This window comes from Molossus molossus, unplaced genomic scaffold (genome assembly GCF_014108415.1).
Source record: "Molossus molossus isolate mMolMol1 unplaced genomic scaffold, mMolMol1.p scaffold_m16_p_22, whole genome shotgun sequence".
Lineage (NCBI taxonomy): Eukaryota > Metazoa > Chordata > Mammalia > Chiroptera > Molossidae > Molossus > Molossus molossus.
Genome location: NW_023425358.1, coordinates 25,794,192 through 25,864,461, shown reverse-complemented (window position 1 = coordinate 25,864,461; position 70,270 = coordinate 25,794,192). Strand labels below are relative to the sequence as shown.

General features: G+C 48.9%; 1 protein-coding gene and 1 non-coding gene across 6 annotated transcripts; one reads left to right on the top strand and one right to left on the bottom strand.

Moving 5' to 3' along the window:
• Positions 1–13,233: 13,233 nt before the first annotated feature.
• On the top strand, positions 13,234–68,889 carry SSH1 (slingshot protein phosphatase 1). Of its 5 annotated transcripts, XM_036276184.1 has the most exons (16): positions 13,273–13,302; positions 17,893–17,933; positions 35,811–36,164; positions 39,140–39,243; positions 45,064–45,128; positions 45,581–45,702; positions 47,822–47,890; positions 48,690–48,755; positions 51,350–51,544; positions 53,309–53,402; positions 54,232–54,360; positions 56,754–56,800; positions 58,412–58,558; positions 60,026–60,226; positions 62,090–62,651; positions 65,707–68,889. In XM_036276184.1, exons 3-16 carry the CDS (start codon positions 36,103–36,105, stop codon positions 66,934–66,936), a joined length of 3,093 nt encoding a protein of 1,030 aa, XP_036132077.1. In that variant the 5' UTR covers positions 13,273–13,302; positions 17,893–17,933; positions 35,811–36,102; the 3' UTR covers positions 66,937–68,889. The 5 variants fall into 5 exon arrangements, with proteins under 5 accessions (XP_036132076.1, XP_036132077.1, XP_036132078.1 ...); XM_036276183.1 differs by lacking the exon at positions 35,811–36,164 and having other exon boundaries at positions 13,234–13,302; XM_036276185.1 differs by lacking the exons at positions 13,273–13,302; positions 17,893–17,933; positions 35,811–36,164 and adding an exon at positions 30,217–30,856.
• On the bottom strand, positions 50,687–50,749 carry LOC118640465. Its single transcript, XR_004961383.1, has one exon. It is a non-coding gene; the product is annotated as a U7 small nuclear RNA (small nuclear RNA).
• Positions 68,890–70,270: the final 1,381 nt, after the last annotated feature.

Here is a 70,270-nt window from a genome sequence, read left to right as displayed (position 1 = left end):
TTTTCAGGATACAAACTACAGAAAGTAAAGTTCCAGAGAATATTTTTGGCTATTGGACTAAGTATACGCTATCTCCCAGGAGGGATGTGCAACTTTTTATCTGTAACATGAGTTTAAAAAAAAAAATGAAAAGAAAAAGTTGAGAAACATTGAATTAGTTGAATCTGCCCATTTTATAGTTGGGTAAACTGAGGCCCAAAGAAAGAAAGTGATGTGCCCTAAAATCCCACAGGGGTATGTAGCTGGTTCAGTGGAGGTGATTGCAAGGCCCTTGAGAAACTGTTCTGAAATCCAAAGTTCACTGATCATGCTAGAGGGCCCCAGGGGACCTTTGAAAGCAATGTTTGTTTACTTAGTTGGAGTGTTAGAAATTAAGGAACTTTCTGCCCCACTGGCTGATTGAGAAACAACGTGGCCTCCTAGCAACTCTGACATACACTCAGGCCAGGGCAAAGGGATCATTTACCAGGAGGCAGAACTCTGTGGAGGCCATGTGAAATTATAGAATAACAAGTTAACCCCCCACACACATACACTCCCTCTCAGACAAAATTAGCTTTATTATAACTTTTCTGAGTGTTAAGATAATCATAACCTCTATAATTTATACAATACAGAAAATATAAAGAAGAAAGTACTAATTCCCTGTAAACAATTCCACCACCAGAAAAGAGGGGGCGTTCATATTGATATAAACACACCGCTTAGTGTGACAAAAATGGGATCACGTTGTCCGTGCCGTTTCGACTCCCAGTTCACTTATCAATAATGGTATGTCCTGAACATGCTTCCATTCGACTAGTGAACAGTGATGTCCATTCACACAGGACCACTGAATATGGACATAAGTTTTAAAGTCAGACCCTATGGGGATTGTCTCTGTAATGTTTTTGATATTACAAATACCCTGGATGTGTCTCTTGATACACTTGTCTAATTATTACCTTGGAGTCAACTCCTAAAAATGGAATCATTGTGCCTAAGAGTTTTCACATTTAAAATATTGACCCATTTTGCCCTGGCCAGTGTGGCTTTGTTGGTGTAGCGTAGTCCTATGCACTTAGAGGTCACTGGTTCCATCCTGGTCAGGGCCGGGACTGGGTTGTGCGCTGGATCCCCAGTAGGGGGAGTGCAGGAGGCAGCTGATCAATTTCTCTTTCTCTCTCTTTCATGTTTCTCTGTCTCCCTCTCCTTTCCCTCTCTCTCAAATCAATAAAAACATATTAAAAATAAAATATTAATCCATTTTGCAGGAGGGCCCTATCAGTTGACAAATTTAAGGAGGCGCCCACCCTCAGGTGCCCACTTTATACTTACACCATCCAATGAGTGAAAGCCTCCTTAAATTTTCACCCCCTCCCTACACTTGCCCCACCAGAGTTCCAGCCCTGAGAATGAGACTGAAAATCTTTTCATGTGTTGATGGGCCTTTGGGGTTTTTTTATAAAGTGTCTTTTTTTGCTAATTTTTCTCTTGAAGTTTTTTGGTCATTTTTCTTATTGATTTGTAAGAATACCTTTTATATTTATGGGTATTATCCTTTTGTTGCCAGTATTTCCCCCAATTTGTTTGTCATATAAAACATACAAAGGTTTTCCCTGCCGGCCTGGCTCAGTGGTTGAGCATCAACCCATGCACTAAGAGGTCACTGGTTCGATTTCCGGTCAGGGCACATGCCGAGGTTGTGGGCCAAATGTCCAGTGCGGGGTGTGCAGGAGGCAGCCAATCGATGTTTCTGACTCTTTTTCCTTCTCCCTTCCTCTCTCTCTAAAAATCAGTAAAGAAAAAAAACTAAAAAAAACCCATATAAAGCCCTGGCTGGTTTGGCTCAGTGGTTGGAGTGTCAGCCCACGGACCAGAGAGTCCTGGGTTCGGTTCCCACTAAGGGCACGTACCTCAGTTGCAGTTTGTCCCTGGCCCTTGTTGGGGTTGTGTGGGTGGCAACCACTCAATGTGTCTCTCTCACATCGATGTTTCTCTCTCTTCCTCCCTCTCTCCCTCCCGCTCTATCTCAAGATAAATGCAAAAATGGCCTCAGGTGAGAATAAAAGAAAAAAACATATAAAGGTTTTAAAACTCTTTTGTAGTCAGATCTATTTGTCTATTTTTTTCTTTATGGTTTTTGCCATTAATGTTACATTTAGAAAACTTGCTCCCCGCCCTCACCTGACCCATACAGACTTCTATAACCTTTGAGGGTGGGTTTGTTTCTTTTTAATGTTTAAATATTTGGCTCATTTAGAGTTAATTATGGAGACTCTGCGGGGGGAATCCAGCTTTATTTTTATATTTATTTATTTATTTATATCCTCGCCCGAGGACATTTTTCCATTTTTTGTTCATGTAGAGTGGGAGGGAGAGAGAGGAACAGAGAGAGAGAGAGAGAGAGAGAGAGAGAGAGAGAGAGAGAGAAACATCGATGTGAAAGAAACACATCGAGTGGCTGCCACCTACACGACTGACCAGAGCCGGGGACAAACTGCAACGGAGGTACGTGCCCTTAGCGGGAACCGAACATGGGTCTCTCAGGATCGCAGGCCGATGCTCCAACCGCTGAGCCAAACCGGCCAGGGCGGAATCCAGCTTTATTGCTGGCCAGTGGCTACAAAACTATAGACTGAGTCACTCACATTTTCTCCCCTGATAACCACTTGCTTTTTTTTTTTTTTTTTTTTTTTTTTAAATCTTTATTGTTGAATGTAAAATGTATTACAGATGTTCCACATTTTTCCCCCATTGACCCCCTCCTCCCCACTCCTACCCCCCTCCCACCCCCCTCCCACCTTTTCCCACACTATTGTCTGTGTCCATAGGTTATGCATAGAAGTTCTTTGGTTTATTTCTTCCCACCCCCCAACCCCTTTCCCTTTGAGGTTTGCCAGTCTAGCAATGAATTTGTACTTCTTAATCTCTTCACCTTTTTCACCCATTCCAACCCCCCTCCCATCTGGCAACCAACAAAATGTTCTCTGTATCTATGAGAATGTTTCTGTTCTACCTGTTCATTTTGTTTGTAGATTCCATTGTTGATAGATATGTATTCATTGCGATTTTGTTTGTTCATATTTTTTATCTTTTTCTTCAAAAAGACCATCATTTCATATAATAACGCTTTGGTGGTGATGAACTCCTTTAACTTTTTTTTTTGTCTGGGAAACTCTTTATATGGCCATCGATTCTAAATGACAGCTTTGCAGGATAGAGTAATTTTGGTTGTAGGTTCTTGCTTTTCATCACTCTGAATATTTCTTGCCACTCCCTTCTGGCCTGCAAAGTTTCTTTTGAGAAATCAGCTGACAGCCTAATGGGAACTCTCTTGTAGGTAACTAGCTGCCTTTCTCTTGCTGCTTTTAAGATTCTCTCTTTGTCTTGAACCTTTTGCATTTTGATGATGTGTCTTGGTGTGGGCCTCTTGGGGTTCATCTTTTTGGGACTCCCTGTGCTTCCTGGACTTGTACATCTGTTTCCTTCACCAAGTTAGGAAAGTTTTCTGTCATTATTGTTTCAAACAGGTTTTCGATTTCTTGTTCTCGCTCTTCTCCTTCTGGCACCCCCAAGATGCAAATGTTGGCACACTTGAAGTTGTCCCAGAGGCTCCTTACACTATGCTCATTTTTTTGGATTCTTTTTTCTTTTTGCTGTTCTGATTGGGCGTTTTTTGCTTCCTTATATTCCAAATCGATGGTTTGCTTCTTGGATTTATGTACTCTACTATTGAATCTGTGTAAATTATTCTTTATTTCAGTTAATGCCTCCTTCAATTCTGACTGTGCATCCATAATTTCTGACTCGTCCTTTTTTATGCTCTTGAGGCCCTCACTAAGTTCACTGAGGTTCTCACTAAGTTTATTGAGCATCCTTATAAGCAGTGTTTTGAACTCAGCATCTGTTAGGTTGCTTATCTCCATTTCGCTTAGTTCTTTTCTTGGGGTTTTGTTCTGTTCTTTCATTTGGGACCTGTTTCTTTGTCTCCTCATTTTGGCTGCCTCCCTGTGTTTGTTTCTGTGTATTACTTAATGAGAGGTATGGGGCTAGCTGAGACCAGATGCTACTCGTTTGAAAGAATGTAGGAAAAACCTGAAGCAGGATCCAAAACAGGCCAATCCTATGGTTAAGCAAGTGGCAACAGCTTGGGTGGGCCTGAAAGTTGGGTGGGGCAGGGCCTCAGGGAGTCAGCAGGGCGGGGCTACCAGTGTGAGCCAGGTTGCTGGAGTCCCAGGTACGGTGGCTCTCTGCCGCCCCAGGGAAGGGCTCACCAAAGGAACAAAGGCCTCTGACAGCACGTTTGTCCCAGAGAAAGCTGCCTCTCCACCCCTCGCTCCAATGCCAAACAGCTCAGTACTTCCCTATATGTCTCTGGCGCCCCTCGAGCTGCCTCCACCCCAAGCTTAGAGGGAGAGAGTCCGATAAGTCCGTGCACGGGCCCTTTAAGGAGCTGCCTGGGGCTCCAGCCTCCTCAGCCTCCCTGAGCCTCAGTTCCCGCTGGTTTTTCCAGCCAGAAGTTATGGGGATTCTCTTCCTGGCACTGGAACCCTGAGTGGGGCACCTGGTGTGGGATAGGGACCCCCTCAGTCCTCAGGGAGGACCTTCCCAGCCGAAGTATCCTCCTGATTTTTATCCGCCACACGTGGGTGTGGGACCAGCTTGTCTCGCCTCCGCCCCTCGTGCCTCCGCCCCCCTCGTGCCTCCGCCCCCCTCGTGCCTCCGCCCCCCTCGTGCCTCCGCCCCCCTCGTGCCTCCGCCCCCCTCGTGCCTCCGCCCCCCTCGTGCCTCCGCCCCCCTCGTGCCTCCGCCCCTCCGCCCCTCGTGCCTCCGCCCCCCTCGTGCCTCCGCCCCCCTCGTGCCTCCGCCCCCCTCGTGCCTCCGCCCCCCTCGTGCCTCCGCCCCCCTCGTGCCTCCGCCCCCCTCGTGCCTCCGCCCCTCGTGCCTCCGCCCCCCTCGTGCCTCCGCCCCCCTCGTGCCTCCGCCCCCCTCGTGCCTCCGCGCCCCTCGTGCCTCCGCGCCCCTCGTGCCACCGCCCCTCGCCCCTCGCGCCTCCGCCCCTCGCGCCTCCACCCCTCGTGCCACCGCCCCTCGCCCCTCGTGCCTCCGCCCCTCGTGCCTCCGCCCCTCGTGCCTCCGCCCCTCGTGCCACCGCCCCTCGCCCCTCGTGCCTCCGCCCCCCTCGTGCCTCCGCCCCTCGTGCCACCGCCCCTCGCCCCTCGCGCCCCCGCCCCTCGTGCCCCCGCACCCCTCGTGCCCCCACCCCTCGTGCCTCCGCCCCCCTCGTGCCTCCGCCCCCCTCGTGCCTCCGCCCCCCGTGCCTCCGCCCCCCGTGCCTCCGCCCCTCGTGCCTCCGCCCCTCGCCCCTCGTGCCTCCGCCCCTCGTGCCACCGCCCCTCGTGCCACCGCCCCTCGCCCCTCTTGCCTCCGCCCCTCCTACCAGTCTGGATGTGACTGCTGCTTTAATTCCATAGTTGTAGGACTTCCATTCAGTTTGATTTCAGGCGGTTTTGAATGATGGTTGTTCTGTAGTTTAGTTGTAACTTTGATGTGGTTGTGGGAGGACGGATACCGCGTTTACCTACGCCGCCATCCTGACTGCTAGGTTTTAACCACTTGCTTTTATCGTTCGATAAATTTTCCTGTGTGTCTGCATCTACCCCTGTACTCTCCATTGCACTCCATTGACCTGTCTGTGGTTTTCTAAGCCAGTGCCCATCCTGTTTTAATTTCTTTAACACGTTTTAATATCTGATAGAACAGATAACCTTCTCTTTCCTCTTATTTTTTTTTCCATCATTGATTTTAGAGAGAGAAGAAGGGAGAGGGAGAGAGAGAGAGAAACATTGATAAGAGAGAACATCGATTGGCCGCCTCCTGCATGTCCCCCACTGGGGATCAGGCCCCCAACCTGGGCATGTGTCCTGACCAGAAATCAAACTGGCAACCTCCTGATGCATGGGTTGATGCTCAATCACTAAGCCACACCAGCCGGACTCTTTCCTCTTATTTTTTTGAGTTTGTCTACCCTTCTCCCACAGTTACCTTTCCGGGGTAGGGGGATGGTGATTAAGGCCAGGACTCTGGAGTCAGGCAGACTCATCTGGTACCCCAGCTTTGCCCTCCTTATCTGTGTAGTCTCGGGCTGGTACTGAAGCAGGAGGTCACAGGTCAGAAGGTCCAACTGCACATACTTCAAGTGTCAAACCCTAGCTCCGCCCCCATGGGTCCCAGAATCTCAGACAAGCCCCCCCTTAAAGCCTCATATGTAGAATTGGGGAAAAGGAGGTTAATGATAGTTCCTTACTGTTGAAAAAAATTAAATAACTAGAGACTTTCTCTTAGTGTGAAATTAAGATGAAATAGTGATGGTCATAGGATATGATGCCCAGTGTATGCCCAGTAAGTACTTTAAACAAAATTCAACTGAATAAAAATGTAAAGATCTTATTGGCTTTATTCAATGACTCATGAATCAAGTAGCAGCCAGTACAGCAAATAGAAAGGAGATGCTGTACAAAATGAAAGACTTTTATAGACAGTAGGGAGCTGGAACAAGGAAGTTGTACATATTATGCAGAAAAGCAGATTGGTTATTCCAAGATGACTATTCTTTAAGAGATGGCAGGGGTCTATCAGGCAGATTTCCTAGCTGGTACTGATCAAGCAATTCCTGGTTGACTGCTTCCAGATTCTAGTTCTGGGAGAGCTGACACTGTAATTAAGTTAAGTCGAGGTTTGATGACATGGGGCTTAGCATAAACAATTCCATTCTGGGCCTGTTGTCTTGTTTTTAACAATTGTTAGCTTGTTCAGTTATCTCTTATCAAGATCCTTTATACCTCCAAAAAATTGGGTTGGGATTTTCATTGGAATTGCACTTAGTATAATGTAGAGAAGGATAACTCTACTATAGTGAGTCTTTCCATGCAAAAGTGAGTGCCATTTCTTCTTTTCTCTTCTTTTTCACTCTTTGGTGGAGTTTTGTAACTCTTCATACCCCCCACCCCCTCCAAACTGGAATCCTACTCTCATGTGCTATTTGTTGACCTGGTTTATTTTCCTCCCACTGAATATTTTACAGAAACTTTCTGTAGTAGTGCATTGTTTTATAACATCTTTTTATATGGCTGCTGTATTCATTTTATATTGCTGCACAGCAAATCACCTCAAAATCTAGCCACTGAAAACAATAATCTTTGATTATCTCACACAGGTTCTATGGGTCAGGAATCTGGGAGCAGCTTAGCTGGCTGGCTCTGGCTCAGTGTCCCTCCTAAGGCTGCAGTCAGGATGTTGCCGTGGCTGCTGCCTCATCTGAAGGCTGAATGGGGGCTGGAGGCTCCACTTTCAAGGTGGTTCATTCACCTAGCTGGTAGGTTGATGCTGGCTATTGGCAGGAGGCCTCAGTTCCTCGCCTCGAGGACCTCTCTCCATAGGGCTGCCTCAGTGTCCTGACATGGCAGCTGACTTCCCCTGGAGTGAGGGATCCAAGAGAGAGCAAGGTGGAAGCCACCGTGTCTTGCATTATCTAGCTTCAGAAATCATTCACTGTCATATCTGCGATGTCCAGAAGGACATGACTGCCCCTAGATGGGAATCCTTGAGGGCCATCTAGGAAGGCCATTATATGCATGTACCCAAATGTTCCCAACCAGTCGCCTCTCATCAGACATTTAATCACTCCATCTTACAAGTTGAGATTCCAGCAAAGGCCCAGCAAAGGTCAGTGTATTGCCTGTGGTTACACAATGAGTTAGAGACAGAGTCAAGATAGCACGAGTCCTTGAGTACACCCACTACAGAAGCAAGGGGGAGCCTGGAGGAAACATCTAAGCAACTGGGTTGAATCAGAGGGTGTGTAGAGGAAGAAAGCCTTCAACTAATTCCATACAGGGGCAAGGAGCTTTCTGCCATCTGGTGGCTGGGGCCCATCCTCCTGGCCAGAGAGTTGCCTTGGCAGGAGCCCTGGATTCTAGTGCCTCCTGGACACCATGGGCCAAGTGGCCAAGGCGTTGAGTCCCAGGACACCATTCCCTGAACACAGGGGCACATCCAAACTGTCACCCCTCAGGCAAGAAGGCAAGAAAGGCCAGATACCCGTACATGGACTCAGAGTTCAAATCCTAGCTCTGCTCAGAACCTCAGTTTCTGCATCCAAGGAAATACTATTAGGTATGTTAGTTCCCTAGGGCCGATGTAACAAAGTGCTGCAAACTGAGTGGCTGAAACAACAGAAATCTGTTGCCTCACAGACGTGGAGGCTGGGTCCGTTCCTTCTGGGGCCTGAGAATCTGCTCCATGCTTCTCGCCTAGTGTCTAGGGTTTGCTGGAAATCTAGGTTGTTCTTCGACTTGTGGAACAAAAACTCCAACCCTCACATGGCGATTACCCTGTATCTCTGTCTTTGTGTCCAAATGTCCTCTTTTTGTAAGGACCCTGTCATATTGGACTGGGGTCCACCCTCACCTTAACTTTATGACATCTACACAGATCCTATTTCCAAATAAGGTCACAGTCACAGATCCTGGGTGTTAGGACTTCAGCATTCTGTCTCACAATCAGGCCATGAGACAAGTGCTATCATTCTTAATTCCCTTTACAAAAGAAGGAAGTAAGCCCCAGACAAAGGAAGTACCTGCCCTAGCTCCTAACTTCGAAGGCCAGCTTGAAGCAGGCACATCCCAGGGTCTTTACACCAACCTGGTGGGGTTGTCATGTGTTTCCTCTGCTCAAATGTCACCTTGTCCAGAGCTTTCTGTGACCACTTGCTTAAACAGCCTCCTCACCCTCTCTTGTTAGCCCGCTTGGTTTTTCTCTTAAGCCCTTTTTACTACTTGACATCATATTTCATTTATTTGAATCTGTGCCGGTCTTGTTCTAAGAACTTTACCAATATTAATTCATTTAAATACAACATATTTTGCCTATATTGTTTGGCTCTATCCCCCGCTTGACCCTCTAAGTGTTGTCAGTGGAAATAGGTTCTTCCACAAAGTTGCAAGGAAAGCATTTCGGGGACCCACACATAGGAGGATGTGAGCAATTGTGGTTTATTGAAGTGAAAACAAAGGACTGTCCCCAGGGGGCTGGTGTCTCGTCCATGACCAGATGGCTCAGCTCCATCCTTCTGTAAAAGAAGTCCAGCCTCTGGGGCTGCAAGCCCACCCCCGGGCCTATCGGGCCCAGGAGGGCCAGGATCCAGAGATGCAGAACTTCTCTGGGTCTCATTTTCCCATCTGCATGTTCAGTGCCAAGTCTGCATGTGGGGCATGACTGGCGCTGTACTTGGGTACATGCTTGGGCCCAAGCTGCCGCCAGGCCCGCACAGCTGCTTTGGAGGAGAGCACGCAAATGAACAAGCAAATTCTGAGCCTTTGTTAAGCTTTGATTCTATTATCTTGGGCTTGGGAAAGAGCAAACTTTCTTTCAAACTAACCAATCTCTTTCCTGGCCTTTCAAGGGTTTGTACTGAGCCCTCCCCTTTCCAATCCCTTTCCAGGAAATTCCAGGGTTCTCGGCCCCTTATCCAATCCTATATCCTTTTCCCAGGCTAGACTCTTTCCCTTTATGGTTGCCCCCTTGACTCCTACTGCGCAGGCTTCAGTAGGAGGACCTTCCTTTTCCTGGTTCTCCCTCCTCCTGGTAATTTGGGTCGTGCCCTGGGGAGGTTGGATAGCCGGTCCTTCCTCCCTACCAGGGATTAGCGTCCCTTTGGTGGAGGATATGGCTGACTCCTGGGGCGTCTGGAAGCTCCTAGTTAATCTGGTTTAATTAGGTGTCTGGCTCTCTTCTTTTTATTAATATCTAACTAGCTGCCTACGCTAACATAAGGGAGGTGACTCTGTTTCGTTCATTGATGAACCCCAAATTCTTAGACTAGTGCCCAGGAGAACATAGGTGCTCCACAAAAGTTTGTGAATGAGAAAAATAATATAATGTCCAAGAAGTGCCTGGAACATACTGGATTATGATATGATAATGACTGTCTTACAGTACAGATGTAGGTTCGTTTCTGTATTCACCCCCTGGGGACAGTACTTTGTTTTTACTTATGGCTGTGGTAACTAATTCCCAGGAACTTCATAGCTTAAGACAACAGGAATTTGTTCTCTTGTAGTTCTAAAGGCCAGAAGTGTAAAATCAGGGAGACAGCCAGGCCAGTTCTTCCTGAGGGGGTTCTGAGACCTTTTTCTGCTTCTAGAGGCCACCTGCATTCCTTGGTTTGTAGCCTCACTTATATCCCTCCGCCTCTTGCTTCTGTTGTCACACCTCCTACTCCTCACTTTTATCCTTCTGCCTTGTTCTTTTTTTATCCTCACCAGAGGACATTTTTCCATTGTTTATTCAGATAGAGTGGGAGGGAGAGAGAGGAAGAGAAAGAGAGAGAGAAACATCAACATGAAAGGGACACATTGAGTGGCTGCCACTCGCATGACCCAACCAGGGCCAGAGACAAACTGCAACCGAGGTACGTACCCTTAGCAGGAACCGAACCTGGTTCTCTCTGGACCACAGGCTGACGCTCTAACAGCTGAGCCAAACCGGCCAGGGCTGCCTTGTTCTTATAATGACCCTTGGGATTATATTATGCCCACTGGGATAATCCAGGAAATCCTGAATAACCTCCCCTTCTACACATCCTGAATTAAATTACAACTGAAAAGTCCTCCTTGCTCTGTCAGTTTACAAATTCACAGATTCCAGGGATTGGAATATTGACATCTGCGGAGAAGGGGGACATTTTTCAGCCTATCAGAGTTCTATTGCCTCTGAAATTCATTTCTGAATAGCTAAAGGGAAATGCAAGTTAGTTGCTGTAAAAAGGGAACTATCAGTAGAGTTCTCTTCCCTTCCCCCCTCGTATGCTGTATTGGAAGAACCTCTGTCTTTTGCTTGGATTCGAAAGTAGAAAAATGTGGGTTCAGATATCAGCTTTATCATTCCCTGGCTAAGTGACCTTGTGGGTGTGGCTTAACCACTCCATGCATCAATTTCCTCATCCATGAGCTGAGAATCAGAACAGTGTGACAAGAAATAAAGAGACCCAGCCCAGTAACAGGCACAGGGGCTGCAGGAGCACAGAGAGGAGATACCTGATCTTCCTGGAGGAGGCGACCCTGGAGCATGGATGGAAGACATGTGCATGTTAATAAACCATGTCCCTCAACACTGTGCAAATCACTTTGATACCCTTGAGCAGACAGCAAACAACTTGCTGTTTTTAATAGCGGCAAAAACTGAGCTGAGACTATAAGGATGAGGTTAGAGATGATTAGATAAATTATGGTGAAAAAAATTATGCTGGTACCAGATGGAAAGGGCTCTACTAGGTGCGAGGAAACCTGGGAGCTGCCTCTTGCAGCTGGCTTCCTCCCCTACTCCCGGGTTCTGTGAGACCCAGACTGAGGCCAGGGGGCTTTGACTTCTTTCCCCTCCCACCCTGGCCCTTTTCACTAAAGGGTTTAGAATGATCAAAATGATAAAGAAAGACAGAATCGAATCAAGATGGAACCAGTAAAAGCTTGCTGTGCCATATTGGATCCTGGGGCACAAGGAAGAATCAGCAATACAGTACTGATCCTGTCTTTAAAAAGAAAAGTTGATATTTCATGCATTGTAGATTTTTTTTTACATAAATTTTGTTTCTCTAAAATGTTGCACTAAAATATTATTTCTCGCCATGACCAGGGCCAGGGACAAGCTGCAACCAAGGTACATGCCCTTAACAGGAACTGAACCCGGGACTCTCCGGACCGTGGCCCGACACTCTAACTGCTGAGCCAAACCAACCAGGGCTCAAAATATCTTGTTGTACTCCACCCACCCTTCTCTTTCTTGTAATGTGTGAGATGATAAAATGCCAAACCTATTCCTGAATTTGTGTAACCATCTCTTACTTGCAGTAAATGGTTTGGTGTCACCCCCTTCAAGAGTCCTTTGCTGAAGTCTTACTCGAGGGTTAATGCCTTTTGACACACAACACGTTTTCTGTTCATGTCCTACCCCCTCAAATTTAAATTCCTTTTCCATCTTAACTAAGCACTTATCACACACGGTGGCTATTGCAGTTTGAGGTGCAACAACAAAACTAGCATGAATTTCTTATTCCTTCTTCACAATTCCATGGACAGAAGAGTTGTTCTTACCATAGGTCTTAGCAACCTCAGCATACAATTTTTATCTGAACTCTCACCTGTAATTTAAAGGAAGCACTTTGTGACTTCTCTTTGGCATGTTTGAATTGTGATCATCACTATGCTTGCACTTTGGGGCCATTATTAAGTAAAATAAGGGTTACTTAAACAGTAGCACTGTGATACTGAAACAGTTGATCTGATAACTGGCTACTAAGTAACTAACAGGCAGGGAGCGACACTGGACAAAGGGATGATTCATGTCCTGGCAGAACTGAGCAGGATAGCTTGAGATTTCATCACGATACTCAGCAAGTGCACAATTTAAAACTTATGAATTGTTCATTTCTGAAAATTTCCACTTAATATTTTCAGACCTCGGGTAATTGAAACCCAGGGAAAGCGAAATTTCAGGTAAGGCAGGACCACTATAATGTGATTCACTTTTTGAAATCCCTGAGGGCAGTCCTAATCTATTTTGCTCGCTGTTCAATACTCCATGCCTTACAGGTGCTCAATAAATATTTCATAAAGGAACGAATAGACGAATGAATGAATAGGCAATTGAAGGAAGGTATAACTTTCTGCAAAGACTGGGCCGAGATCAAGGACGTTTTAATTTCCTGGTGCCTGCGCCTCCCCACCCCTCTCCGGGGCAGTCCTGGTTGCACGGACACCCAGCCTCAGTTTCCCCGCCAGTGCAATGGGCGGGCCTTCTAAGTCGAACGGTGGTCGGCACGCGCAGCCGCGTCCCCCAAGCCGAGGACCGGGAGCGCGGGAGTGAGCGCGGGTGATGGACGCGCGGGGAGCGCGACTGGCCGGCCCGCCCGCCGGGGCCTCCAGCGTCGCTGCTGCTCCCGCGCCGCGCACGCGCGCCGCCCCGCGCCCCGCGCCCCGCCCAGGTCAGGCTCTAGGTCTGGCGCGCGCCGGCGCGGGAGGCGGGAGGCGGGGGGCGGGAGGCGGGGGCGACGGACGCCGAGGGGGAGGGGCGGGCCCGGCCCGGCGCGGCTCGGCCCGCCCGAGCGCGGCTCCTGGAGCGCCCCGGGCCCGGCCCGGGCGGCGGCGGCGGCTCTAGCCCGTGGCCTCGGTGGCACTCGCGCACCGCGCCGCAGCCATGGCCCTGGTGACCCTGCAGCGCTCGCCCACGCCCAGCGCGGCCTCCTCCTCCGCCAGCAACAGCGAGGTGAGCCCCGGCCCCGGCCCGGCCGAGCAACCGCCGCGCCAGGCCTGGGCCGCGAGTGCGGGGGACAGGACACCGCGGCGGCGAGGGGCTGCTGCGAGCGGTCCGGGGCCTGCGGGGACGCCGCTGTACGACCCGCCTGGACAGCCGGACTCGAGTGACTGTGCGGGACACTGTGTGCGAAGTTGTGACCCCCGTCTGAGGGTGACTGTGGGACCCTGTATGCGGGTGTGACTCCTGTCTGGGGGTGACTGTATGTGCGGGTGTGACCCCCGACGGGGGGATGACTGTGCAGTGAAACTGTTCGGCTGTGACCCCTGCCTAGGGGTGACTGTGCAGACACTGTGTGTGTGACAGTGACCCCCGTCGGGGGGGTGACTGTGCGGGAGACTGGATGTGCGACAGGGAAGCTATGGGAGACGCCGGTTCTGAGATTTGTGACACTGTGGCTGGTCCAGTCTCTTTACGGCAGCCCCTGGCTGTGTGTATGTGAGACTGTATGTGACTTGCTGCATGTGACTCTGTGGCCAGTGTTCTGGAAACTGTGCCTGTGAGATGCTGTGAGAGAGGCCACCAGGGTGCCCCTGTGAATGTGTGAGATTGTTTCCCTGATGGCATGCCCCTGGAGTGCTGGCTCTTGGTGACAGTGACTGAGTGAGCTCAGGTCTTTGTGTGCAGCTGAGTCTGCCTTTTTGTAGTATCACTGGGGGCTGCATGTTTACGTGCATCTGGCTGTGTGGTAGAAGCTGATTCTGGGGTTTCCCTGGTTGCACAGATGCATTCTGGGGATGCATGGTTGCCCTGCACAGTTTTCTGTGGGACTGTGTGTGACTTGGCCTGTATGTGGCAGGCTCCTTGTTCTGGGGTCATTGGGAAATTGGTCCTCTGAGTCTACAGTTGGGCTAGACTTTGCTAGGCTGGGGCCTCAGCCCTCTATGCCGGTCACTGCTGCAGCTGCAGGACTAACCCTCTTGTCTCTGCTCTTGCTCACCTTCTCTTGGAGAACTGGTGAAGGCCTCTGGTTTAAACTTGTTTCTATGGCAAGACTGAGTGTTGGCTTGAAGACAGAGCAGCTGGAGGAGGAGACCGTGCACTGTTTGGAGAAGGCTGGAGGAGGAGGAGCCCTGCAGGCCCAGGAAGTGGCCCCTAGATTCAGGCCCCTTCTCTGTGGGGGAAGTTGACTGATAGCAAGGAAAGGAAAGGTTTGTGTGTGTCTGTGAGACAGAGATGCGGACCTCTGTTTGGTTGAGCAGCCCTGTCTTTCCCACCCGGTAGCTCTTTGGCTTGTTTTGCTAGGACTGGCAGGAACATTTTCAGAGTGGCTGCCCCCTCCTCGTGAGGAGAGGCCCCTAATGAGTTATCTTGTCTATGGAAGGAAGATTGTAATAGTTCCTCCCCTGCACGCTGAGAAAGAACACTGGTGGCCATTTGCCTGTAACCTAGAAGTGAGGCTGCAGTGGCTTCTGTCCTCCCCACAGAGACATCTGCTCTCCTATTATTGCTGTCTTGCTGTGGACAAGTACTTGTATGCACTTAATCTCATGTTTCCTTCTCAAAAACTCTGTGAGATGAGTGAAGAGTTCAGCTTTAGGAAGGTCCTCTTAGCCTGGGTCTCTGATTCTAAACCCCATACTCCCTGTGTTACTTACACCTGATCTATTCCTGTCTTAGACACATTTAAAAATTGTCATTACTTTTTAGCAGAGATAAAATTTACATACCATAAATTCACCATTTAAAGTATATAAGTCAGTGGTTTAGGATATTCTCAAGGTTGTGCAATCATTACCACGGTCTAATTCTAGAATATTTTCATCACCCCCACACCCCATTGCCATCACCCAGAGCCTTCCTCCCACCACCCCTGACCCCTGAACCGCTCTCACCAACTCTAGGCAACCACTAATGTACTTTGTGTCTCTATGGATTTGCCTATCTGAGCATTTCACATAAGTGGGATAATATAATCTGTGGTCTTTATTTATTTATTTTTATCCTCACTCGAGGACTTTTTTCCATTTTTTGTTCAGATAGAGTGGGAGGGAGACAGAGAGAGAGAGAGAGAAACATCGATGTGAAAGGGACACATTGAGTGGTTGCCACCCGAACGACCCAGCCAGGGCCAAGGACAAACTGCAACCAAGGTACTTGCCCTTAGCGGGAACCAAACCCGGATCTCTCTGGACCACAGGCCGACGCTCTAACCACTGAGCCAAACTGGCCAGGGCAGTGGTGGTCTTTTAAGTCTTTCACTTAAATCACGTTTTCAAGGCTCATCCATGTTGTACATTGTACCAGTACTTCATTCCTTTTAATTTCCATTTTATTGACGTACCACATTTTGTTGGACATTTGGGTTTTTTCCACTAGAGACATTTTAACTGATTATATAAAGCATTATTTTCACAAGATGCCAGTAACCTGATAAACATTGAATCAAACTCCAGCCAACTTTAGTCGCCCAGCAAGCCAGCTGAGACAGGGATGTTTCTTGGAAGGTGAGGCTTCCAGATGGGATGAGGCATGAAGAAGCAAGACAGAACCCAGAGCAAGTGCCTGCGTGCAGGCAAGAGATGTGGGCCAGGCCACTCTGCCTCTGGCCTGCCCTCAGGTTACTTGCTCTCTCTAGGCCTCGGCTCATTTAAAAGAGCTGAGTTCTCTGTTCTTTGACATATGGGGTTTCTTTCTTTGGGATATAACTGACCTTCCATTGCCTTTTATCCTGAGAATCACAGAGAGTGGAAATGGTCTTCAAGTATCTACCCCCAGAACACTTCCTCATTCATCAAAATTCTTCTTTAAGTGAGAGAGACTTAGGACAGCTGTTTCCTGACCCAGCCTGTCCTGCATGGCGTGGGAACTGAGGGAAATCACAGCCTGGCCAGCAGAACCATGTTCCTTGCTCTTTTAATTATCACCCCCGCCCCAATCTTTAATTATCTCATTTATGTCATTTTATGGTTAACTTTATCTCATTCCTTTGTGAGAACAGGTAGAAAGCAGGAGAATAACTAAGTCAATAATTTTCAGGAATGGATCATCACGTTGTTATTTTTGACAAACATTCAAGATGACTAATTTTCATGGGCAGATCTCCAGTCCATTTTAGGGGGTTGGATCAGGGTTTCCAACCCTGCTGACGCTAGGGCCTGAAAATTCTTGGTTGTGGGGGCTGTCTTGTGTATTGCAGGCTGTTTAGTAGCACTCTGTTTTCTACCCACTAGATGCCAGTAGCACCCTCCAAAAAAGGGCTCCAGACATTGTCCAGTGTCCCCTTTTGAGAAAAATTGCCCCTGGGTGAGAACCACTGGGTTAGACCCATCATTCTCTTCGAAGTTGGTGGTGGTGGTGGTGGGAATGGTTTTGTGTATGCCACTTCGGGACCGAATTGCACAGCCCTGTGGCCAGCAAAGCCCTCCTTGAGTTTCCACTTCTTCGGTACGGGGTAGAGCTTGCGAGAACTCAGTGGCCACCTGTGAGTGCCTCTGCATAATTCTATATATACCTTTACCTAATAGAATTAAGGGACTCCAGTGCCCTCTGACACGTGTCTCCTGTGGCCCAGGCCCCTCCCTGTATTAGCTCTTTACCCTTTCCCCATCGCTTTTGGCTTCGTCAGGTTGTAGAACCCTGTGGCCTGTGTCCCTTGCGGCCCAGGCCCCTCCCTACATGAGCTCTGCACCCTTTTCCCAATGCTGTCAGGTTTCTGTCCTCGATCAGCCTTGCATCTCTCCCAGCCATCACTGCTTTCCAGGTTTCTCTTTCCCATTCAATGGGCTCCTCTGTGTAACATACAAAACACGCCAAGTCCCAATGGTGCAGTTGTTTGAGAGAGAGAGAGAGAGAATATTCTCATTTCAGTTTTATCCTTGAAAAAGGAAAAAGAAAGAAAAATTGCAGTTGGGGTTTAAGTCATGGGTACTTTTAGAGCCTCCCCTCTTGGCCTTTTAACTCAGAAAATATTATATATCCCTTTCTTTCATTTGTATAAATAAACCAATTGCCTAGAAAGTTTTATATTCAACATTTAAGCCTTTTAGAGAACCACCAAGAGCTTTTCAGACCCACAGGCTGACAGCCTGATCCTGGCCACTTTCCATTGTGAAAGACTTGCCTGGAGTGGTTGGTGTTTTTCTTTTAACTCATCTATTGAGGCTAGAATAGTGTGGATCACTCAGCTATGGCCTACCTTGAAGGAGGAAACGGAGTCTCTTAAAACATAGCCCCCTCCCCTTAAAAAAGAAAAATAGGATAAGATCCAAACCCTCTGTCCCCGAAAGTTGAGAACTGAGTATTGAACAAGTGGGCTGAGCTACAATGCCAGATAGTGATGTTCAGTTACCAGATACCCGTCCACAATGCTGTCGAAGGAATGTGGGTAAACACTGGGAAACTTCTAAATTCCTCCATGAGAATGACTCAGAGGAATGGCGGAGCTGGCTTGGCAAGGAAAGGGTGCGGCAGTTTAGAAATAGCCAGGTTTCCTGGACATCTGTATCTTTTTCAGACACCAGAGCAGAAAATGTGAGGCTCATGTCAGAGGCTTGTTGCTAGTGCCATCTCTGGGGTGACATTCTCTTTCTTTCTCTGTAGTTGGAGGCTGGCAGCGATGAAGATCGGAAGTTAAACCTCAGGTAAGCAGGCTTGTAATTTTCCTTCTTAAGTCTTTCTTCTAAGCAGGTAAGAAACACTGTTGTTTTTCTCCAAAAGGGAGAATCCTCAAAAAAGAATACACCAGTTTTTTTTCAGTAGTGCCTTAAAAATTGCACATGTTTAATGATAAACAGCTTCGATAACATTATATAACGTTTAGAAAAGAAGGAAAATAATTGCCATTATTCTGCCACCCTTGCTTTACCCTTATGGGCATTTTTATATACTTTCTTTCAGATTTTACCCTTTGCTTTAAAAAAAAAAAAATCGTGTAATATGCTCTCGCATTTCTGTCCTGCTTTCGGTAAGATCTTTCTTTTAGGTAAGGACATTGCTGATTTGAAACAGACATTCATCCCCCCACGTTTATTAATTCAAGGTGTTTTTGTTGTTGTTTTTTTGGGGGGGTGCTTGTGAGAAATCTTTAGCTATGCTCATTAAAAAAAAAAATTTCTGAAGTTGTAGTCCTCAGTTGCTATATTCAATAGTAGACACCAAAGTATTTTTGTTTTTCTTTGCCCAAAATGAAGGCTCTTTCCCTTTGGGTATTTTACGGGTATACAGAAGATTTAGCACTTCATTATATAATGTGTTTCTCAGTGCCAAGGAACCAATCTGAAACTCTGACTCTTACAGTTTAAAAAAGTCAACAGTTTTGGGGACATTGTCCTTTAAAAAAAAAAAAATGCTGGTTTCATCTTGTGAGGAGGAGGAAAATTAATTGGAAAAGGAAATATGTGTTCAGAAACTGGGGTCAGGCATTCATCACCGGGAGCAGGATGTTCCCCTGCTTAAACTCCACTGCAACATGCAGAGGTAGTGGGAATGTGCTAGGCCTGTTTTTGAAGTTTCTGTGTGTTTGAGAGAAGGGAGGGAAAATGCTTTAATCGTGGTACACATGATTTCTAAAGATCATTTGTGTGCAGGGAAACAATAGCCTGCAAAAATCAAAGCGATGTCATATTTCATTCTCTGGGCCCTCGTTTTAATGTTATGCTCGAGAAAGGACCAGTGACAATGACAAATTTACTCTTACACCTGGTGCTTTGGTTACTCAGGTTCTCAGCCAGGGCTGGAAGACTGAAATCGGCCACCTTCCCAAGTGGGGGCAGTAACGGGCCACATTACAGAGCACACTGGTGAGTGGCTCTGCTTAGAGGCAGGGAGGGGAGAAGAGGAAGTGTGGTCCTTGGAGGCTGTGTGGGGGCAGAACTGGGAGCTGGGCTGATCCCTGTGACCACTGTGTGGGGCCCTCCCAGCAGGCACCTGCGTCCCTTCCCCGCCTCCCTCCAGCTCTTACCTGGCGGTGGAATCTCTTCCACCCTTTGACCCTCATTCCTTTCCTTTAGGGCTCTGGCCCAGGACACAGATCTTTCACTTGGATTGCCTTTGAGGCAAAGAACTATTTTTGGTTTTCTTTAATTGGCTGATGGCATAGTGTTTTTTTGTTTTGTTTTTTTATCCTCACCCGAGGACATTTTCCCCATTTTTTGTTCAGATAGAGTGGGAGGGAGAGAGAGAGAGAGAGAAAGAGAGAGAAACATCGACGTGAAAGGGACACATTGAGTGGCCACCACCTGCACGACCAACCAGGGCTGGGGACAAACTGCAACCGAGGTACGCGCCCTTAGCAGGAACCGAACCCAGTCTCTCTGGACCGAAGGCCGACGCTCCAACCGCTGAGCCAAACTGGCCAGGGCTAGCATCGTGTTCTGAAATGTTTTCAGTTAAGAACTTACAAATAGCAGTGATATGAAAATGTGTATTTGCCCTTCTGGCCAATGTGTATTTGCCCCCTTCTCTTCACAGTTGGGAGCTGGAGAGGACCTTGCAAGGGAAGGAAGTGCCGTGCCGACAGCTCTCTATATTGCCGTATTTAATCCCACACAATCCTATGCAGCGGGCGGGAGGGGGAGGCGTATTTCCCCAGTTTACAGGTGAGGAACCTGAGGCCCAAGGTTGTATGTGAGACGTACTGTATCTGAAGTGAGGCCTCTGGTGCCTCTGACACCTGAGTGTATCATACTGCTCTGCCTTTTGAGACCAGCTCAGTTGAATCAGCTGTCTCAGGCGTACAGGTGAGGGAACTTGCCTAAGGTCACCCAGGTGTTAGAAGCAGCACCAAGGCCAGAACTGAGGACCACCACTGACTTGTGGGGGTGCCTCCCAGGATGTCAGATCACTCTGATAACCACTTGAGTTCCTCCTCGTCGCTCTCAGCAGGTCCTCAAGGCCACTGTGAACTCTAGGAGACCCTGGGCTGGAGTTGGGGACCTGGCTCTGAGCTTGTCCTTTCAGGTTCCTCTTTCAGTCCCTCTTTGTCACCTTGACATTTCACTCCCCTTTTAGGCAGAGGACACCAACCTGCTTTCTGACCCTTCCTGCCCAACAAGGAACGTTCTGGTGTCCTGGTTTAAGCTTCGTCTGAAACTTATTCACATCGTGTATTGATTTGCATGTTCAGGCTTCTCTCTAAGCCTCTCCTAGGAAAAAAATGTATGGAATAGTCAGTTGGTTTTGCTTTTTTTTTGGAGGGAGGATAGTCAGGGAGAGCAGATTTCTCTTTGCTTCAAATTGAGGCTGAAGGTAAACGGACATGTTTTAGTTTCTAAAGGACGTGGGTAAGGGAGACAAACTGGGGACAACAGGGTATTTCTCTCTCCCTTTCTCTCCTGTCTTTCTGCCCTTCACTGGTGGTATCATCTCTGGGTCACCCCCTCTTGCACGTGCTGTTTTTCAGTTTCTCCCTGCTCCCGGACTGTGCTCTTTCCTAAGCCGATTCCATTTTCCATGGCCGCGGTCCTCACAGCCAGGTCAGGGCTCCCACCCCAGCGGGCTGCTGCTCCCCTCTCTGAGAGGAGACAGGCCAGCTCTTGGTTTCTCCGTCTGTTCCAGGTACCACACCTGCCTGGTGGGGCAGGTTCGTGTGCTTTCGTGTTGTCCCCGACTCTTGGTGCTTCCCTTAGTGACAGGGCCTTAGTTCCCTGCCTGCACATACATTTCACCAGTTTAAATATAGTAACTTAGTTTTGAGCCTGCAGTAAATTGCGCACATGTATGAGAAAGAGCAAGGTGTAGAGGGGAAAGACGTGGGGTTCGGGGTCTGGCTCTTGCACTGGCAGCTGAGTTCCTCCACCTCAGTGCATTACTACACTCTGTGGGTCTCAGTCATTCATCTGTAAGACAGAAATAAACTACAACCTTTCAGTTGTCAGTCGTTTGAATGGGCAGATTATCATCAGGCGTGAGTCAGGTCCAGGTGGGCTTGGAGAGAGGCTGCTGCGTTTGGTCTTCACAAGGTGTTGCTCATCTCAGTGTCAGTTCGCAGCGTCGAATTAGAGGGACCGGCTCCCTGCAGGTATGGTGCCTGCTGTTGTCACACTGGGCCGGCCCTGAGAGGGCCACCTCTGTGCACGCTCTCTGACCTGGAGCAGCCTGCCTCTTTTACCTGTGAAACGCAGCTAGTGATGCACGCTCGCAGAATCAGTGTTGTAATTCAGAGTTTCTCTGAAGGCCTTCTGGAAAATGTCTCAGGAACTGATCATCATCTGCCCAGAACGCAGAGCAGTGTAGAGCCCGTTCTGCTCCTGTCCCCGGCTCTCTGCGTGTGCAGACCGCTGCCAGCCTCCTGCAATACCCTTTGGAAGCTGTGCTGTTCAGACTGTGGGAATTGGTGAGCAGATGGCCCTGCTGGCAGCGGCTTCTGGCTCCCTCGCCATCCTGGGAGCTGCCTCAGCCTGGCATGAGATATAAGTGGTTGTGTGCCAGGCAAGGCCCCAGGAGAGAATATGGTTGTGTTGTCTCCAGCGTGTGGATCAGGAATGAATGTTTTTTTTTTCCAGTGTTTCCAAATCAAGCGCATGAAAATGTTCATTAGCGTTCTTTTGATTTTTTTCATGCCTGGCCAAGCAGCTGTTTGGGCCAGAGAAGCAGCAGGATTTAGTCTTCTCTGTTTTATCTGGTTTCCGTGGTAAACTGTAAAGTCTCTCGCACCTCCGTCTTTTCCTCCGTGCTCCCTTCCCTTTTTGGTCTTGCCCTGGAATTCCCCAGAGGACCCCATTCTCCTTATGACCTTTTGAAGTGTGCCTTTGCCCTCTCTTCCTCCCCCATAGCATCAGGGTGGGGTGGAGGTTGGCATGTCCTTGCTCCACGGACCATGCTTCCTCATCTCCAAGTGGTGCCTCCTCTCTCACGCCTGTCCACCCTCGGGGGTTCCTTTCTGCCTTTCTTGGCACATTCTCAGCCTGGACTTTATCATCCCTGATGATAATCTGCCCAGTTAAGGTCTGCCAAGAGGTGTCAGGCATCCGCTGCCCCCAGGCTCTCTGCAGCAGGTTGCTATTTCAGTGAGCTGTTGCTGTGTAACAAGTTACACCACCACCAACTCCGGGGTCCGAAACAATGTCTGGTTATTATCTCACGGTTTCCATGGGTCAGGAATCTGGACACGGTGTAGCTGGGTCCTCTGCGTAGGGTCTCATGTGGCTACAGTCAAGATGTTGGCCAGTCCTAGGGTCTCATCCAAGGCTGGGGTCCGCTTCCAAAGTCACAGTGGTTCTTGGCAGAATTCATTCTCTTTCACCTGTAGAAGCCAGGGCAGCTTGCTTCTCCAAGGCCGGCAGGAGGAACCGCCGCCACGGGGTTCTGGAACTGAACGCCATCACGGGAGTGACCATCCATCACCTTTCCCAGACAGGGTCACCTAATTAAGGGAGCAGCTCTCCCATCGTGTCCCCTGGTCCCACAGCAGTCAGGATAGGGACTCACTCGGGGTGCCTGCACCAGGGCCTGGGTTCTTGGGCCACCTCGAAATTCTACCCACCAGTCTCAATCTGGGGGAGTTCTTGAGATACCCCTGTCCAGTGCAGAGAAAGCAGTTATGTAACTGAACAGGTTTCCATTCAGTGTTACAGAAGTAGCAGGCATGTATGATGTGAACTCGGGGATGTTCAGTCTTCGTGGGAAGAGGCCAGGAGCATCAGGACCCCACGGGGATTGATCACCAAGCCGGCGACCACTGTGTTCTCTACTCAGCACCCCACACCTTGGTCCTCATCCGGAGGTGTGTCATCTCTTGGATTCGCACCTACTTTGAATATTTTGGCCTCTGAAATACCATCTCCACTGACCCTTAAACATGTTTTCCCTGAGCCTTGGTCTTAGGGAGAAATAGGCCTGGGTTTGGCTCCAACCTCTGTCATCCTGTCACCTCAGCTGGCTGTTGTATGACCTCAGGCAGGCCTCAGTGTCCAGTGGGCAGAATCATGCACAGCTTGTAGGTTGCTGTCAGAATTAAATACGATCATTGCAGGAATCTCTTCTCCCACAGTAGACATTCAACAAGCGCCCCCTCTCTGCACCTCCTTCCGGGCCCAGCTTCTGCAGGGGGTGATTCTTAACTTCTGTTTTCTTCCCACTGGCATTTTTCTCTTTAGTATTTCTTTGGGACTTGGGCCTTGCTTTGTAGTGTTAAGGGCACCTGCCGCCTAGATCACATGCCCACCACAAGGACAGGCCTTCCTGGCCTCTACCCTCAAAGCACCTGGTATGCCCTGGATGGGCCACCGAAGTCTTGTGAATTGGTTATCTGCATTCTGTTTCACACTGAGGAACCCTAAGTGGTCTGGGACAACATATGGGAGCAAAGGAAAGATACTTTTCCTGCAATTTCCCTGTGCGGTTTGGCACCATTAGATCAGTCTCAATACCACTCTGTCCTGGTTTGTCTGCTTATGAGTCATTCATTCAACAAACATTTATTGAGCACCTACTGTGAGCCAAGCACTGTTCTAGGAGCTGGTAATATAGCAGGGGACAAAACAAACCCTGCCCTTGTGGCTGACATTCTGTGGGGGAGACAAGACAGTAAGAATAAACAAGTACATTAAGTGTGTCAGTAGGTGCTAAGGAGGGAAGTAATGCAGGATCGGAGGACCTGGGAGTGAACGCTTCAAACATGCGCTATTCTGTGAGTCGCCTTGTGTGCCTGATTTCATCTAGTCCATGCAAAATTCCATTCTCAATGAGAAGATAAAGCCTCAGAGAGGTAACTGGCCCAATTTCATTCAGTAGAAAGTGGCAGAGCCGAGACCTTCATGCTTTATGTGTCTTTAACTCCAAAACCTGTGCTCTTAATCCCTAAATTCAAGAGCCATCTCTACTAACCCTCCTCCCAGTTTCAGATCTCTCACCGGGGGCAGAGTGGAGTTAATGAGTTCGTCCCAAGAACTGGCTTTGCAATCCACTCAGCTTGAACTCTAGTGGTCCCACTGTGAGATGTGTGCTTTAGGTAAGTCCTGTCACATGACTTCCTTGACCTCTACTTAGAGCAAGAATCATCTATATCCCCCTTCCCATACCTCTGGGCAGAGCACCCTGGGAATAATAATGCCAGCTGTTCATTGGGTGCCTGGGGTTGCAAGCACTGCATTTGGAACTTTGTGCACTTGGTCATGTTTTGTCTTCCCAGAGGCCTGGAAAGTGGGTGCCGGCCTCATTGGAGGAAACTATAGTTCAGAGAGGCCAGTGAGATGCCAGAACCAGGGTTTGAACACAGGGCATTGTGACTCAAACATCCATGTCTCTTCCTTTCCGATCTGGTTCCTCATAGGAGGCATGCAAATTTGTGTTCATCTCATCCCTTCCTGTCCCCAACCCCACGGCTTCATAGGCAGTGGCCTTCCATTGACTCCGAATTTTCAATATTGGACTACACACACTTTTAAAATTCTGGGGCCATTATACAGTTTTGCTGTTACTTTCAGTTTAACTCAGGTATTATTCCTGGTAGTTTGTTGGAACATTTGATTTTAAAATCAGAATTTGCCTTCGGTATGCATTAAATATTTTTGTTGTTGGGATATTGCCCTAGAGTGGGGACGAAAGGAAACAGAAGCAAAGAGTTAATTTGATTCTGTTGAAACTTAATTAACTTTATTATTAAGGTTAACTTAAAATGAATTTTGCTCAGAGTAGTAGGTTTCATTAAACTTTTCAAATACTAATACTCAGGCTTCAAAAGTGTGCTGTGGGGCCTCTGTCTCATTCTTCCCACACACTTAGCTTACCAGGGGAGTGTGCACACAACAGGAATGCTCGTGCCGCTCTTCATTGGTGACAGTGACCACCCTCCTAGTAAATGAAACAACTCGGTGAGAGAGAGTCAGAAAGCCTAGGTTCTGTCCTGAAATGTGTCCTCTGCTGTGCAACCTTAGGCAAGTTGCTAAATGTCTCTGGGCCCCTATTTCCTCCTTTGTAAAGTGAAGAGACAGATGAGATGATGGCTTCCAAATCCAAGAATAAGAGGCCTCAGACCCACCAGTCTAGTTCTGTGTTACATTGTACTTCTAATCATGCATGGTAGATTTGGAACATACTGTCAAGGATTTCTCCTTTATTCCCACACTAAGAGCAAGGTCAGGCATTTGTGGGGTGTCTAGCCAGGTCCTTGTTATGATCTGACCCTGAGACGGAGCAAACCCGTTGACTACTGAGAAGAAGTGGACCTTCTGCGTGGACCCACCTCGTCGGGCACAACTTGCCCTCCGGAGCAGGACCACGTGCACAGTAGTGGCCACTTAGAGAGAAGGGCTCCGCCTCCAGAGCTCGTCTTTGGCATATGTCGTGCTGCGGGAAGACCTCTGGATCTGGACGGCTTATTAGAAAATTCCTAAGGCGAGGAGGACATCTAAACGAGTCATTCTGCTTCAAGGAAGGCTGCAGTAAGAAAACAGGATTAATCAAAATAGGATTAATCAAAATAAGGAGGTGTCCTCTTCAAGATGAACTGAGTGATTGGGCCAGGGACGGGGGCAAGACCGTGAGTCTGGCCCGTGGGGCTCCCACTGGGGTGGGTGGTAAGTACTGTTGGTGGCCCCAATGGTGGAGGTGATGTGCTGATGAGACCACCCAGCTGGCCTGCCTCTGGGTGTGGCCTCGAGCATCTCAGTGAGATGGGTGACAGCTGTGTGAATTACAAAGGTCACACTGCTAGCCTGTGGCTGGACAGAGCAGGGCCCCTGGGTGGGTATTGGCTCTACCACCTGACCACCTGCATGGCTGTGACCTTGGGCCAGCCACCTGCCCTCCCTGAAATTGAGGGTCTTGTATTGTGAGCAGTGCCAAGTCCTCGCCTGATACCTGCCTGACACGAGGTCCTGTTGTTATTTTCATTGACGGTGATGAGAGTCCCCCCTGCCACCCTTCCTGACCAGCTTCTCCTCCATGGGTGGACTCAAGGCCATTTCCCCATGAAGGTCAAAAGGTCAACCAAGTGGAAGCTCAGAGGAAAAACAACCAATGCTTGACCTATTTCCCTCCAAGTTCTACTGAACTTTGTACCAGACTTTCATCGTGTCTTATATTTTTATTTTTACAGATTTTTTTTCATGAATGGCTACTTTCAAAGCTATTTTTAAAAAGACTTTTGTTTCAAAGAAGGTTGTCGGAGGTCCCGTTAGGAAAGGGTTGGTGTTTCCCGCCAGGGGGGCCACCCTGTGCTGGCAGAAGGAATCCCAGGCAGGGCTTGCACATGCCAAGAGTTCTCAGGGCGTCTCCCCAAACCTGGGCCCGGTCAGAATTCCCACAAGGGAGGGGACCGTAGGTACGGTTCTGAGAGAATCAGGCCAGCAGCCACTCCTGGAAATCACTCGTCACTTCCACAATGTCCAGACCCACCTGTTCTCTTCCGGGTCTGTTGCAAGTGAAGTTTGGGAGTGGCTCTTCAGGGCTGGGGTTGAGCGAGAGGGCTCCCCAAGGCAGCTGCTCCCCAAGCCCGGGCGCTCCCGGGCAGGCCCCGCCACGTGCCGTAGGAGGGAGGAGCAATATGGTAATGGGGGCAGTTCTTATTTAACTGTATGCTTTATGATTAGTTTAGCCAATGTAAATGTGGGGCCTGCGTATGTGCCGGTTCTGTGCTGAATGCTGGGGACTCCACGCAACGTTAAAAAGGAGTCTTGACCTCCGGAGGCAGCGTGAGCCATGTCTGCCGTGGCTCTGCTGGACAGGGATTTGAAACAACTTAAAAATTCATAGAAACAATGTATTTTAAAATTAGAAAAGTGGGACAGGGAGAAAGGGGAAATGAAGATGAAGTCAAGGAAGGTTTTTATGTGGGACGTAAGGCATAATGTTGCTACAGTTACCAGAGTTTGGCTACCAATCTGACTTAGAGCTTCCTAGGAGTCAAGACAAAGGGAGAAACAAGGTCAGTTGCTTGATTCATGGTGTCCTTAAAATACTGCCAGGTCAGTACTTCTGAAGAACAGTTCTTGATAGACACCCTGATAATCCTGATAAATTGTGGGTGTTCATACGGAAACCCAAGTGAGAGGGGTGGACAGTCAGGGTGTGGGCTCTGAGGCCCACAGAGAGCGCTGATACTGTGTGCCCATCCCGCCAATTAACCTGGGTATTTGTGGTCCTGAGAGGTGAAGTCAGCTGCAGTGCTCAGTGCCAAGGCTGGTCGCCCCAAACATTGAAAACAGGATGCTGAGTCACATCCTGCAGGCCTGCAGCATCCTGACTTTGCGTGCCCTTCACAATGGGAGGCGCGCATGGGCAGGCTGGCCCCTCGCTGTTCCAAAGTATGGTCTCAGAGCAGGAAAATGTTAAAATTAGGTCTTACATGGGCTAGAGCTGTGTGTGTGTGAGGTCCACAAAATCTGGACAGATGTACACCAGGAGGAGCTGGGAGAGCAGAGCATCCCGTCGTTTTCCACTGCCTAGTGCACGAGTCAAGGCTGCCGCCACTCCGGAAAACGCGAAGAGGGGAAGTAGCCCTAAGGCAGGGAGAGCTCTCCGTTGGTGAGGGAGAAAGTGTCCAAGATGGAAGGAGAAAACCAGGAAGTAGGACAGTGACAATGACCAGCGAAATGATCTTAATCCCGCCTTGCTCTACGCTCCTGATTGTGTTAGGTCTGAATTGTTGGGGAAAGAAAAGGACTTTTTTGATGCTGTGTTTCCCGAGGTGTGATCAGCACAGGTGCCATGCTGCAGAGCCAGGTGCCTGGTTCCTCTCCTGGCTTCTCCTCGTCTTGGCTGTGTGAGCTTGGCAAGAGACATCACCTCTCTGAGCCTCAGTGTCCCTGGGTATAATATGCAGATGGATGCTGAGCATTTGGTGAGGTAGTATGTATAAAGCGCTTAGCCTGGCACTCAGCACAGATGTTCGTTACCAGTGTTACATTCACCGAGCGTGCACTATCTTCTGGGCTCTGAGAGGGGTCTGGAGAAGGAGAAGTCATAGCCTGGGTCTCAGGACACCGAGGTGATGTGGAGAACTTAGTTGTGTTGTTTGAAGCACTTGGTTGCCAAGAGGACTCAACCACCGGGTGACTGTGACTCCACTTAGGGCATTGACTTGTGACTCTTCCTTGTCCAGTTCATCCTGTGCGTGGTGAGCGCTCACAGCTCCAGCTTCTCAGGGATTACGAAGGTGAGTTAGTCATGAAATGACTAAGAACGTGCCGTGAGACTGGAGAGGAGGACATACTCCTTTATGGGTATTTACTTAGAATCTACTGTGTCTCATACAGGGAAGGAGATTTTGAAAATTGTGTGTGTCCTGGCCAAGTCCCACTGTGAAGTTAAAGTACACTGACATGAAGACCACTTCACCACCAGTTAGTAGGTACATCGGTCTAGGAGCAGTCTGGGAACAGGGGCTTGGGCTCCTGTGACTTCACCTCTTAGCCTCAGGTTCCTTACCTGCAAAATGAGAGACGGTGCTATGACATGCTGAAAGGGAAGAGCCAGTGGCTTGTGGCCAGGGTGGGGAGGGAGAAGGCGTGGAGCTGAAAGGTTGGCATGACCTGGGGAGGCAATGAGAGAGGGAGAAGGCTGTGAATAGAGACCCAGAGAAGAAGAGTTTATGAGGACAATGGCATAGGTAGGGATAGAGCAGAGAATGGAGTATGGGAGAAACAGTGTGAAAGGTAATACAAGGAAGGTTTTTAGGACAGAGTCCTTTTTCCAATTGTATTATAAGCTCCTTGAGGTCAGGGGGTGTCAGATGAATGACATTTAGGGTAGCAACCTCTAAGGGCTAATTGTGGCTACTGTAGAAAGCCAGCACAAGATGATGACTCCATAGAGGCCACATCTTGAAAGTCCTGGAGCTGGGAAGTAATGTAACAAGAGCGGTGGTTAGGACCTGTGCAGAGTGGGTTACAGGCCAGAGGCCCCTGCGCTGATTCTCATTAGCCTCGAGCTCCTGGAGCAATGCTGGCCTGTTCCAGGGCTGCCAGCCATGCGTGGCTGTTTAAAACTTAATTTAACTGAAGTTAAGTAAAATGACACATTCAGGCTCTCCTCCTGGGAGTATGCCCAAACCTTTCCCCTCTCCCTTGCCCCTTCCCCACAAGGTGCAGTACCATTACCTTCCTCACTCCCATGCTTAAGTACTGACTGAGGTTGCTTAAGAGAGAGAGAGAGAGAAAAGAGCCCAGCTGGTGAGAGAGAGAGAGAAAAGCCCAGCTGGTGTGGCTCAGTGGTTGAGCATCAACCTGTGCACCAAGAGGTCACCAGTTTGATTCCCGTCAGGACACACGCCCCGGTTGTGGGCCCAATCCCTGGTGTGGGGCATGCAGGAGGCAGCCAGTTGATGTTCTCTCTCATTGATGTTTCTATCTCTCTGTCTCTCTCCCTTTCTCTCTAAAAATCAATAAAGAAAAAAATAAAAATAAAAAAGACAAATTATTTTACTGGTCACATTTACTACATTTTTTTTTTTTATCCTTACCCGAGGACATTTTTGTATTTTTTTGTTCAGGTAGAGTGGGAGGGAGGGAGGGAGGAAGAGACAGAGAGAAAGAGAGAGAGAAAGATTGACATGAAAGGGACACATTGAGTGGTTGCCACCCACACAACCCAACCAGGGCCGGGGACAAACTGCAACTGAGGTATGTGCCCTTAGCGGGAACCGAACCCGGGTCTCTTTGGACCACAGGCCGAGGCTCTAACTGCTGAGCAAAACCGGCCAGGGCTCACTTACTACATTTTAAGTGTTGAGTAGGCACCCATGGCTAGTGGCGATCACATTGGAGGGCACAGGTAGAAAACGTCCATTTTATTGGCCAGCACTGCCGTGCAGGGACATTGGGTACTGAGCACAGAGCCGGGTACACAGTGCGCCCCGTGGATGTTGCATGGCTCCCAGTGGTGAGAAGGGCAGAACAGGAGTGGTGACTAAGGGACTGGGAAGGAAGGGGGCCCTGGAAAGGTTAGGCGGTGGCGACTGATGAATATGGGATGGGGCTGCATACCAAAGAAAGGACTAAGAACCTGGGATGGTGGAGATAATCCATTCTTGGAATTTTTGAGTTGTTTTGAAAACATTTCCTCTGTGTGCCTGTTATTTCTGGCCAGCTAGATTGTCTCTGCTGCCACTGCGCTTCCTGCACAGTACCCTAACCAAGGGCACCTCGATCCTGGTATACCAGATGTACAGAGCAACATGGCGCTAGTTCTGGCTTCTGTAGGCGGGGCCTGAGGGCACTTGTAGGGCCATCAAGGAATTGTCCTAAGGTTTATCCGGCCAACTCAAAACACATCATTTGCTGTCTTATTTATGCAGTGGGAAAAATCCTGCTTTTGTGAGCTTGCTAGTATATTCAGCTGCTTGCTCCTACCCATTGGTATGAAGGAAAGCTGTGTCGCTGGCTTCAGAGAACGTCTCTCACTGTCTGAAATACTTCTGGACATTCCTTCTGTCTGAGAGAAGCCTACGCCTTCGAGCCAAACAATACATGGCCCAGCAGCAAAGACATTTGTAATGCCCTGCCAGCATTTCTTGCCTGTGACCCCATTCCCTAAGCATAATGCCCTGCAGAGCTGGAATTTCCCTGGTCTCAACATTAAGTGTTTAAAGGAGCAAACTGGGAGCCCTAGCTGGTAGGTGTGTCAGGTGAGTTTCTTGTTTTCTTATGCTCTGAGGAATGGTCTTTGGAACATGCGCTGCCAGACTGTACTGTGGAGCACACAATACAAAACAAGGCCTTGGTACAACTCAGGGTCTTTGTAACTTGAACGTGAATTCAAAATGAGAGGAGAACCTGTGGGAGAGCAATGGAAGGAATCTTCTGTCTCCCCCTGCAGCCTTCTTAGCCTTCTCCAGATAGTCTTCCATCTCCTTTACAGATTCATAAACTTCACTCTGCTAGGAATGGGGTTCTGTATCTGTCTAAACCATCATTAGTAGTGGTTGCTGCAGGTCAGACCGTCCTGCCCTCTGACCTAGGGATTCTGCAGGAAGAGTACCGAACTTAGAGCCTCTCAGTCCACTTCTGCCCTTGTTAGCCATATGACCACAGATAAGTTCATTTCTCTTCTCTGTCTTGGTTCTTTCATTAGAACAGATGGGGAACGCCCAACCCATGGGCCACATAAGGCCCGCGAAATCAATACCAGCTAATATCACACACCTCACCAAATTAGACTGACCAAATAGAGCAGGCTAATTTTTAAGTTGACAATTTTGTATGGCCTGCAAATGATGTTATAAATATCCAAATGGCCCTTGGCAGAAAAAAGGTTCCCTACCTCTGCAGAAGAATGAAAACTCATTCTTGTAAGAATTACAAGCAAAAATGTAGGAGCAAGCCCTCTATAAACTATAAAGCACCGTTCATATTGAAGGTATCATTTTTACTTACTGAAAACAAAACTCATTGAGTGTGTATGGTGTACCAGATGTTCAGGTGCTGAGAACATCTTAGGTTGACAACTTGATGGCTCAACCAGAAGCCCAAGGTTTGGTTCTTAGCTTTGCGTGTCCTGAAACTTGAATTTATTACCACACTCAGGGATGATCAAGTTCTCCAAGAAACCAATTCATACTAACCAAAGTGATAAGAAACTGACTTATAAACCAGAATAGATATTTATGAATGCAGGGGCCTTTTACAAATCCTCCTCTGTTCACTATAGGGGAGGTGCAACAATCTTCCAACTTTCCTGCTCCCCTCTTCACTGTTCATTGAACCTTCGAAGCCCAGATTGGGGTTGTTTCTTCCAGGGAGATCTCCCTGAACCCCCAGGCAAGGCATCTTTTGTGTGTGTGCACATGTGCGTGCAAGCCTGTGTGCTCCTGCAGAACTCTGTATGTTCCTCTACTATTTACTGTCCTGTGTCTGTGTGACCCACTAGAATGTCATGTTGCTCAAGGGCAGGAACCATGTCTGTCTCATTTCTGAATGCCCAGGGCTGAGCACTGAGCAGATGCAGTAGATATTTGTGTGTCTAAGTGGAATGAACAGAACCTCCTGTTGGGAGTGTTCATCGATACCCACCTTCACATCTTCCCCTATTTTCCGGACTTACCATCACATCCAAGTGCAATCAAGGGTTAATTCTATCCACAAAAAGGTAGCTCAGTTTGTATCAACCAGTCCAATCCATTTGGGACCCTTTTCAGAGCCTGTGCTTTAGGCTCACATTCTCCAATTCTGTGTAAGACACAGTGTCAGAAGTCCTAAAATCGTACCTTTGAAGTAACTCCCTATTTCCTCATCAATAAAGCGAGCATAACAATGCTGGCTCAGTCTACCTGGAAGAGTTTCTGGAAGATCAGATCAGTTGACATTAGCTCGAGTGCTCTGTAAACAGCAGAGCTTATCAGAGGTCTGATCTGTGGTTATTATTGTCATTTCATATCATTACAATGCAGGGCTGCCTTTCAAGGGCAGGGACACTTGTGACTCTGAAAGTATTTGGTTGAAGATGGGCCCTCACGCTTACCTGCCAACCTGTTCTGCTGCTTCCAAGGAGGGTATTATTTTGTTTTTTGACCTGGCATGACCTCCTTCATTGTACCTAATTGTGTTCCTCTCCTGAGTGGACTGTGCGTGATTAGCAGTGGTATCTTTCAGCAGTAGAAAACATTTATCGTGCACCTACTATGTGGAAGGGATTTTAATGAGGCCTGGGGGAGACACAGTTTCCTCTGTCTTCTGCTACTGTGAGATTCGGGGGTTCTCGGTCCTGGCTGTGTGTCAGCAGCACCTCTGGACCCTCTGAAAAGCAGCTGCTCCAGACTTACTGCAGACCTTTTGGATTAGAATCAGTTAAGGACTGGCCTGGGCATGAATATGTTTTAGAAGTTTCTTTGGTTCTTCAGATGGATAGCCAGAGGTGGAAATTGGGGCATGAACATAATTTTCTCTAGTGTGGTGTTGCTACACTTCTTAGTTCTGTTTTTCAAGGAGTTAAGTTTCTAAGTGGCCTGGCACACACCCAAACCACCCAAACATATACCGTTCCCTTAAAAGAGGATCATTACCTTTGCCCCAGTGGACACTTGGGCAGGCTTGGCTTAGCACTGTACTTCTTAGTCTGCAAATATTTTTGCTATTTGAATGAATAAATAGAATCTTGTAAGTGAATATCAGAACATACATGTAGTAGAACATAAATTACAACCCAGACCAGTGTATTTTGTTTTCTTAAACTTCGATGTGTACCAGACTCACTAAGGGAGTTGGTTAAAAATGAGGTTGCCCTCGCTGTCCCTGGAGACTATTTCAGGAGTTTGACTGGCTTCCTGAAGTTATCATAGGAAGAAAACTATGCCTGCCCCTCAGAGCTGTGGGAGCTAGACGCCTTGGCATAGCTAAGTGCCTGGTACAGCCTCTGCCGTGTGGCAGGTGCTTGGTAATGACAGTGCTGTTGATGAGAAGCAGTTCTGTGCCACCCACGGAACTCTGCAGGATCCCCATCCAGTCTGGAAGGGTCGAATGACCCTTGGTGGTTGTGGGCAGGGTGATTGGGGTGGTCCCGCAAGCCTTCTGCTTGTCCCCAGGGCTGGTGGAAGAACTCCAACACCGAGGCTTCTCTTCCTGAGGTCCTGTTTTCTTGCACAGTTCCTTCTCTCTGTTTCCTGCAAACGATGCTTCCACGTGCTGGGGACAAGCACTGAAGACCAGTCGTGTTCTGACCTCGCAGTGACTTGTGCTTTAGTGGAACCAAAGCAGCTGCACTGCAGTTAGCCGTCTGGACGGGTAGGGACGATGGGCATTCCAAGGGCCAAGAAGGTGGGTGTGGGACAGACATACTTGGGTTTAGTCCCATCTGGTAAAGATGTATGCTCCTGGGCAAGCTGTATCCTCAGCTGCAAAATAAGAATTGTAGTATGCGTTTCACTTAATCCTTTGGTGAGGATTTGGGAGCTGGGGGAAGCTTCCAGATAAGACCTTCCTCAGTTATTTCCTTTCTTAGGGTATGTATCCCATTCTGCCCTGTATTATGGTTATTTGTATCCTTACTTTATTTCACCGGCTGAAAGAAGCGCTGAAAACAGACAGCTCCTGGCTGGCTGCTGCCGGGTGTGTTTCAGGGTCCTGGGCCAGGCCCTCAACGACCTGGGCTTGCTTTGCCTTTGCAGCCTGTCCTGTCCTGAGCACCCGGCATGCAGGTGTCAAAGCTCCTCAGTGTGCGCACGTGGAGTCTCCTCTTCTTGAAACGCCCCCTCCCCAGACTTGCCTCCTCAAGTAGCAATTAGCTTGACTGAAGAATTTCCAGAATGTAAGCGTGCTTCTGAAAGTGCCAAGTAACTGTGGCAGCTGCCCACAGTCGCTGTCGGGTGAATGGATGGTGTTTTGATAGAAATCCTTCAATATGTCGATGGCAGCAAGCAAGGGGTCCTGGTCGCTCGGGGTCTGTGACCGGGCGGCCAGCTGTTTGCCCTCACGATTTCTAGTACACACCCTCTTGCATGTTGCTGAGGCCTAAACAGCCGTGGGAGGAAAGTGATTAGGGGAACTTCAGCTGCTTTGCTCCCTCTGAATGGCCCTCTTTCATCAGCATGTGCAGGGACAAGGGCCTTTTTCTTCAGCCCAAATATCAGGGGAAGACGAGGGTTCCACAAGAGCCATTTGCTCTCTGGGTGGGAGCATCCTCTGAGGCCGAGGGCTCCTTGCTGAAGGACCAGCCTCTTCCTCACCTTTCTGCTTTCTCCGAGCGAGTGGAGGGCGGGAGCCCGGGGTCCTTCAACATGTGACCACAGCAGTCATGAACCTTTTTTATTTTACCGACTTCTACGTCTCCCTTCAGCCACCACCTTACTTCTGCCCTTCAGAGGTTTCCAGTTAGTACGTATCACCACCGCCGGTCTCTGTTTTCCTGCCCCGTCTCGGTGTCTGGGTGCCTGGCTGTTGATGCTCTGAGGCCTGGGGGTTTCTGAGGAGCAGCGATTGAGGTTTCCTCTCTGTCTGCAGTGCCGGGTAGAAAGTTGCCGCTCGTGTCGTCTTCTGGAGCAGCAGGAACCGGAGTCTGAGGACATGCTTGTCCTGTGGACATAACAGCCTGGAGGATGGGGGTGGGGGAGGGCTGACTTTGTTTTTTTAATTCAAGATTTTTTCTTACAGCGACGGAGGAAAACAGTTCAGTTTTGTGTCTGGGTCTGACCTCTGGAACCTGAGTCACCCTTTTCAGGACCCCCGTATATCTGAGGAGATGGCTGGTTTTCTGTAGCTGGGGTGGGTGGTTTGTGGTTTTGTCCTTCTTTCCCGAGTACCTAGGAGAGTGTGTGTGCCATTGCCAGAGTGGATCTGTTAAAGGGCCTCCTTCCCCAGGTGGGCGCCTTGAGACCAATGGGTCTGGGGATGGGCCTCCGGTGGTAAGCCTGGCGGAGAGAGCCCCATGGAGCCCTGGCAGCAAAAATAGCCTTCACTTCGGCCACCCAGAGGGCACGTGAGGCTCTGGGCCTGCAGTGAGCTCAGAACAGAAGACGGAAACAGGGTCACAAAGAATATCTGCGTCTTGTTGTTATGAATCCTGTGACTGCCCCTGCTCTGTGCCCTCTTGGCCTCGGGAGTCATCGTGTGCGGTCATCCTCGCGCTGAGTCCTCTCACTGTCCCCCCAGGCGCAGGGCGATGGCACAGACTTGCAACGATGTGTTCTCTGGGCTGCCCCACCGCTTCCAGTCTCACTCTTTCCGCCCGGGAGGAGGACAGAGACAAAGTGTTCCAGGACCCATCCCTGCGGCTCCCCGACTTCATGTGTAGACGGGAGGCCCTGGCTCTGCATCCGTCTCAGGAACCCTGAGGAACAACTGGCCTTGTCAGTGATCACGGGATAAAACCAGCCTATTCTTCTGCATTGTTCCCCGTTTTTTCCAAAGGAAGTGCAAGGGAAACCAAGGGGAATTTTTGCCCATGATTTCTAAGGCAAAGGTCACTGTTAATGGCTGGCTGTTTCCAGAGTGCTTGGGTTTCTGGTCAGTATGGATTTTTGTTTTTCTTTCTTTTCTTTTTTTTTAAACTCACGAACAAAAGAGGCTGATGTTGCCTTGCAAAAATTTTCCCTAGCTTCTTCGAGGAACCGGTTGTGAAGTTTCATGGGTTTTGGAGTCCCTTGGGCAGCTCTCTCAGATTTTGCTAAGAATAAGTAGTATGTGATCTGTGTCTAAAACAGAATAGTTCGGAAAACAAACGTGGTTGTGAAATTTTAAGGAAAGAGAAGGCAACAAGTTTGAAGGGTAGAAGAGTGTTGGGTGATTCTGCCGCCTGCTAAAATAAGATAGCCTGGATTTCAAGTTGGTCAGATGGGTGCTAAAGAGCTTCTTGCCTTCGTGGGCGAGAGCGAGACAGCAAAGAGAGGATGCTTCTCATTTCTTCCATTATTTATCATCCTGGGCTCCTCGGCACTTGTAACTTGCAGCACAAGTATATGACTAATAGGTGGGAAGAATGGCTTGGCGGTACAGTCGTGAGCATAAATAAAGAAGTGATGTAAAGCACTGGTGTTACGAAATCTGCAAAGCCAGTTATCAGTAATTCAAAGGCCCAAATAAGAGAGGCAGAACTCGGCCTTATTACTTGATATCTGAGCAGTCCCTATTTTTAGCATAGGAATCCAACCCAGGAAAACCAGCAGATTTGATTGTGGACTTACATTCTAGAAGATAACCATTTTTCTGATTCCAGGGTTTGCTGACTTACTTGCTCGTTTGTGTGGTGAGTTTTCTTAGCACCTAGAGTTACATATTAGACTTAACCTAGTTTTCTATTCCAGGATTAGAACGTTTAACTACTCACGTTAGATGTCTGGGGCAAAGGTGATCTTGCTTTTTTTATGTTACGGAAGACGTTGTTGTGTTTCTATCAGGAATTGATTTGTTCTCTGTTAAAACAAACAAAAAAAAGTGCTGGGTTTTCTTAGAGATTTTCTCTCCAAATCATTTATATGTTAATTGGTTGCTCAAAAGAGAATTGATGGTTTTTACAGTTTCCTAAAATTTAAGCTGTGATCTTCTTTCACAAAATTAATAAAAATAAAGTGCTTTTTCCATTGTAACATGTAGTGTATGTTTTCTATTACTTTGAAAATAAAAAACATAATCATTTTTAAAAGTTAATTTTTGCTCAGTGTAGCAGATTTAGAAGATACTAAGAGGTAGGAAGAAGATTATCATAGATAGTCCAACCCATCAAAAAACACTGTTAATAATTTTGGTGTATTTTATGGGTAGTTTTCAGAGTTGATGATATTTTTGGATAATTGGTAGTAATTAATAGATAATACAGTCAGTCACTTTATACAGTCTAAATTTCTGCACAAGCTAAAGATTTTTTTGAAGTGTTTGGAAATCTTGAAAAAATTTAATTTTTAAATTTTTTTTTATCCTCAGCTGAGGACATTTTTCCATTTTTTTGTTCAGATAGAGCGGGAAAGAGAGAGAGGGAGAGGGAGACAGAGAGAGAGAGAGAGAAACATCAACGTGAAATGGACACATTGAGTGGCTGTCACCCACACGACCCAACCAGGGCCGGAGACAAACTGCAACCGAGGTACATGCCCTTGGCGGGAACCGAACCCGGGTCTCTCTGGACCACAGGCCGACGTTCTAACCGCTGAGCCAAACCGGCTAGGGCTTGAAAAAATTTTAATTGCAAACTTTTAAGTTATAGGTTGAATGTAAATATTGTTGGTAATTAAAATAACAGGACCGAAGGTTCATTCTACTGAGAAATTCATTGGGTTGACTTGAGGTTGTCTGCAGCATTAGTGGATGCAGCAGCCTTGACTCAGTTAAATCACAGGTCAATAGTCACTCATTTTCTTAACACATTGTTGACTGCTCACAAGCTAACTCGTGTTTTCATGCTCAAACGTTGACCGCTCCCAAGTTAACTTGTAAAGAAGTTTCTCGGTCTGTTGATATTGATGGGATAAACGAAAGAAATCACATTGGAGGGATTACTGGTCAACAGACCCTTTGGTTGAAGTTCCAATATTTCCTAAAACTATGAGCAGAATGAGGTTCAAGCAAATTCTCACATTTTTCCATCTTAGTGATAATTCACAAAATACATCTAATGAAGACAGACTGTATAAAATTAGGCCTCTTTTGGATTACTTTCTTCTAAAATTTCAGTCTTTGTATGTACCTAAGCAGGAGTTACCCCTACACGAAAGCACAGTGAAACCAGATATATTTGCAAAACATGTTGGTACCATTACACGTAGGTGATTGCTATACGGTATAGCACAGCAATAAAAATTACTAAAATTATAATATGTGTAAAATATAGTATGTAGCAGATATGTACAGAGTTTTATTTAAATTCATTATGTATAAATAAAGTTTATTCATTATGTATAAATAAACTGAAGTTTATTTAGATTGTTTCACTTTCATACTCAGTTATGAAAAAATACCTGATGACTTGAGATAAGTTCTGCGTAAAATTGCCGGTCAACAATGTGATGCAAACATATAGCGAAAGTGTACTTTCCTCTTCCTTGTATTCCGTAAAGGGAAGGCACCAAGAAGCAGTGAAGTTGTTCAAAGTCATGGAGTTAGAAACAGAGATCAACAGCAAGACTATGAAAAATTCACCAAGTGAATCACCCTGTCCTAACAGAGAGTCAGTCCCTATTTTTGGAAGATGTTGTATTACAGTGAGATCCCCTTAGTATTCTGCAGGAAAGGGCTCTTGGCTCTGTAGAGCGCACGTAGACCTTGGGTGTTTTAGCAGAAGCATGTTTCATTGTGCACAGTCTCCAGCAGCAAGCTTGTAGCAAAGGTCTGGGAAGACGGTTACATGAACATTTTCTAAAAGCTGTTTTATCCCACTTGAATTTTATATGCTGTTTGTCCACACTCCAGCATCTCTTCGGCAGCATGTCTTTGCCCATTTTCCTCTCTGAGTTTCCAGCCTAACTGTGCTCTGGTTTTATTCTTCCCAGCTTAAGTGAGAGCTTTTTCATGGTGAAAGGAGCAGCCCTCTTCTTACAACAGGGAAACAGCCCTCAAGGCCAGCGAAGTCTCCAGCACCCCCACAAACATGCAGGTAATTTGTTGTTCTCACATTGGTGCTCATTTTCTGTGCTGCTAGAGGAACCTTCCATTCCTGGGGTGAGCTGTTTGTTGGTTTTCGAGGCCTGAGAAATAGTGGGACCAGGTTTGTAACGACTGGCACAGGTAGAAGTCCTTTCGTGAGCAGGCAGGTGCATGTTGGCCAGTGGCACTGGGAGCAGGTGACCCTTTGGACAGTTCATGTCTACCTAACAAGGAAGGCAGTCAGCAGCGCTTGGTTTGGATGTAAAGATTTCCCACTCAGTTTATCACTTAACTGCATATTTTAAATTGCAGTATGACTTTTTAAACAAATGTACCAGTACACATTATGTTATGTCAGGTGTTGTCCCCTTGAAAACAGCCACCTTGAGGAGCTGTATACCTGGTAGTCTGGGGGTGCTGTCATTTCTCTGAACATTTGGAAAACTCTCATGTAGAGAATTTCTTTCTTTTTTTCTCTCATTCTCTACAACCCACTGTTCCTCAACAGTTAATACTAAAAGAAAAAGTTTTTCTGTACATATATATATATTTTTTTTTTATCCTCACCCGAGGACATTTTTCCATTTTTTTGTTCAGATAGAGCGGGAGGGAGAGAGAGGAAGAGAGAGAGAGAGAAACATCGATGTGAAGGGACACATCGAGTGGCTGCCACCCACACGACCAACCAGGGCCGGGGACAAACTGCAACCGAGGTACGTGCCCTTAGCAGGAACCGAACCCGGGTCTCTCTGTACCGCAGGCCGACGCTCCAACCGCTGAGCCAAACCGGCCAGGGCTAAAAGAAAAAGTTTTTATAAAAGGCAGTGGAATGAAAAAATAGTAATTATTAAACATTGCCAATACCATCCAGAAAGAAACAAAATTTAGTGCACATCTGACATGAGCAGCTGATAGCCTGCCTGGCCTTACTAAGCAACACACGTTCAGACTGGGTATCCCCCCCCCCCCAAAAAGCCAGGAACTAATGGAATCCTCATTCATTTAGCTGGGGCCTGAGGGAACCCCAGTGCCAACAGAGAGATAGATTCTTTTTTTTATTTTTATTTTTTATCCTCACCCGAGGATATTTTTTCCATTTTTTTTTTTTTTGTACAGATAGAGTGGGAGGGAGAGAGAGAGAGAAACATCGATGTGAAGGGACACATCGAGTGGCTGCCACCCGCACGACCAACCAGGGCCGGGGACAAACTGCAACCGAAGTACGTGCCCTTAGCGGGAACCGAACCCAGGTCTCTCCGGACCGCAGGCCGACGCTCTAACCGCTGAGCCAAACTGGCCAGGGCGAGAGATAGATTCTTAACTGGTCTTCAGACAGAATGAAACCATAACACTGCTTGTCTCTGGGTGTTGGGCCTATAGGTAGTAAAGTTTTTAAATTCTAGTTTCCAAACTTTCTGTAACAGGATGTATTACTTTTATAATGCAAAGAGAACTCTAGCCAACCCCATTCGAGGAATTTTTTACAAGCCTTTGGCATGCACTGAGATGGGAAGTCTTTATTTTTTTAGTGGTGGGTTTGGTTTGGGGAGTAAGAAAGTGGTCAAGTAGGGATTGAACCTAGTATTAATTTAGGTTCAAAAGCTAACAAATAAGGAATGCCTATAAAGTAAAAATACTTTGGTGATTGTCTCTGAAACTAAAGGCAATTTGAAAAGAAGACGTCAGAAGACATTTGTGTATGAGTTAATCTTTGTAATAGGTAGGTAGCTGCTCCAGCTGCTTCTTGGATGGGGGCACACGTCTGAATGTGAGCTGGAAGGTCGCATTCAGAACAGCAGGTCAAAGCCGCTAGCCACTGGGGCCAGTCTTCTTGTCACTCTGTTCATTTTGTTTTTCTAACCTCAAGTCATCCAGCCTCATTTTGGATCTGAGTGCTGAGGTTAGAATTTCATATCTTACAATTTATAGCAAACACCAAGACTCAATCAATATTTTCACTTAATGATATTTATAATCAAGATTTAAGTCTATTTTAAGCCAAGAAAACAATTGTCCTGCACAAGGAGGCATTGTGGTTTGGGGAGAGGACATGTGCTTTGGAGCCAGACAGACCTGGCTTCTGATCTCAGTTCTGCAGCTTACTGTGTTGTCATAGTCAACTTCTGAGCCTCAGTTTCCGGATCTTTACAATGCGCATCAACTACCAGAACCTCAGGATATGGAATTTAAAATGTATGCAGGTAACATATTTACCTCCTCATAGGTACTCAGTGTGTGGTAGATATAATGATTACTGCAGTGACTTCTCGTACAATACAGCTATAAACAGAACCTTTACTCTTGAATTTGCTGTTTTGCCCTGTTAGAAACCTAACCATTGTTTATGTCTTAACCATAACATGTACAACAAAGCAAATGCCCAAGCTTTCTTCACTCCGTGTAAAATGTCTCCTTCCTCTCAAACGATATTTTCATGCCGTGTGCAAGCATGAGGACGCGCAGGACTATTTTGTAAGAGCCCTGAGTCGAGCTGGATCATGCATTTCGTGAATGTGTGAGAGTAGGAAGAAAGCCACTGGCTCGTAAACTCCTCTGCCCCTGGGGTCTGGACTGGCTGGTGAGCTCAGAAAGGCAGAGGGACTGCTGGCTGTCCAAGGACTTTCAGTAAACAACCCTGGGGCATTCACAGACGAGACTTCTGTCAATTCCTTTTCTTCTAGAACTACCGTCACATCCCCTAGATGACCCACAGTCCTGTCAGTAATCACCACACAGGGCTGGTTAATTCGGTCCAGGTAAAAGTAATTGCATTCGTGTCAGCCAGTCCAGTCAATCTGAGCCTCTTGCTAGGGCCTGCACTATGTGCTTATATGCTCTGATTTTTTTTTTTTTTGGCAAGTACTTAACACTTCAACATAGACTGTTTGTGGATGCCAGGCTGAGGTTGGGATTTCTGGCCATCAGCCGTTCCACATCGCCACAGGCAGTCCCACTGAGAGTCTATCTGTGTGGAGAATGTCCCTTTCATTTAGGCACCCACCTGACAAGGGACTGGTTTTTGCTTTCATCTGTGTGCTTCTGTGACTTAGAGTGGGTGGTGGTGGGGCCCAGGCAAGCCAAGAACCAGCCGTGGTGGTTGTGAGCCATTGTGGCATTGGTGACATGGCAGGTGAAGGTGCTGTTAGGCAGAGGAAGGGTTCGGGGAGCTCTGTGTCCTTTACTGTGAATCCTGACCTCCAAGTCACTCCTTATAGAAAGTGGTGCCGATAAGGTGTGTGCGCCATGGAATCCTGTAATGGAGAGAAAAGACAGAAAGGACAACTTTCTCTTTTTTTTCAATTACAGTTTACATTCAATATTATTCTGTATTAATTTCAGATGTACAATAAAGAGGTTAGGAAACGATGTACTATACAGAGTGGTTCCCCACTGCTTTGAACACCCACCTGGCCCCATACATATTTATCTCGCTATCACTGACTACATTCCCTGTGCCGTAGTCTCCGTCTGTAACTGCCCATTTGCACCGCTCAATCCCTTCACCTTTCTCACCCAGCTTTCCAGCCCCCTCCCCTCTGACAGCTGTCAGTCTCTTCTCTGTATCTGTGAGTCGGTTTCTATTTTGTTTGTTGGTTTATTTTGTGAGGGACAATTTTCTAACAACCTGATCCCTCTGTGACGCAGGAAGTACAGTTTGGACATCATAAAATTAAAAGATGCTTTTACAAGAGGAATGAATCCTATATATTGATCTTCCTGGGGTTCTAATTGTGCTTTATAGAGTAATTAAAAAAAAAGATAATTCTAGCCCTAGCCGGTTTTGTTCAGTGGTTAGAGCATCATTGCGAGGATCAAAGAGTCAAGGGTTTGATTCTGGTCAAGCGCATATACCTAGGTTGCAGTTTGGTCCCTGGCCCTGGTGTCCCCAGCCCTGGTCGGGGTCATGTGGGAGGCAACCAATCGATATTCTCTCTCTCTCTCTCTCTCTCTCTCTCTCTCTCTCTCTCTCTCTTCTTCTCTCTCCCTCCCTCCCACTCTGTCTAAAAGTAAATGGAAAAATATCCTTGGGTGAGGATTAAAAAAAGGATAATTCTATTTCCTTAGGGTTGCAGTGTTTAACTGGTGTGCCACAAGAATTTTTAAAACATGCAATACCTGACTAGTCAGGTGCACTGACCTCTGTTCCCTTAGATTTTCAAATTAAAAAATGATAACAGCCAATACAACAATAGCCGTCCAGTGTGAATGAATCAAAATTATACCTATTTTTTTGTCAGATTGGCAAAAAGATATATTTTGGTGTGCCACAGAATTTTAGTAATTTGTGTGTGTTGTGAAATGAAAAAGGTTGAATATCGCTGCCTTGGAGTGTTGCATAAATCAAAATTAATACAGCCCTGGCCGGTTTGGCTCAGCGGTTAGAGCAACAGCCTGCGGTCTGGAGAGACCCGGGTTCGGTTCCCGTTAAGGGCATGTACCTCGGTTGCAGTTTGTCCCCGGCCCTGGTTGGTCGTGCGGGTGGCAGCCACTCGATGTGTCCCTTTCACATTGATGTTTCTCTAAACTCTCTCTCTCTCCCTCCTGCTCTATCTGAACAAAGAATGAAAAAGTGTCCTCGGGTGAGGATAATAAAAAAAAAAAAAATTAATTAAAAAAAAATAAAATAAAATTAATACAGATTTTTCTATGAGTTATTCCTTGCACTTTTCTACATCAGCATCTGTACAATGAACCCTTTTTCCCCTCGAAAGAAACCCATGCAGACATTTCTGTGGAAATGTATACGCTAGGAGAAAAACGGCATTAGAGTCACACTTGCTGCTTCCAGCTTATGAAGCTCAGTGTCAGGCCGTCTGCCTGGAGCACACAGCTCCTGTTGGGTGGGGCCTGCGTGGCCGCGGACACTCCCACCTCTGAGAAACCGCTCCCCTCGCTCCAGCCCAGAGGCACCTTCTGGACAAGGGGCCACTCAGAGAAGTTCGAAACCTGGCCCTGGAAGACTGCCTCTTTTAAATAACCAAGGGGTAGTCCTGGCTGGTTTTGCTCAGCGGTTAGAGCTTTGGCTTGACCGAAGTGCCACGGGTTCGATTCCGGTCAAGGGCACAGGCTCGGGTTGCACATTTCCCTGACCCTCACCAGGGCTGTGCAGGAGGCAACCAATCAACGTGTCTCTCAACATCGATGTTTCTTTTTCTCTCTCTACCCTCTTCCATTTTACTCTAAAAAATAAAAAAATCAATAGAAAAAAAAATTTCCATAAGGGGGAAAAAAAGAAAAGAGTGTAATTTTTAGCAAGAAAAGAAAAAAATGACAGATTGCTGTGTACTCAGGTTATTTCTCTGGGCACTAGACATGTCCACAGAGTCACTTACACATCTCCTCTCCTGGTCTTGGAGTCTGTCTGTCTCCGCGGAACACAGGAGAGTCGAAGGGGACCCGCGGCACCAGCCCTCTCTCTTTCGGACCAGTTCCTGGCAAATCCCCTGCTTCGTCCGTGTCCGTGGTCTCCGCTGCCCCACCCTGCAAAGTCATGTTGGCTTGAATTTAACAATATTTCTCCTCTGGGCTTATGTCTGTATTCACCAAATTTTGAATTTAAAAACCTACGTAGTGAGTATGTCAGAAAAATAAAAGCAACTTTTAAAAACATGGCAAAAGCTGTATCTCACTCATCCTCCTTATACATGTCAGGAGTGGAGAGAGAGCTTGAGATCGAGACTCGATGGTTTCGTGATGTTCCTCCCGTGGTGTCGGTAGAGACATTTCGGCATTGAGCTCTTCTCCCAGGCCCGTAAAATCAGCCTCTCAGAGATGTCTGCCTGGAAAGTAGGTGGGTGACCTTCTAAGACTTTCTTCGTTGGTCCAATAGGTGATTTGCCCCAGCATCTTCAAGTAATGATCAACCTTCTGCGTTGTGAAGATAGAATCAAGCTGGTAAGAAGAGACAAGAGTGGCAAGTTTGATTTTTAATTGTGAAATTTGACTCATGAGCAATTGGTATGGTGGTGAGGGGGGTGAGCTGTTATGTTTTAGCAAATTCTCCTAAATTGTTCACAAAAGCCAGAGGGAAGTTTGCTCCTCAGCACCCAGAAGGTCCAGAGAAGGGATGTATCCAGTCTCTAGGTCAGCCTGTGCTAAACTGGCATCTTCGTTCTCTGGATTTTATTATCCACTCATTTAACAAACTTGAGGTGGGGTCTCCTCTGAGCCAGGCACCGACCCTCGCGTTCGGGGGATGAATGGGCTGTGGCTCCTGTGCCTCAGAATCTCGCCTTAATTCCTAAACTCCCCGGAAAAGGCAGTAAGCAGAAGTCCTTGATCTTGGTTGGGCGAGGAAAGGGGGCACGACCCGAAGGCAGGCCAGTGAAAGCGTGTCTGCCGTGCAGGCCGTGCGCTTGGAGAGCGCCTGGGCGGAGCGGGTCCGGTACATGGTGGTGGTGGACAGCAGCGGGCGGCAGGACACGGAGGAGAGTATCCTGCTGGGAGTCGACTTTTCCAGTAAGGAGAGGTGAGTCTGATGGGACAGTGGTCCCCTTCTGCGATGGGGACAAGAACTGATGCTGAGAAAAGATTTCCATGGTCCTGTATCCTTGGGAGATGACAGTGGGGTGCGTGACGGCAGGTGGCGGGGTGCCCCGGAACAGGAGAGCACGGCACGGCATTCCAGCTGTCGTGTGCCGGGTACTGCGCTAGATCCGTCTGTTCTCAGAGCCCAGGGTCTACTGCGAGGATGGAAAAGTTACTCCGTGCTTAGAGGTCCAACACTGGGTGCTATCGGGGGTGCTCTAGAAGAGGGCACCACAGCCAGGAGGGCTTCCTGAAGGAAGTGTCAGCCATGGTGAACATCCAAGTAAAAGCAGCCAGCCCAGTAAGCAGGGAGGACGTCTCGCAGGCAGACGGGCCCATGTAAGAAGTGGGTGCTTGATAGGCATCCTGTCAGCTGCCTTATCCAGTATTGCTATCCCATGGCTTCCCAAGTACTTGGAGACGGGCCTGGGTCAGAGGCTTAAAGAGAGGTTTGGAATTTCCCAATAACTAGAAGCCAAGTTCGTTATTGCATAGACTCTATTATTTGTGTGAAATGAAGGCAAACGGCTTTTCTTACATCTAGGATAAGTTAATACGTGTGAGATCATTGCAAAGCCTGGATTTGTTAAAACTAGATTAAATGGACACCCCTTAGTCATCATTCATTAATCTACTCATCCATTAAGCACACAGTTTATTTGCATTCTCCTGTGTATGAGGCAATAGGCTAGGCCCAGGTAAACAAAGAAGCATAAGTGCACACACTTCTCGACCTCAGAGAGCCTGTGAGCTCGGTGAAGAAGAGAGCCATAGACAGATGCTAGGGAGATGGGCTCCGGGTGCAGAGATGTAAGGGGTGTGGGAGCACAGGAGAGGGTGAGTGGAGAGGGGCCAGGCCAGAGGCCTTGCAGCAGGCACTGGCTAAGCCAGATCGTCAAGGACGAGTGGGCTGTTGGGCAGGTTCAGGGGTAGGATGTGTCGGTTTGGGGCCCTGAGGAGTCTCCTCCTTGCCTTGCCCTAGCACTGGCAGCCAAGAAGCTCCAGGAGCTCTGAGTCTCAACCCAAGCTGTATTTTGCAGTTCTGCAAAGGAAATATAATTAGCCCATCAAGAATGAGTAGGACTGCAGGGTGGGACCTGAGAATTGGCCTAACACGAAAGGCTCAGTCTAATTTTCCCTGAAGGCCTTGAAACAGATACAGAAGCAGAGGGTGGAAGAGTCCAGCACAGTAGACGCTCCGGGGGAGGGGGGGGCTGCTCCGTGAGCCCAGAGCGCCCTGTCTGCAGTCACAGCTCGTAACATTACTCCCTGGGCGGGCTGTTAAGTGGTAGCAGAGATGTAAGCTGGAGATCCCTGGAGGTTGTCGGAGCTGGCCTTGGCATGGTTACAGCGGTTTCTCACAAGCCGACTCTCTCGAATTCCTGAGGAATGTCCGTAATAATCTGAGGAGCCCCTCCGATAAAGCCCTTTCATTCCCTCAGCGTGTTTCAGCGGCGCCGGTCTCCAAAGTATCGTTTCACTGTGAGGACGAGCAAAACAAAAGCAGATTAAGCGAGTTCTTAAAACAGCAGCTGCACAAAAGAGACAGAAACAGAGGTCTGGAAAACAACCCCAGTAACGGTGTTGGCACGCAACCCTTCCCCTGCACCCCAGGACAGGAGGCTGGGTTGGCTGCCACCACTTGCCTGTGTACCCCAGGATGTGTTTGGCCATGTGCCAGGAGTGTGCCAGCCGTTGGTGGCTTCGCCCCTGCTGCCGTGAGGTTGTGTGGTCAGCTGGTTGCTCCTTGTCCCCTGAGACCTCATGTTTATGGAGCTGCAACCACACCAGACGGTGGGGTCAGAGTACCTTGTGACTGTCTCCAAGAAGGGGTCACTGACAACTCCCTCTAGTGGGGCCATCTCAGCTCGTGTCTTCTAGAATTCAGTGGTGAGCAGTCCCTACAGACAGTCTAAGAGCTTCTCCCAGACACACCCAGCAGCCAGACCCAGGTCAGGGGCCAGTCCCCTCTGTAAGCTGAATGGGCTGGTAAAGACACAGGGACGTCTGTGTGTGAGCAGGTGAACCCTAACCCTAGACATCTCTCTCCTCCTACGTAGTAAAAGCTGTACTATTGGAATGGTTCTCCGACTGTGGAGCGACACGAAAATCCACCTTGATGGCGATGGGTAAGCAGATCCCTTTAAAAGTTCCTTTTCTTCATTGTAAACTCTGAAACACGAGTTGGTTTGGGCATCGCTGGTTAATCGTTAACAATAGAATCATGTGTGATGTGGCTGTTGCTTGGGTGAAGGAATACGGCCCTCCAGTGAGCCACACAAGGAAGGGGACCTTCTGGACATTATGTAAGGCAGGCTGGGTCACGAAGTAGCAGCGGAAGCAGAAGGCAGGAGATCACTGCTGCGTGAAGTTCATTCATTCACTGGACTTAGTAAATGCGTGCTCACGATGTGCCCTCCATTTGAGGCTGGGCCCTGAAAGTTCACAGATAAACCTGCCACAGCAGGAGCTCGCAGTTTTGGGGGTGCAGGGACAACAGTGTTTCAGGCGCCGCTGTGGGGGCTGCAGAGGAGGAATCCTTTAGTTCATCCTGGGCAGGTAGATGAGAGGAAGGGCCATGGATATTTTCCATGCAATTCCCAAAAACAGGATTGATGGGCTGCGTGGGGCAGAATGTAGCAGGTGGGTCGGGCGGTTGCAGGAGCAAAAACAAGATGGTGTCAAATGCTGTCATTGCCTCTCACCTTTTGCTGGGTTAAAACCAAGTCTTCCAGAATTGAGAGCCGAGCTTTCTTTTCCCTCCTTGCTTTGCCCTCATCTGATGCAGCCAGCCTGCAGTCGCCCATCAGACGGCGTGAGACACACTTGTCCTCAGAGTGTCCCGGTGGGCCTGCCCCATCGTCTCCCAGTGGTGTGTTTCGAGGGTCTGATTTCTCACCATGGTATGTTTTTGGTTTTCTCTCTCAGCGGGTTCAGCGTCAGCACAGCAGGAAGGATGCACGTCTTCAAGCCTGTATCTGTCCAGGCCATGTGGTAAGTGTGGTTTTAGGGACTTTCAAGTCCTTAGAAATAGTTTCCTAGCTGACAACTTGGCTAGAAAACCCCCTTCTACTTTGAAGCTCATTTGGGTACACTTGTTTTGTGTGTATAACGAACTATGCATAACAAAGTTCACCGTCCTGACCGTTTTCAGTGTGAATTCAGCGGCATTGAGCACATTCACATTGCTGCGCAGCCATCGCCTGCCGTCGTCTCCAGAACTCTTCCATCCCAAACAGAACTCTGTCCCCACTGCACTGACTCCCCGTTCCCTTCCCTCAGCCCCCGGGAACCTCTGTTCTACTCTGTTTCTGTCACTTTGCCTGTTCCAGGCCCCTCATGTCAGTGGAATCAGTTGTCCTCCTGTGTCTGGCATCTTTCTCGTAGCATAGTGCTTCCAGGGCTCCTCCCCTTCCTTTTGAGGCTGAAGAATACTCCACCGTGTGGGTAGACCCCGTTTCGTTATCCACCCATCTGCTGATGGGACTTCTGAGTTGTTACCAGCGTTCAGCTGTTGTGACTGCAGCTGTTGTGAACATTGGTGAACAAAGTATCTGCTTGAGCCCCTGCTTTCGGTTCTTTTGTGCATATTCCTAGAAGTGGCATTTCCAGATCACGTGCTAATTTGGTGGTGAATTTTTTTAGGAACCACCAGACTTTTGCACAGCAGCTGTGCCATTTTACAGTCCCACCAGCAGTGTACAAGGATCCCAATTTCTCCACAGCCTAGTCAGCACTTGGTGTTTTCTGTTTTTTTTTTTTTTTTTTCATAATGGCCATACTAATGGGTGTGAAGTGGTGTCTCATTAGGGTTTGGATTTTCATTTCCCTAATTAATTAATGTGGAGCATTATTCGATGTGCTTATCGGCCATTTGTACATCTTCTGTGGAGAAATGTCTATTTTTGTCCTTTGGTGACTTTTTAATTTGGTTGGTTTCTGTTGTGAGAGGTGTGTGGTTTTTGCATGTGTACAGTTCCTCCTGACAAGTGTCATTCCAGCATAAATTCACTTCTATACCTGGCACAGAGCAAGCATTCCGTGTGCTCCGTGAAAGGAAGGGCGCTCTGCTAGGCACTGAGCATCTTGGGAGACAGAAAGTGGACTTAATTCCTACCCATGTGGAGTTTCAAGCTGCAGAGGGAGGTGGCTATAAACACAAGACAAAGTCCTATGTTACACCAAGGGGTGCTGTTCTCACGGGGTGCTGGGCCTGGATAGGGCCTCCCCGGACATTGTGCCTTAAGGATGAGGTCACTGTGGGTCAGGGCTGCATTGGGCAAAAAAGTCACTCCAGTACTTCCTTGAACCTGGCACACACATCTCAGCCTCCCTCGTCCTTGGAGGGTGACACACACCACCCGTGCAGCAGACTCAACAGTCTCGAATAGTCTGGAAAAGGCTCAGGGGAAGCCGGTGGTGTCTGATGAGAAGACTTCTGCCCATTGTTTCAAAATAATTACTTTTTTCTAGGACAGCGGGAGTTACAGGGAATTCTCCCACGGGCTTCATGTTTCCCTCTCCTGCTGCTCACTCCGCAGTCCGTCCAGGGTCACTTTGGGGAGATCGTGGAACAGTAACTCTCTAGATGTCCCAGATGTTTCTCTGTGTCCCTGGATGAGTTTTTAAAAATCTTTCTCTACAGGCAAGTAAAAAATAGGCCCACGTGCTTTTCCAAAATTTCAGAACCAGAACTAAGTTTAGTAAACAGCTCACGTCTGTTCCCTCAGCCAGCCTAGAGGTGGACAACTGTGTACCACTGGGAAGAGGGGCGAGGATCGCAGTGGGTTTCACACCATCATCAAGCTGTTCTCTGCTAGCTCTCCACCCTCCAGCGACACCTGACATACCCCAATCACTGAGAAGTTCCCAACGTGTGTGTGTGTGTGTGTGTGTGTGTGTGTATGTGTATTCATTCCTCCCCCCAGGGCCTTACAGTAAAAACCAGAAGACCTACTAGACAAATTCAAAAAGAGCTATAAGCACTTTTTGTTAAAAAAGTAAATTTTTTTCAACCTGTATTTTTGTTAAAAAAAGTAAAACAAGAATGACTAAATTGACCATTATGACAGGCATTTATAATGTTGTTCCTTCTGTCCAACCGTGTTCCCTCTTCTCCTGTTGGTCTCTGTACTAAAATGACTTTCTAGAACTCGTTTCCTTAGGAAATCTAAGCTGTGAAAATGCTGATGGGAGGGGCCGGAAATCAGTTGCCAGGATGCAGTGAGGGGTCCCTGCTGCGTAGATAGAATGGCTCTTCTTTCAGCGGCTAGTCTTGATTGTAGCTCCTGCCTTTAAGATGACCACAGCCTCGGAAGTAGAACTTAATTCTTGGGAGCTGATCAGTGGACTACGAAATGATATGTGAACCAGCCTAATGGGGAGAATAATGAAGTTTTTTTTTGTTTCCTCGTTGGGAATGGTGAAGGATGTTCTGTCTGCTCTTGGGTCAGTGTGTGTGTCACGGAGACGAGCTGCGTCCCCTGGCACGCTGGGGTCCCCAGTGTCCAGTCCTTTAGGAACTGCCCTTCCCCGCCCGTGGAGGGGGAAGCCCAGCACTCCTTGAGCTCCTGACCCTCCCCCCCCAGGTCGGCGCTGCAGGTCCTTCACAAGGCCTGCGAAGTGGCCCGAAGGCACAACTACTTCCCCGGGGGCGTGGCCCTCATCTGGGCCACCTACTACGAGAGCTGCATCGGCTCGGAGCAGAGCTGCATCAACGAGTGGAACGCCATGCAGGACGTGGAGTCCACGCGGCCCGACTCCCCGGCCCTGTTTGTGGACAAGTGAGTGCGGCGCCCCTCCCCCACCCCACCCCCACGCGGTGCCTGACTGTGTCCACACGATGTCGCTTCTCCTCTGTGCTCCTCGGACCGGGGCCCCTTCTCCCAGAACCGGCATTTCACGCAGCGGTTCCTGACGTGGCCTACGGGTAGTCTTTGGCTGGGGGAAGGGTCTGTGACCACCACCTGCCTTTGGAAATTATAGACAAATTTGGATGTGAATGCGTTTCTGGGGACCAGCTCCATAGCTTCCATCAGATCTCACAGGAGCGTGTGGCCGCAGCCCTCACCGGCCCCAGGCAGTGCTCTGTGGTCTGGTTCCTTTCCAGGTTGCCATCGACTTCATCTGTAAAGCCTCTTCCTCTACCCTTTATTTTGTTAATTTTAATTTTCAGTAACAGTTGATATTCAGTATTATTTTATATTAGTTTCAGGTGTACAGCAGAGTTAGACATTTATATAATTTACGAAGTGCCCCCCCCCCCCAACATTTCCAGTACGCACCCGGCACCACACACGGTTATTACAGTATTATGGACTGTAGTCCCTGTGTTGTACTTGACAACCCTGTGACTGTTTTGTAACTACCAGTCTGTACTTCTCAATCCCTTCCCCTTTTTCACCCAGCCTTCCAAACCCCCTCCCGTCTGGCCACCTCTTAGGAGTATTATGAATGTGACATCTGGTTTCTTGGGTCCCAAAACACAACCACACCAACATGTGATTCGCCATTCAGCCTCTAAGGCCGTTCAGCCTCAGCCACACGGGCTGAGGGCAGCCTTAGAGGCTGAACGGCCACCAGCAGAGCTCACGTGGCTGGAGGCTGCACTGAAATCAAGTCTGTTCCAGAAGACGGAAGCAGCTCTCCCCTTCTCCTGGTTGTGTCCCTTTTCCACAGTGTTGTGTGGTGGATGCCACGTTTAAGAGGGCTGTGGACAGAGGAGCGACCTGAATGAGGGGAGGCCCAGAGCCACGTGACATGAGGCCTCCAGAAATTACGAGAGGGTGGGGGAAGTGCTAGCTGCCTTTGGACATACGAGGGGTCGTCACGTGGAAGAAGGAATCGCCTGGTTCGTGTAGCCTTTAAAGCAGCGGTTCTCAACCTGTGGGTCATGTCCCCTTTGGGGGTCGGACGACCCTTTCACAGGGGTCGCCTAAGACCATCGGGAAACATTTCCGATGGCGATTCATAACAGTAGCAAAATTACGGTTATGAAGTAGCAACGAAAGTAATTTTATGGTTGGGGGTCACCACAACGTGAGGAACTGTATTAAAGGGTCGCGGCATCAGGAAGGTTGAGAACCACTGCTCTGAAGTGAGAGCCAGGATTGATGTGTAGAAGTTACAGGGAAATACATAGATCTTGGTGCCATGTAAGGAGATCGTGGGCGCCAGACCCAGCCAGGACTGTGAGCTCGCACAGGACTCATCCGTGTCTTCGGCAGAGCCTGCAGAGCACGGTGGCGTGGAGATGTTACGCCGGTGGCTCCAGCATCATGTACTGAGTCTGATACTCTGCAGGACCTGAATGAGGAGTGCGCTTTCCACCCGTGTGCCCTCTGATTTGCTCCACTGGTGACGCCTGTGGGAGTTCTGGACACAGAGCAGGGCTTCCCTGTTTCTCTCCCCCACCTGCTGAGGACACGTGAACCAAGAAGTTACCTGGGAACCCAAGCCATGTTCTGTCTGGCCCAGGAGCGCCGGGTGTTTCTGTAAGCTCCGAGCTCAGGCGTCCGATAACTCTGCACTTACCTAATTCTCTCCAGGCCAACGGAAGGGGAAAGGACGGAGCGCCTCATCAAAGCCCGACTCCGGAGCATCATGATGAGCCAGGACCTGGAAAACGTGACCTCCAAAGAGGTAGGAGAGCTTTTCCCCAGCCGGCCGAGGTCTCGTGGCGTCCCTCTGTCCTGTCGCCACACCCGGTCTTCCTCACCGAGATCAGTGCACCAGCTCTCGGAGGCTTTTTCCTGCAGGACTTAGCAAAACGAGGACACGCCTTTGAGTCAGACTCCAGTTTGAACCCAGCCCTACCACAGGCCAGCTGTGAACGTGGGCACATTTCCTGGCTCTCTGAGCCTCCAAGACCTTTAGTGACAATTCCACGAGACCTGGAGGTTGCACCCAGCAGCAGTTCCTGTTAGCACCCTCTCCTCTGCCCCACGTCACCTTACCGGTCGGTCGCTAACCCTGGACTGCTTTCCTTCTGCCTTTTGCTGTTTCTCAGGATCACTTTTTTTTTCTCTTTGGTTGTTTTTTGTCCAAGGAATGCAATGAATTGTAATAATAGCTTAAACCAGGTAGATCTAACAGGTCGAAATGGCCATACAATCTTTTTATTTATTAATACGTGTAAACATCCTATTGTGATACCTTCCAGAGCAAGATGGAACTGATTTGGGGTTTCCACTGTCATGTATTTGATACTTAATTCTAAAGGTATAAGTGCTTTAAACTCATAAAAGATCCTGTGGGAATCAGATTTCTTATTTGAAATAATGAACGACCCCCATTTGCTCTGAAGCTGAGTCTCCTGCGTTCCCGCCACCCACGGCCGTGTGCCACGTGCGTTGGAATGCAAAAAACACCTTTTCTGAAAACAACCGTGGTTGGCGCTGTGGCTTTGCGTCTGTGGAGGGCAGCAACTGTTTTCTTTAACAAATCACTTCCAATGTTTCCCACTCCACAGATCCGTAATGAATTGGAGAAACAGATGAACTGTAACTTGAAAGAATTCAAGGAATTCATAGACAACGAGATGCTACTTATCCTGGGACAGATGGACAAGCCCTCCCTCATCTTCGATCATCTGTATCTCGTAAGAGGCACAGTACATGTCAGGGTCTGGCTTGGGAAACATAAATCGGACCTTGATTGTTTAGAGCAAATCAGAGAGGGGAAAACTTGAGTTCCTGGAGCCTCGATCCTGACTTTTACGGGTACTCCCCTCTGGCCTGCAGCCTTGTGGTTTGCTCTGCAGCCAGATGCTTGCGATGTGGCTCCTAGCTGGGCTGTGGGGAGTCGTTTGAAAGCTCTTTGGCATAGTCAACTGGCAACCGCCTGCAGACTCTTGCCGTTCTTTGCCTCCTTCAGCCACTAACACACAGGCCCCATCCAGATACCTCCAAATGGTTTGCGGGCTAAAAACCCCCAGTTACTAAAGGGAGCATGCTCGCCAAACCCCAGAATTATGCCTAGGAATCCCGAGACACGAGAAGCAGTACGGAAGGCAAACTAGACAGACACCTGAATGCAGCTTCCCCTCTGTGTGTCCAGGCAGCCACTCCGTGCACTGCCCCCAGAGCCCATTGGAGGAACAAACAGGCCCTGGTGATGCAACCTCCTTCTCTTGCTCAGATTTTCTTAAAGCTGTAAATCTCCATAGAAGGCAACTGGCAAGTTTTCAAAGTCAGAGAGACGGTAGAGGAAGGCACGTTACTAAAATTAGAGGCAGCACAGTGTAGTCATGAAAGTCAGCCCCGCCAGGCCAAGTTCCCACTCCCCAGCTGACCAGCGATGTGACTGGGAACAAGTCTCTGCCTCTTTTTTTCCCCTTCATTCTGTACCCCGTGGAATGATTATGAGGATTCAGTAAAATACAGGTTTAAGGCACCAAGTGTAGTTTCTGTAGGCACTAATAAATGGTAACCATTATTAGAGCAGAAATAACTTCCTGGGAGAGTTGAGGGAGAGTATTTGCTTTGGAAGGCATAATGATTTTGTTCTCTGCCTGTAGGAAGAAATTAGTAACCCTCCAAATGCGTATGTCGTGATATATATTTAATGTATTTATAGATATCAGTCTATATATATATATATATACACACACACACACATATACATTCACACACACTTAATGTATATGTTAAAATGTGTATAAATGTGTGGGTTTGAAGCCTGTGTCTTGAAAGGTATGCGGGAGTACTGGGCTCTTATCTCCCTGAGAAGTTGATGGTTTTCCCTGGTGGAGACAGAACGCAAGGCACCTCCAGCACGTCTTGCCACTAGGTGGCGATCACGGCAAGAGGACACTCACAGCCTTAGCGAAGCGCTATTTTTCAGTGCGGTTGGTGCTTTATGTCACTTTTTCCATGAGAGATACCAAAGGAATTTTTATGTTTGAGCCTCTCCCTCCAATATGAAAACCCAGCTTGCACACACACGTGGCCAGCCCCATCAGGGTCCCTGAAGCCCCTGCCTCCTGAGAGTCTGCCCTCTTGGGAAAGGAAATGTATAAGGAAGACTATGCAGGTTTTTTTGCTCTTTGTGATTCTATGTTGTTTGCATTTCCTAAGAGCAAAGTGATGGTTTTTTTCTTTGTTCTTTTCCCTCCGTGTTCTTTGCATACTCAGAAATGGAGGGTTCATGTTTTTTTTTTTAAATACATTTTTAAAGTATTAAATTAAAACATGTAAACATATTGTAGAAAGAGGAAATATGAATAAGTTTAAAGAAGAAAATTAAAGGCATTCTCAGTTTCACAAATCTAGAGGTAGTCACAGTTAACATTTTGGTATATGTTTTTCTATCTTCGGGGGATGTGTATATAACTTATTAAAAGGAAAGAACCACACTGTTTATGTTTACATAGTTTTGTGTCCTGTCCTGCTTTAATTTTTTTTTTTTTTTGGTCATGATGTGTTTCCCTGTGTCATTAAATATCCTCTAAAAGTATGAGTTATCTTAATGGCTCCATCATAGGGATCCATCATAATTTATTTCACAAATTTCTCCTTGTTGGACCTTTGGGTTCCCACTATTTTGTTATTATAAATACCTTAAATGTCCTTGTACATAAATCTCTGCAAATTCTGGGTATTTCCTCAGAGTAGCTTTTCGTAAGTGGAATTTCCGGGTCAGAGAGTGGGAACTTTGTAAATATTGCCAAAATACTTCCCAGAAAAGGTAGACTGATTCCTGCTTTAATTAGAGGTGTGTGAAAGTGCCCTGTCCTGAGTGGGAGGCCAGAGGGCACGGCCTCTGGTGAGAGGCCCCGCTGGAGTCTCAGGAAAGGAAGCGGTGAGAGGGAGCAAGTTTCTCTGAACCTGCCCTTCCCTTGTTGTGCTGACCTGCCTCGGGAACCTGCTTCGACACCTCTGTGCTCTGAGGCCAGGGGCCCGTGAAAACACCACCACCGCAGGGCTAGCGTCCCGGATGCAGTCTGAGGCCGACACGTGACACTCACGGGGGTTTGTGTGATCTGTCCCCTAGGGCTCTGAATGGAATGCATCCAATCTGGAGGAACTGCAGGGCTCAGGGTGAGTCTGCTCCCCTTGTCTTCCCTTGTCCTTCTAGGCAGCCTAGAAACCCTCAGCTCTGCCACGAGCTCAGGCCAAGCCTGTGCCACCTGCCTGTAATCACCTGCACCCGGCAGCCAGGCCGATCCGCATAGCTAGGCAGAGGTGCCTCAGAGCGCCACTCCTGAGTCATTCATGCGTTTTAGACTTTTCTGGGGCTTGTGTGATGGCTTATGTCCCCAAGAAGAATCCTAAATCACAGTCCAGTGGTATAGACACTGCCCTGGTGTGGACCCACCTATCAGCTGGGCCAGTCAGCACCTCTGATCCCTGGACCACTGCTGGTTCTATCTGAGCCTATACTTTTGGACCTGGAGGGAATCTTGCAGCTAAATAAATACTCGGCATCGGCAGAAACACATGCCTGTCTTAGTCTGAGAAACACCCAGCAGCAGGAATAAAAAAATGTTTAAATCTAGACCTTCAAGAACAGATGTCTGGACATTTTTTTAAAAGAAACAACATAGCCACAAAATCACCATCCCATGGGCCTGACATGATGGCACCCTTGAATTACTGCATTTAAAAATCAAGACTAAACAAACCTTAAAATATATCTTTAGAACTACCGGTTAAGATGTGTTCTTTCAAACAGAAAGTATTCTTAAAATGTAGGGTGAGGCTGTCTGTGCTTTCTGTTTTCCTGGGAATAAGTAAATTATTTTTAAGGTATTTTTAAAGTATTTGTAAGTGTTCACTTTTGAAATCTATTTGAAGGTATTTTCAAACTCCTGAAATTATTTTGGTCTCCCAGGAATATAAGTATTAAGTTTAGAGACCTACAAAACCTGGTTAGCAGACACTGTTAGCTATTTATTTATTTATAGCCTGCCTGCTTCAAAAAGGATGTAAAGCAGTTTCCAAGGACATAAATAATGGACAGATATAGTCTACTTTTTAACTATTTAAAAGTGGAGACTTTGTTTTTCCTTAAAGCCTCTGTATGTTCATAATAATTATGGATTTTGAAACTTTGAGTTTTAAAATGTATTTAAGTAATACATGTATCTACTTTCCAGAATTAACATTGCTCACAATGCTTTGAACTGTTCTCTTTTTATATTTTTGTAAAGAAGTTTGTTTTTTAATATAAGTAGAATACATTGTCATCATAGAGATGGCATTTAGAAAATACCAAAAAAATTTACTATTAAGAAAAAAACCATCCCTGGCCGGTTTGGCTCAGCGGTTAGAGCTTCGGCCGGCGGTCCAGAGAGACCCGGGCTTGGTTCCCGCTAAGGGCACGTACCTCGGTTGCAGTTTGTCCCCGGCCCTGGTTGGGTTGTGCGGGTGGCAACCACTCGATGTGTCCCTTTCACATCGATGTTTTTCTCTCTCTCTCTCTCTCCTTCCCACTCTATCTGAACTAAATATGGAAAAATGTCCTCGGGTGAGGATAAAAAAGAAAAGAAAAGAAGAAAACAGAAGTCCTGCCATAAAAACATATACACTTTATTAATGTATATTTGATTTTTTTTTCTCTGTTCAGTTTTATGTACTTTGTTTTTTATAGTTCCTCATTCTGGTTCTCCAAATTTGTTCTTTTTTATTTTATTATTTTTCTCGTTGCAGTGTTGACTACATTTTAAATGTCACTAGAGAAATAGATAATTTTTTCCCTGGCTTATTTGCATATCATAACATCCGAGTCTATGATGAAGAGACAACAGACCTTCTTGCCCACTGGAACGAAGCGTACCATTTTATAAACAAAGCAAAGTAAGTGGGCGAAGAAGCCAAAGAAACTGGTCTGAGGGAGAAACTGGCAGATGCTGGGTGGGCAGAAATTAATGGCAATCCCAGACACAGACATCTCCTGTCTTAGGGAGCCTTGGCTGTCTAATGGACCTCTGATCTCAGACCACAGGACCCCTGGCACTGTAAAGACAAAGTTATTGCTCTCCAGGTGGGGACCCGAATGAGCCTGTTCTCTCCCACCTGTCATTGATTGTGACATCTGACCCCAGTTTCATCAGCAGCACTGGTTCTGATTAAGAATCCAACACCACATGGGCACTCTTGGGAGGCTCTGCCTGTGGGTATTGCTGAGCCAAAGGAGCGAGAAGAGAGGGCCAGGTTGTACGCAGACTTAGAGCACCTTTGGGACTGCTTCCTCAGGGAAATCTACTCAGGCAGATGCCCTGAGCTGGGACTTGCCTTCTCCACCTGAGTCAGTGCGATTTTTCTGTTTGAGCAGAATGGGATAGACTGCGAGCCAGTCACTGGTTTCACGCAGCTTTTGTCCTCACCTTATCCTCCTACAGAACAACTCTGTCTTACTGCAGTCAGGAATGGAATGAGATAGCCCTTGGAAACCCCATCCTCTGCTCTGCCCCCCTCCAAGGTCAGAGCTACATAACCTGTCCTTATAGTTGGTTTGCACCCCCCGGGGGTAGACTTCAGCCCGGCAGTCCATAGAAAAAGCTCTGAGGTTTGGTGACGAATGTTAAGCCCGAGGTAGGAGAAATGAGTCTGCTCGCACCCGACAGGCTGCCTACTCTAACGGAGACAGGCAGGCAGGTGGGCTCACCTCCCGTACAAATAAAGCTTGGCAGATGCCGCCCTTTCCAGCCTGGTGTTCCCTCACCTTCTTGAACAAGCCATACTTCGAGCAACGCTGTGTCTGGCCTTGCCGTACCTGTTAGGCCAGCCACTCCCGGGCCAGCACAGCCTCCTGCGTCCTAGGGCCCATCTCCCTGGCTTTTCTCTTGGCCACGTTGGTGGTATGGCTGCCCTCGCCCTGGCTCCTTGACCCTCCTGTCTCCTGGGGGCCTTGCGGCTTCCGGTTCTCTGACTCGTTTTTCTGTGGTAGCCCAGTCCCCGTCTCCATCTGCTGTAGCTGCTTAGGTAGCTTTTGCAGATCTCTCTTTTGCTGCCCAGTTGCTTCCCGCAAAAGGGTTTTTGGTCTCAGCCTATCCCAGAGCTGTGGGAAGGTTCTCACTTTGTCTCTGAAGTCAGCCCGATTTGGGAGCTCTCCCTGCAAAACTTGCTGGGCAAGGACAGAGTTATCTTGATTTTCCATTGTGTGCTAATTGATTTCCCAGTAAAGTGATTTCCTTCAGAGGGGGTGTGGACAAATACTGCGTAAACATTTGGGCTATGGCATAACTTCAGGGTTTAAAACAGTCAGTTGTGTAAAAACCCTAGAGAATGAAGTTAAGCTTTTCAAAAACTCACCCCCACCAGGAGGAACCATTCCAAGTGCCTGGTCCATTGCAAAATGGGCGTCAGCCGATCTGCTTCCACGGTCATAGCCTATGCGATGAAGGAATTCGGGTGGCCCCTGGAGAAAGCGTACAACTACGTGAAGCAAAAGCGCAGCATCACACGCCCCAACGCCGGCTTCATGAAACAGCTGTCTGAGTACGAAGGCATCTTGGATGCGAGGTGGGTGCCTGTCTGCAGAGGGTTGGCAGGCCCGCTCGGGAAGCCGCCATCCACATCTAGCAGTGGCTTCCGCAGCCAAAACCCTGCTGCTGGGGGGGTGGGGGACCGGTTTGAGAAAAACAGCTATTGTTTGGCATTTGATTAGTGGTTTCCAGGAGGGATCTGTTCTGATTTTGTTGGCACACACAGCTATTTTGCTGCAGGAGGGAACGCTGCCTAACTTCCAGTCCAAGGCACGACTTCGTGTGCGGCACGAGCACGTGGATGCCCCGTTTCCTGAGCATCTGCTACGGGCCGAGCGCGGTGCCAGGCTCCGCCGCAGGGCAATTTCACGGACTGCAGAGGCAGACCAGGTCCCCCCACTGACGAGCTGGGCTACTTAGGGCAAGCTCCTCAGTCTCCCCCAGCCTCCGCTTTCTCTTCCTGAGTAGAGAATCAACGCCCACCGGGTAGGGTTGCGAGCGATGCATGAGTACCGCACAGGTTCATCTCTGCAGACGCTTTGCCAGACCTGGCTCATAGCTAACAATGATGTCGTTTTTCATATTTTTCTAATCCCTACCAGAAAAAGGTCTGCAGAGTACAGGTTTTCCCCATTTCCAGGGGAATCAGGAACTGACGCTTGAGGTGAACTTGTCCCACATCAGAGCCAGTGGACCGCAGAAGGGGGCACATGCCCCGGTCCCCTGGCCTCCAAGGGCTCTCCTGCCCCTTCAGGGAGGGGTTCTCCGGTCGCCCAAGGAGGGTCCCTGCTGTACTCTGGGACTCACTTTCTTCCTCTTCTCATTCTCCTCAGTCTGTAGGAGGCCTCCCCGGGTTATTTCTGACTGGTGTTGTGAGGGAGCCACAGGCTGTCTTGGCCTCTTAACCATGTTTGGGGAAGCAGGCTCGAACGGGGTCCGGAGGACAGCTCCTGACATCTCCACTGTCAGCCCGAGAGAGGCTGGACAGACCCCAGGCAGGGCTGAGGGGGGGCAGGGGGAGTGTGCATCCCTTAGCTCTTCGGCCACTCACTCCCACCAGTGCCCACTGTGGCCTGTCTGGGTCCAGGCTGGGTTCAGAGGTGCAGTGGTATTGACCTTGAATCGCAGCAGCCCCCTCTCAGGGCCCCCTTGGCCTTGCCCAGAACATGCACAGGAAACAGTCATGAGTGATCGTGACACTCGCTCACATTGAAGGACAATAGCAGATCCTTACTTTACATTTAATTTTCTCTCCTCTTAACCCTCGCAGCCTCATGATGTTGGTATCGCTCTAGGGTTTGTGGAGGTGACTTCTTTACCTTCACTGTAAGCCTTTCTCTTTTCTTTTTACCTTGATGTTTCAAAAATGCATTTAAAAAAATAACACCTTACTATTAGAAGACATATTTTTAAAACTGACCTGTAATCTCTCCGACCTAAACAAATATTTACAGTTTTCTGAAATCTCCTCGACTTTATTCATGTGCATTATGTGCTTACATTGGTATAAATATATATTTGTATAAGTATGTATATTGACAGATGGAGAAACTGAGAGATGGCACATTCAGTGGCACTGAGTGGTGTGACCGGATGAGATGCAACACTAGGATCATGATAGCATTTCAGGTCTAGACGCCCTTCACATATCTGTCCCCTGGTCGTCACGTGACAGTCCTTTCCGGCTTCTCGTAAGGGCCACGATGATTCTGGGTCCTAGTGCTGTTTTCTCTCATCCTTTCATTTCTTGGGGGCAGATGAACAGGGAGAGGCTTTACGTAATGAGTCCCCAGCGTCCACCGGAGCCTGGAATGTCCCTTGCTGGCTCACTCCTTCCCCTCTTCCCAGGAACCTCTGGGCACTGGCCTCTGATGACCTTCCTCTGCCCTTCCTCCCCCAGCAAACAAAGGCACAACAAGCTGTGGCGTCAGCAGACTGAGAGTTGCCTGCAACAGCCTGTGGATGACCTCGTGGGGTCTGGGGACTTCTTGCCAGAGACCCTGGATGACACCCCGGAAGCCCAGCTGTCCTGCTTGGATGATGCTGCCCAGCCTGAGTTGCCAGGCACCAGGTCCCCAGGAGGAGGAGGACCCTCTCTCTCCTGCTGTTTCCGGCGGCTCTCCGACCCCCTCCTGCATTCCCCCAATGACGAGACTGGCAGCGTGGTCCAGCTGGAGGATCTGGAGAAGGATGCTCTGTTGGAGGAAGCAGAGGCGCACAAGCCGGCCAGACCTCTCCAGGAGGGCCCTGGACTCTGTGAGAAGGAAGTGAAGAAGAAACCAGAGTCTGGGAGCCTGAAAACCCAGAGTGGCCCCTTGCCACAGGTGGAGGAGATGGACAGGGAGGAGGCTCCAGGAGTAGGGAGGTGGGGGAGGTCCCCAACCCAGCTTGATAAAAACCTGCTCAACCAGGAAAACCTAAACAACAACAACAGCAAGAGGAGCTGTCCAGATGACTTTGAGGTAGGTGTGGGACCAGCGCATGCGGGCAGCAGACCCCGGCACCTCTGACCTGTCCCGCACCTCTGACCTGTCCCGCACCTCTGACCTGTCCCGCGCAGCAGCCCCCCCCAGCCACCTCTGCTACTTCATCCTGCCAGCTCGGCAGTTCTCACCCCCAGCGCCGGCGGGTTGGTTTCAGAGAGGGATTCTGAAGGCTAATTGGGAACGTATACCTACGGGGATTGGGGTTTACAGAGGACAACACCAGTCCCTCCGTGCCCTCGTCACCCCACACGCCTCCGTCACTTCTGGGGCGGGGCTTCCAGCTCTCTTTTTTCCTTCTGTTAAATGTCAACGATATGCCGTACCACCAAGCCTCAACACTTCTCAGTATGCGGCCATTCCTAGTTCATCACAGCCCCACCCACTCTCTCACACCCTAGTTTTGAACCGTGTATACGTTGTTTTATTCACAAATGCTTCAGTATTTAACATAACCACAATAGCATCACCACCTCTAAGAAATTGATAGTAATTCCCCAACATCATCAGATGTGTGGATTTGAACTCAGAGTCTGTTGCTAAACTCCACTCGTTTCTTTCAGCTCTCATATTCAGTGGGTCATCTGCAGTGAGGTTTTAGCTTCAGACAGGCAGGTGGACTCGGAAAACCATGAACCATCTGGCCTTTTCCCTCCTTGAAGTGGCTCCCTTTTATTTATTCATTCATCAGTTGTTCGGAGTGGAGGCTGGGTTCGTGAAAGGGTGCTGTCCTCACTCTGCTGGCTCACCGGGCCTGGGGCGCGGAGCCTCATTTCCCTGGCTTCGCTGCCCATCCCCCAGGGCAGGTGTGGTTCTCAAGTGAGAGAGAACACTCCGATGTGCCGTGGGTTTGTCGTGATGTTATGCACACCAAACTGGAAAGTTAGATCTGCCAACATTCAAATTATAAAACGTATTCCAAACCAAGTGTTAACTCATGAATTTCCCCCATCACTCAGACAACAAATACCGTAAAGCTAGATGATTTACGACCTTTTGGTCCAGGATCACGGTGCCTCAATTGGTCCGAAATGGCATAGCTGTGAGTCGTAGAATGATGAACACCGAGAAGCTTAGATACGAGGGCAAATGAAGGACACAGCCCTCCTTTCCTGGCCAGAATCTCATTGAATGGGTGACTTTATCTAGGGAGACAAGCTTCATTCATTTGTTCAACACCTGTTTAGTAACACGTTGATGAGGGAGTCCAGCTGAGAGTAAGACAGCTTAGTGTGCGTCTTACAGATGCATGGCAGACATGTAAGGATGTAATGAGAACGAATGCAGGTGATTCCTGGTGTGGGGAGGGGATGAGTAGGAGCCAGCCATGAAGAAGGCCAGGAGGGCAGTCTTTGGGCTCAGAGAGTGGCAGGTGCCAAGGTGTTCCCTGAGGGCAGAGAGCTTGGCATGGTTGCAGAGCAGTGGTCTGAGGTGTGTTTGGCCAGGTGGCCAGGTCACGCAGGGTCTCCAGGCATGATGGTAGGGCTTTAAGCAGAGAGTGATGCGGCTCCTCAGCTGCAGTGTGCAGGCAGGCTGCTGGGCTGAGGGTGGAAGCAGGCACCTGAGACGATGGTTCAGAGACAGGGCAAGGGCAGACATGCACAGCTGGGAGGCATCTGGAGGCAGAGCCGAGGCATTGGGTCCTCTGGGAAGCCTTCACTCTATGGCAGACTGAGCTCATCCCTCTCTGTGCTGCCTCTTTTCATGTGGTTTTTCTGGTCCGTTTCCACCAGCGGCCACTAGCCCCTCTGCGGGCAGGGACTGTGTCTTGTCCACAGCCCCTGTACTCTATACAAGTCCTGGCATGGGACAGGTGCTCCCTAAATATGAGCTGGGTGAATGAATTCTCTCCCACCCTAAGGCCCCACAGGTTCTGAAAGGTACTAAAATCTACCATCGTGGTAGATTTCACCATGTTTTAAAACATTGGGTTGTAAAGGTCTTGGGAGAAATGAACAGGTAGACACTTTGGTTAGAGCTTCAGAAAAATCCCAGGGTCCAAAGTTCAGGCCTTACCTTGAGGATGACCAGGTCTTACTGGTCGACTTGGAAGCCAGCCACCCCAGGAATCCTGACTGAGACAGGGTCCTGCAGGAGACCCGGCCTCCCCCCCCCCCACCCCCACACACACATGCTCCCCTGCAGCCTCCAGGAATCCCGGCTGAGTTTTCATTTGACTCCTCTGGTATCAGACCTGCCTGTGACTTTTTACCTTGGGGGACCTCAGTCTGCCACACAGGATGGTATTAACCTCTGACGGTCAGGGCCGGGGAGCCCTCCAAGCCTCGCGCAGCAGGAGAACCTGCTAGGAACCAGCTTCGGAGGGAGAAGGCTGGTTCCCCCACTTTCTCGCTGGTTGTTCTCAACCCCATCTCAGCCCGGAAGAGCAGCCCTGGTGCCTGGGGATGGGCGCAGGAGGGTGAACGGCTTCGAGGCGGGCGGTTTGCCTCTGGAAGCAATGCCAGTGTGTTTTCTGTTGGTATATGAAGGCTGCCTCAGCCTGGCTTCTCATCGGGGCGTGGGCACCCGTGTTGGGGTCTGAATTAGAGTGTTCCCAGAACCATTTCTGCCCTTCGCCACCGCTCTGTTCAGAGCACAGCCAGATGATTGCTCTCCGGAGCCACGCTGTGTTTGCACGAGAGGGAAACGTTTCGTTGTCAGACTCAGGTTTCCCACATGCAGATTCTTTCTGAAAGGGGAAGAAAGGGAGAGGCGCCTACTGTGTGAAACATTCCATTCCTTCTCCCCGTGCTGTGAGGTCACAGCCACTCTGTTCTCATTGGGTGCAAGTGTCAGAGGCAGGGGTGAGGGGCGGCCCTGCCTGCCCTGTGGCCAAAGGTTTGCCCAAGACCATGGGCACATAGCTTCTGGGAAGTTTGGGTCAGCATCTCTAACCTGCATCCGTCACGGCCGGGTGTGTCCTGCACTCCGAGGTGAGGGCACTGCCCCTCCCGCCCCCCACCGCCCCGCGCCCTCCTTGCAGTTTGTGGTCTCTGGCGTGCATTGCGCTCACGATGTTCATGTTCCCTTCCAGCATGATGCTTTGTTTGGGATCCTCAGCAAAGTGAAGCCTTCCTACAGATCTTGCACCGACTGCACACACCCGGCAGCCCGCGGGGTTTCGGAGACCTTCGGGGAGCGGCGTGAGAACCCTGGCGCTCCCGCCATCTGCACCCAGCCAGCCCTCCCGCCCCACCTCGCCTCTTCCCCTGTGGCCCACACAGCCATCAGGTCCCGGGCTCTAGAGAAGCTGGCTTCTGGCCCCACCGAAACGCCCCCGTTCCCACCACCAGCAGGCCCGAGGAGGCCAGACCCCAGTGGCTCTGGGGCCAGGGCTGCCCCAGAGCTACCAGCTAGCCTTTTGGAACCTTCCAGAGAGACCCAAAAAGTCCTGCCAAAGTCCCCCCTTCTGAAGAACTCTCACTGTGATAAGAACCCTGCCGGCATGGAAGTCGTGAAGGAAGAATCACCACCCAAGAAAGACATGAAACCGGCCAAGGACCTGCGGCTTCTGTTCAGTAAAGAAGCCGAGAAGCCGACCACGCACAGCTACCTGATGCAGCACCAGGAATCCATCATCCAGCTGCAGAAGGCGGGCTTGGTCCGCAAGCACACCAAAGAGCTCGAGAGGTTGAAGGGCACGCCTGCAGACCCGGCGTCTCCCTTCAGGGACGGCACCCCAGGCAGGCTGGAGGCCAGCATACCCGAGGAGAGCCCAGACCTGGCTCCTGTCCCTGCGCCGGGGGTGAGTGACGAGAAGTCAGAGGCCGCCCCCGTCCCATTGGAAGGAGCCTCACTGAAGAGCCCCACTCCCTTCCTCTGCCGCCTGGACCACACCAGTCATTTCTCGAAGGACTTTCTGAAGACCATCTGCTACACCCCCACCTCCTCTTCCATGAGCTCCAACCTGACCCGGAGCTCCAGCAGCGACAGCATCCACAGCGTCCGCGGGAAGCCAGGGCTGGTGAAGCAGCGGACGCAGGAGATCGAGACGCGGCTCCGGCTGGCGGGCCTCACCGTCTCGTCGCCCCTCAAACGCTCGCACTCTCTTGCCAAGCTCGGAAGTCTAGACTTCTCAACGGAAGACCTGACCAGTGAGGCTGACGTGTCCACCGTCGCTGACTCCCAGGAGGCCAAGCTGAGCGAGGCTGCCTTCTTGCAGGAGCCCCAGGCAACCCCGAGGACCCCGGCCACCCCCTCTAAACCATCAGGGAAATCTGCCCCAGAAAGCTTGAAAAGTCCCTCGTGGTTGAGCAAAAGCTGACCCGCCTGGAGCTGAGCACTCGACCCTGTTTCACTGTGGATTTTGGTCAGCCCCTCACCTCTTGATTTCCCTCACACAATGGCGTTTCAGAAACACTCGGCCCCAGGAGAAAGGGGAGTGGTAGTTGTGTGGCCGGGAGAACCAGAAGCTGTTGGCCGGCAGACTCTGAGCCCGAGTCATGTGCTTCCCCGAAGAATGTGTCTTAAGAGCATAGACGTGCGCACACTCATCACAAGTCCTGCATCGGAAACGCGTGAAGGAACAGCTGTGCGACGGCGCTCGTTCTAGCTCGTGCTGGCCCTCGTGGGAAGTCTTGGATGGCATATAAGTCCTACCTCCGTTCTCGCTGTGCTTTTTATTGTTACAATACAGTGATGACCAAGGCTCGTTCCAGGGAATACTGCTGTGTCAGAAAAAGGGTTTCCAGGAAAGGTATTTGTTTCTGTTTGGGACCCCAAAAAGTGTTAGGATTTCCGACTCGACTACCCCAAGCACTGCGAGGTAAAGGTGCACAAAAGTGTCAGATGCCGTTGTTGAACCAGCTCTGCGGCGCCTGATCATCCGTGCAGCTGACTTCTCAGTGCCGGTGTCTGGTTGCAGCTGAGGGATGTGTGTCTGGCCTGCACTGGGGTCCGGTGGGGAAAATGCGTGTAATGTCCTCGGTTGTGGCTTGTGGTGGATTTTAAATTGCTCCTCACTGGGGAGAAGCACCCACGGAGCATTGTTGAGTCTCCCCTGCTGTCGAGCTCAGTAGTTGTAAAGGTTTTGAAAGTATCTCACCGGGGCGGCAGCGCTGAGATGCAGACCGTCCTGCCAGGAGCCCCAGCACTCAGGTTCATTTGGTCACATCTGCTCCTTTTGGGGAGGAAAAGGAAAATTCGGCATCAGAAATGATCAATTCCTCTCAAAGAACAACTCAGCAGCAGCCTCTCTGAAAGAAATGCGACCGTTGAAAAGCCTCCCCGATATTTACGTTGCCCTTCGTGCACAGAGAGTACCACTGCCTGTCCCTCTCCGGCTGTTCCTAGTGACACGGACAGGGTGCGGGAGGGCCGGTGTCCCAGCCTGGGCTCTGTGAGGAGCCTCGTCAGAATCTGGCCAGCTCAGTGCATCCTGCTGCTGCTGGCTCTGGGCGTGAGTGAAGGGTCGTCTGGTGTCGGTCAGCAAGTGGGATGTGACAGGTTTAATTCAGGGGTCAGCAAACTGGCTTATGGCCCCATGACCTAAGAATGGTTTTTACATTTTTCAGGGGTTATAAAAATCTAATAGCCAACAAAGACCACGTCGTCTGCGAAACCTAAGATACTTTTATCAGGCCCTGCATAGAGAAAGTTCACTGACCCCTGGTTTTATGGACAGCAGGGTTCCTCTAGGGAGAAACTGGGCAAATGTGAAGCCTTCCCTGCCCTTGGCACCTCAAGCCAAATCCATCTCCCGACCCAGACCTTGCCAGCCCCCCCCCAGGGTGTCTCCCGCAGGGTGGGGCAGCTGTGTTCGTGGTGGAACACCCCTGGCTGAAGCCTACCCACAGTCACAGACAGCTTGCCCCCTGCGGGCTCAGCCAGGGTCATTCAGTGGAACTAGAAAGCCTTCAAGGACCAGCCAAGTTCTGCAAGTGAGTGAATGAGATGCCCTCTGACATTGGTCAGAACGGGACCCGGCAGCCCATTCTAGAGAGCTCCAGGCAGGGTCTTCGGGAGCAAGGCTAGTCCGTATTTCAGTCAGCGCGAGGTTTTTGCAAAAACCCTCTCCAGGCACTTTTCCTCCCTGACCTTGTCCTTTTAATTTTTTAAAATATAATTTTACTTTATAGGAATTTGTTTTTCTACTGCTATTCATTGAAATTATCTTAAATTAAAAGGTGGTTTATTCACTTTTCCTGAAAACCCTGTTAGCTTTTTCTCCCTCTCTCTCTCAGCCAACAAAAGCATATTCTCAAAAAAAAAAAAAAAAAAAAATCAAGTTCAGTATGTCTTGCCAAATTAAATTTCATGTGGTGGATCAATTTTGTGTCAAAATAGTTCTTTAGATTTGGTGATGATAGACTGTTTTTGCTTTTTTAAAACCGTGTGTATGAGAGGGATGTATTTTTGAAAACTTTAATTTTGAAAGCCATAATTTTTCTTATCCGGTTAAAGGGTGGAAGGAGGGTGACAAATCTAAGTGGGTTTTTGGCTTTTGTCAAGATTATCTATGCGTTCTCAGAAGCACAATTCGTATATCAACATTGAAACAGACCAGGGCCCAGGGCCCCGTCGTCAGAGCAAAATGAAGACATGTCCTTGACTGGGACAGATCTGGAGCAAAGGATGAAGATTGTTCTCCCAGACGCAGATCAGTTGTGTGTCAACATACGGCAAATTGCTGTTTGAAATACACTTGACGAGAGCGTGCTGCCAGGCTCAGGGCACCTGGGCCCAGACAGGTTCCTGCTGCTCCGCAGAGAAGGTTTGCTCTGTGAGATATGCCATGTCCTGACCCCTGTTCTGTTTGTCATCTTAGCTGGTAGGGAAAGTCCCTAGGATGAGTGGCGGTCAGCCCCTCACAAGGGAGGCAGGGGTGCGTGCCCTGGAGGTAATCGACATCAGCGCCTGCCAGGTTTGGGGAAGGAATGCCTTTGTGAAATTAAGACAAAACAAACATTTTCTCGGTCAGCTCGATAGTGTGTACTTAATCTGCATTTCATCTTCCACCTCACCTTTCTGTCGCCTTTATGCAGATGGCACGCCACAAGTTAGACCGAACTAGATCTTCGTGTTGTCTTGGTACTGGGGTCATCTCGTCAGGTTGTGCTGAGTGTGAGGAGGAAGCTGGTCCTGGAGCAACGAGACCCCTGCTGCCCTCTGACCATGCTCTGACAGTGTCAGTTTCCATTTCTCTGTCTCAGAGCCCCGTCTCGTTGCATGAGCTTCTTAAGAACAAGGTTCTTACTCTTGGAATTCCCTGCCTCCTTGGTCTCAGACCCCTGGGCTGGTGACAGCTCTCTGCCAGATTGTGACACCCTGTCCATCGGGCATGCATATTACTCACCAGGTCTTCAGAGGGCTGCACTGTCCAACCCCCTTCTGCTCCACCCAGCCTCTGCCACTGAAAAGCATTCTAGCCCATTCTAAAGCCTTTTCCCTTATGGATAAGCCCAGAGGGTGCCACAGGATAGAGCCAGGTTTGCAACAGAATTAACACCTTCAGGACCACCCTGTACTTTGGCACGGGTGTCTCTCCATGCAGGCCGGATCCTATAAGTTGATGAACCCCCCTGCTCCCATGGGGCTATTTCTTGCCATGGGGAACAAAGCCTGCATCATTTAGTCCAGATCATATGAGTAACCTCCCC

What these genes read in the sequence shown, in the direction of transcription:
- SSH1 (XM_036276183.1), top strand. Translation starts at nt 13,234, where the DNA reads ATGGCCCTGGTGACCCTGCAGCGCTCGCCCACGCCCAGCGCGGCCTCC. An exon ending in CCGGCCCTGTTTGTGGACAA is followed by an intron (nt 51,545 to 53,308) that starts GTGAGTGCGGCG and finishes AATTCTCTCCAG; the next exon opens with GCCAACGGAAGGGGAAAGGA. An exon ending in AAAACGTGACCTCCAAAGAG is followed by an intron (nt 53,403 to 54,231) that starts GTAGGAGAGCTT and finishes CCCACTCCACAG; the next exon opens with ATCCGTAATGAATTGGAGAA.